General features: G+C 43.3%; 2 protein-coding genes and 1 pseudogene across 2 annotated transcripts; all 3 read left to right on the plus strand.

Moving 5' to 3' along the window:
* Nucleotides 1–2,729: 2,729 nt before the first annotated feature.
* Nucleotides 2,730–19,929, plus strand: LOC149301654 (uncharacterized). Its single transcript, XM_089484343.1, has 5 exons — nt 2,730–2,790; nt 4,094–4,265; nt 5,106–5,226; nt 8,566–9,129; nt 19,838–19,929. The coding sequence occupies exons 2-5, from the start codon at nt 4,191–4,193 to the stop codon at nt 19,927–19,929; spliced, it is 852 nt and encodes a 283-aa protein (XP_089340469.1). The 5' UTR covers nt 2,730–2,790; nt 4,094–4,190.
* Nucleotides 19,930–33,599: 13,670 nt separating this feature from the next.
* Nucleotides 33,600–35,025, plus strand: LOC149301655 (uncharacterized; annotated as a pseudogene).
* A 15,913-nt stretch (nt 35,026–50,938) lies between these two features.
* LOC149301656 (uncharacterized) lies at nt 50,939–57,333 on the plus strand. The gene is made up of 3 exons (XM_089484145.1): nt 50,939–51,076; nt 51,753–51,873; nt 56,301–57,333. Exons 1-3 carry the CDS (start codon nt 51,002–51,004, stop codon nt 56,864–56,866), a joined length of 762 nt encoding a protein of 253 aa, XP_089340271.1. The 5' UTR covers nt 50,939–51,001; the 3' UTR covers nt 56,867–57,333.
* The last annotated feature ends 14,756 nt before the right edge of the window (nt 57,334–72,089 follow it).

The raw sequence follows: 72,089 nt of genomic DNA on the forward strand, positions 1-72,089 counted from the left end.
GTGATTCCAGAGTTGGTTGGTTTGCTCTTTGCTCCGTTCTGAACTTCTGGCTCTCAAAGGGAGTCGTTGGAGAGAGAGAGAGAGAGAGTGTGTTTTTTCTTCAGCCCTCTTTCTGATTGGCTGAAACTGTTACAATCCAAAGGGTTGGTTGCATGCTGCAGGCAGCTTTCAGGCTGGAGCTGAAAGTCGCCGAAAATGCACTGAAATAGAGGAGGGCACGGAAATCACACGAAAAGCTCTGAAAAGTCACCGTTTTCGTGTGAAAGTCGCGAAATTGGCAACACTGCTCCCTTGATCCCATCCATTAAGCCCAGAAGCTGATGGGAAGGTTAGGATTCATTTCTTCCCTGGAGAAGTCACACTCTCTCAGCCTCAGAGGAGGGCAGGGACAGACCTCCTCCCTGGCCTAAATTTAGGAATCAGTCCAAGGACAAGATGGTCAGGTGACATCTGCCCCTTTTCTGGAGGGACTATTTCAGATCTAGGATCCATTTTAAGGCCACCAGGCTCAAACATAAACACTGATCTCAGTCAGAGTCCTTGGTGAGGAGATAGGTTTGATCCTGCTATACATCTGTGGATATAAGGATCCAATAGTACCAGCGGATCCTCATATGCACACATTCAGAACAAGGCTGCACCTGTCTATTCACAAGAAAGTCTCACTGAGGTCAGGACAAGCATGTTGTTGCTGTTGTTGCTGTTGTTGCAGTGTGCCTTGGCAAGATTTCTTCAGAGTGGTTTTTCCATCATATCCATCCACTGACGGCTGAGAGAGTGTGGCTTATTGCCCCAGTTCATCCACTGGGTTTATACAGCCAAGCCTGTACTCCAACCCTGGGCTACAGAGTCACCCAGGACATGATTTGGTTTCCTGGAAATACAGTGCTCGGAGGAAGCCTTTTGGTGCTGGACTAGGACTCTGGAGACCAGAGTTCGGATCTCGTTTGCTCAGCTTCAGAGGGTGGCAAAGGCAAAAAAACAAGGAGTCTTTAACAATGTGATTTCCAGAACTATATCTCCCAATCTTCCCTCCTTCTAAGGATCTCTTTTCACTGCCCTCCCTGCCAGGATCTCCCCCCAACTCTAGGAGTCTGTGTATTCCTGCATGGCAGAAGGAGGCTGGACTGGATGGCCCTTGGGGGTCTAGGAGTCTGTGTATTCCTGCATGGCAGAAGGAGGCTGGACTGGATGGCCCTTGGGGGTCTGGGGTTTTGTGTATTCCTGCATGGCAGAAGGAGGCTGGACTGGATGGCCCTTGGGGGCTAGGATTTTGGGTATTCCTGCATAGCACAAGGGGGCTGGACTGGATGGCCATTGGGGGTCTAGGAGTCTGTGTATTCCTGCATGGCAGAAGGAGGCTGGACTGGATGGCCCTTTGTGGTCTAGGATTTTGGGTATTCCTGCATGGAAGAAGGAGGCTGGACTGGATGGCCCTTGGGGGATCATTTCCAATTCTAGGGCTCTCAGATTTTCTTCTCTTCCCATTTTATGGAGGGCAAATGACTTTGCTTCAAACTCAGTTGCCACTAATTAAAGCAGTGTGTCCTAACCCCATTTGGGACTTTCAGCCCTTGCCTTCCCCATTTTAGCCTCTCTAGGCCAAAAGAATTCTGCAGAACTTAAAAGCCTCCATCTTATTCTAGTCTCAGAAGTGGTTAATAAGGGAGATCCTTTGCAGTCCATGCCTCTGGCCACCCTCTTTGGGGTCCCTTCTGACTTTGAGGCCCTTTGATCTTGCATTAGGGATTCCCTAAAGGCCTCCACCTGCCAAGTGCCAAGTGCTGAGACAGAAGCAGCCATTTTGTGTTACGGCGGCCATTTTGTGCTGCTTGTGACTGTCGGCAATAATGTTCCAGAACCTTCTGTAAGGCCTCCTCAGTTCAACTGAGAGGCTCCTCTTTCTCTCCCTAAGGCTCCAGAGTGAGAAGGAGGCCAGGCTCCTTGGGCCAAAAGGGAGTCAGTGTGTTTCTTGGTGTGTCTTTTGTGTCGCTTTTCTGAGAGGGTTTTCTTATACAGAAATGGGGAGGATAGTTTTCATACAAGCTTTATTCTTCTTCTTCACAAACATTGGGCTTTGGCTTCTGAGAGGAGGCTTGACCCCCAAAAAGGCCAAAAGTAGCTCCTTTGGGAGGTTTTAAAAGTCTTCTCACTTTTCTTATTAAGAGATTTTCAGGAAGCTGGCAGACCAGACAATCTCATATTACCAACAAACAAACAAACATACAAACAAACAAGAAGAACAAAAATAAGGATTAGACAGAAAAACAAACTGCTTATCTTTTAAAAAGTAAAACCATTTTTAAGGGTAAAAACCAGCCTTTGGTGCTTCTACACTTTTACAACTGACTCAGGCTGTATCTGTACTGAAGAAATAATTCAGATCGAAACCGCTTTAACTTTCCTGGCTCCATCCAGTGGAATCCTGGGCTTTGTAGTTTGTTGCAGCACTAGAGCTCTCTGGCAGAGAAGGCTAAGTGTCACAAACGAAAAAAACCCGGATTCCATAGCAATGAGAGATTAAAGCAGTATCAAAGTGCCTTATTTCTGCAGGACCTCCATTCCATTCTTCCCCTCAGTCTCTCTCTCTTCCCTGAAGGCCTCAAACTGCCAACTGCCAAGCGCTGAGGAAGAGGCAACCATTTTGTGTTCTGGAGGCCATTTAGTGCTTCTTGTGACTGTGGGGAACAATGTTCCAGAACCTTCTCTGAGTTGGACAGAGGCTTCTCTTTCTCGCCTGAGGCTCCAGAGTCAGAAGGAGGCCAGGCTCCTTGGGCCAAAAGGAAGGAAGTGTGTTTCTTTTTGTGTGTTTTGTGTGTCTTTTCAGATATGGTTTTCTTACAAAGCACTGCTCCTTCTGGGGAACATGGGTTTTAACAGGGATCAGAAATGGGGAGGATAGTTTTAATACAAGCCTTATTCTTATTCTTCACAAACATCAGGCTTTGGCTACTATCCCTGTTTTTAATAACTGTTTTAATAACTGTCCAGTAATTTAATGGTATTTTATTTCGGATGGGAGTGTTAGGGTTAGAGTTTGGGATATCATGAAACATGTTTTTATTGTATTGTATGGATCTTTTTATTGTAAGCTGCTAAAAGGTGGCCATTCTTGTGTAGTAATTGTCTTGTGATTAACTCCCACAACAGCCTTGTAAGGTAGGCTTCATAAACTCTTAGGGCTGGAAGGGAGCTCCAAGGGCCAAACAGTCAGCCCCATTCTGCCCTCCAAGTCCTCCGAACAGATGGCCATCCAGCCAAAGACTCCTCCCATGTGCTTTGAGGCAGCGTCTCCCATAGATTTGCTAAGAGGTCCCATTTTATTTTGGGTGATGATGCGCTCATTTCACATCTAGCTACAGGGACATAGCCAGGGTCCTCTCCAATTCCCCATCCCCTGACCCCCCTCCACTCTCACAAGGCATGGAGTGTCAGGACCATGGTGAACTGGTCTCAGGAAATGACATGCATGTGGCCAGTAGGTGGAGCTGTTGTGGGAGTCATTTACAGCTCTAGTGGCAGTTAGATGTGTCAGCATTTAAACAGTGCATCATTGGAATGTTGATGCAACTGTCAACTGTCATTCTCAACTGTCACTGAGGAAGAGTCAGACAGTGTGTGCCTCAGAGTGGGTTGTTACTGGTGTGGATGGTGGAGGGTGTCAATGTATATAGTGTTGTACACAGTGGAACTTCTTATATGAATAAAAGCCTCATCTGAGAGAAGATTACAGTGTCTCTTTGCTCATTGAGAAAGTGACAGGTGCTTGTTCAGCTCACAAGCTACTGACTACAGTCAAGGTGGAGAATCTGGCGCCATACGTTAACATGTTGCCTCACGTGCTGCGCAACATAGCAACATCAAAAGCATTTTAACATGGAGTATCTGTTGTGTAAGGGAGTTGCAGTGAATCTATGCTAGCTCCATGGGGCTTTGTTTGGTGAAGAGGGAGGAAGGGGATGTCCATCTCCGCATTGGCCCAAAGGAGGCATATGGCACCTGCGTATCTCACCAGCAGCATGCTGTTCTTTGTGTCTTCGAGTGGTGCAGGATTTCTTGACAAACCAAGCCTAACCCTAGTCTCTTTTCTCAGGAACTTCATCTCGGCCTCCTTGTACACAGCTTTGGGGCATATTTTACTTGAAGAGAACCAAGTGCAGGGCCACCAGGACCCCCTCCCTTCCCACCTGATGGCCAACACAGAGGCCAAGCAGAGAAAGTTGGGCTCCAAGAGAAAGAGGCTGGCGAAGTACAAGAACTCTTTGGTGAGTCTCCATCCTGACTATTAGCTTCATTTGTGTCACTGCTGGGGCAGCTCATGAAAGCAAGTGGAGAAGATATTGTCCCAGTTTGGCAGAGAAAGTCCTGGTTAATCCTCTGTCACCCCACGTTTTCAGGGGCTTTCAAAAGTGTAGGTTTCTCTCTCCTTCCACTTTCCCACTTCTCCTCAGCTCTCTTGGGTTGCTGAAAAATGACTTTCAAGGAGTTTGCACCCCATCAACTCAAAAGGTGGGAGAGGAGAGGAGATACATTGCCAGTGTCTTCACTTGCCAGAAGGCTGAGGCAAAAGCAAACTACTGTGCCCTTCCCCGCTTGTGTGATCTTCCTCATAAACAAATTTGGCCACCCTCTCCACCTTCTGGTGTTGCTTGTCCACATGTGCCATGCTTTTCCTGACTTTGAAATGATGGGAATATGGGAGACCATCTCTGGCTCTAAATTGATGGTAGGCCTATTGGTCCTCAGGTCCAGAGTGCTCCCCAGAACTGTTTTTTAAAAATGACATTTGCCTCTGAAATTTGGCAAGAAATGGCTGAATGCACCATAATTCTTTTGTGGCTAAATGTACTATATGTTTTGGGATAGTCAGTACCCTAATCCATCCTCAATGTCCCAGCCATGGCCTCAATTATATTGCTTACTATATTGAAAGGATTCGATACAAAATGGATCTGAAAGGCAGTAGCTTTTTCCTTGCTGACAGAATTTAAAGTTTATTTCCTGGACTGAATTCTGAATTGATGAAATAATATTTGGGATGCACCATGTGCTTTCCTCCCCTTTTCCTTAGTCACTCTCTGGATGAGGGCTATTTTCTATTTCAGGTGACCTTTGCAGATGTGGCGATATATTTCACCGAGGATGAATGGAAATTGTTGACAAAGAAACAGAAACTTTTGTACAATTATGTAATGATGGACAATTATGACAATGTGGCTTCTGTAGGTAAGGAACCTGAAACCATTGCTCTTTCTATAAAGACTGAGGACCCTTTCATACTATATTACCATGTCGCTATGATTCCACTAGAATTATAGAGTCATAGAGTTGGAATAGACCACAAGGACCATCCAGTTCAACCCCCTTCTGCCATGCAGGAATACACATTCAAATCACCCCCAAGAGATGGCCATCCAGCCTCTCTTTAAAGACCTCCAAAGAAAAGGACTGCACCAAACTCTAAGGGAGTATATTCCACTGTCAAAGAGCTCTTACTGTCACAAAGTTCCTCCTAATGTTTAGGTGGAACCTCTTTCCCTGTGGCTTGCATCCATTGTGGTTTCTCCTTTTCTCTGTAGCAGCAAAAGGCAAGCCTGCCCCTTGCGCAACATGACACCCTTTCAAATATTTAAACATGGATATCATATCCAATCTTTATCTTCTTTTCTCCAGGCTAAACATAACCAGCTCTTTAAGCTGCTCCTCATAGCGCTTGATTTTTTCCAGACCCTTCACCACTTTGGTTGCCCTCCTTTGGACATGCTCCAATTTGTCAACACCCTTTTTGAATTGTGGGGCCCAGAACTAGACACAGGATTATTCCAAGGGAGGCCTGACCAAAGCAGAATAGAGTGGCACTATTACTTCCCTTGATCTAGAAACTATTCTTGTATTGATGCAGCCTAGAATCACATTGGCCTTTTTAGCTGCCGCATCACACTGTTGGCCCATGTTCAACTTGCGGTCTACTAGGAGTCCTAGATCCCGTTCAAGCCTAGTTTAATTGTGATAGCAACATCCTGTAGAATATTTGAATCTGTAGTTTAGTGAGGCAATACTGCTCTCCAGTTTCTAAGGATTCCAAATACTCCATCCTAAACTGCCAATTTTAGGATTTTGTGGAAAGGAGCCATTGAGATTAATGCTTTTCACACCCAAATGGTACTCAGCACATCCCTGACCAAGTTTCCTACCTTTTTTGGCTCCTCTTCTATCCTTTTAAGGCTCGGGAGAGCCTTCTTGTGGGAAATACCTCCCTTGGGCCTGCAATGGCTCAGAGAGGGTCCAACAGTGGCCAAATGGCCTCCACTTCCCCAAAGGGATGCTATAGGATGTTGAGGGTCAAAATATTATTTCATCCCTTCCCCCCCCCCCCCTGGCAATACAATCTGGGGTTGCCCCTGAGATCTCCTACAAACCCCATAGTAGTCCATGCCTGTCTTATAGATGTTTTAAGGCTGCTCCCTCGTGCTTGACACTCACCAAAATTGGAGTCCAGGTCCCAGCCCCCATGCTCTGCCTTTGCCAATGAATTATTTGTAGATTGATTATCCTGCCTTTCTCAACAAATGGGCCTCAAAGTATCCCTTTTATGCATCACACTCTGTGGGTATGTGTCTGTGATGGAGAGACGGAGGGAAAGTTAAAAAATATAACGACAGGGAAAAGATGCTGAAAATGAGATGCTGAAGCGGTGCAGATGGGCAAGAGGGAAGGTTGGAGAGCGGAGGGAGAAAGGGAAGGGGATCTGGCAGATGGGAGCCAGGAGGGGAAGGCAGGAGCAAAGCCAGGATTGCCTAGCTCTGTCCGGAGAGGAAGGGACCTCTGGGAAGGGGCAGGAGAGGGGCCTTGGGGATTGGGAGGCAGCCACGAACATGACAGATTTTAAGAACTGAACTGATGAGAACCAGCGCAGGCTCTTGTTTTCAAACATATTAAGGGGTTCCATTTTGAAATTATGAGCAATGTCTATGAAGAAAGGAAAGGGCAACAGAAAAATTCCCTTTTCTCTAATGTTTCTTTTCCAACCTGAACTTCCTTAGCTCCATGGTTGATTTCAGAGGCTCTTTGTTACCCGAAATGATGGAGTCTGGGGAGGACACTGCCAAGTGCTATGCTTTTAAGGGAATACTTAGCTCAAAGGAGAGACTGGGGCAACAGTGACATCGGGAGTCATCCCGTTCTGTTAGGGGGATTCCATGCATTCTCAAGCCCTATATAAATGAACAGGGCTCCGCGCAGTTGAGCGGCTGCACCCGCCACCGCCACAGGCGTGATTAACCCTTATGGGGCAAACTGCCCCTTTTCCCAGTGTGCCTTTTTGTGTATCCTGAAATCTGTGTAAGGCATGCCCACCTATGACACAGGTGCACTGTACATACATACACACACATATAGGTGTTCACGCACACACACAAAAACTAGCTAACAAAGGTGGGAGTGGTGAATAGATGTTAGGCTTTCCTAATGATAATAAATAACCTAGATGGACCTTGATTCCAATTGCTGAGGGCCCAGAATGGGTAAAGAAACCAGTAACTCCCATGACAAGTGGAGCTGGCGAGAGTAGTGAGGTGTTTAGCAGTGTAAACCCAGAAAGTGTCTGTCTGCAACTGGACTGACGCTGAAGAACAGCCAGTTGGGCCTGATCTTTATACTGAAATTGTTGCTAGTGGGCAGAACCCAAGTTTTCTATAACGTTTAAATAGTTTTAGAATGTTTTCTGGGTGGAGAAAATATGGAACAAAATCAAATTGAATGCAATAGGTGCTTGGTGCAAATACCTCAGACATAAGGGATTAGCACACCGGTCCTCAGGTCCTTGTTGGCTCTGAATTCCAGTCCCATTCCCAAGCCATTGTACAGCGCAATTTGAGCATGATGCTCCCAGATGCAGCTCAACAATAACATAGCACAGTATGGAAACAACTTTCCAGATACAGGTTTTGGCAATGCACTAACTTCTCTTCACACTTAAAAATAAGTCACAGACACAGTTGATTTCATCCAAATCTTTGGAGGTTCTCTATCTTGAGATGCAAAATAATAAAAATATTTGCAAGCTCTCCTCTCTGACTTCCATCATGTTCACCAACTCCAATCCAATCCTATCCACAACAATCCAGATGTGTCCTGTATTCTGTATTGGTTGTGATTCATCTCATGGTGCCACACAACATGAAGTGTCCTCTGCAGTTAGCTTGCATCATGCCATGTGCTCTGACTCAGCACTCTCTGGCCGTCTCACAGGATATGATGCCACTTTTCAATAAAAATATTTTAACACATGTTTAAAAGAATCTTTTTTCAACAGTCTGTAGGACTATCTGCTTCTACTGATTACCTCAAGGTAGGTTCCCCACAATCTCTTCTTTGCCAGATCCTGTGAGTAAGGATATAATCGTTGCATGGATTTGGGGCATCTGCAACAGGGTCTTGCTCAAGTCACCCACCCCAACTTTATTAATTTAATCTCAAATAGGGAGGAGTGAATATAGGGCTAAATTTTGGGCTAACACTTTCCTCTCTTAACTCAGTATCATCTGTCATTATCCTTCTTTACAGAAGAACTTGTCAGTCATGAGAGAGTCCACACACCAGAAAAGCCATACAACTGCCAGAACTGTGGGAAACATTTTGCATACAAGTCGAACCTTGTCAAGCATCGGAGAGTCCACACCGGAGAGAAGCCGTACAAATGCCAGCATTGTGGGAAATGCTTTTCTCAGCCCTCAAACCTACTGACACACCAGAGAATCCACACAGGAGAGAAGCCATGCAAATGCCAGCATTGTGGGAACTGTTTTTCTCAGCAGTCAACCCTACTGACACACCAGAGAATCCACACAGGAGAGAAGCCATACAAATGCCAGCATTGTGTGAAATGTTTTTCTTTGAAGTCAACCCTACTGAAACACCAGAGAATCCACTCAGGAGAGAAGCCATACAAATGCCAGCATTGTGGGAAATGCTTTTCTCAGCCCTCAAACCTACTGACACACCAGAGAATCCACACAGGAGAGAAGTCATACAAATGCCAGCATTGTGGGAACTGTTTTTCTCACCAGTCAACCCTACTGACACACCAGAGAATCCACTCAGGAGAGAAGCCATACAAATGCCAGCATTGTGGGAACTGTTTTTCTCGGCAGTCAACCCTACTGACACACCAGAGAATCCACTCAGGAGAGAAGCCATGCAAATGCCAGCATTGTGGGAACTGTTTTTCTCAGCAGTCAACCCTACTGACACACCAGAGAATCCACTCAGGAGAGAAGCCATGCAAATGCCAGCATTGTGGGAACTGTTTTTCTCAGCAGTCAACCCTACTGAAACACCAGAGAATCCACTCAGGAGAGAAGCCATACAAATGCCAGCATTGTGGGAAATGTTTTTCTTTGAAGTTAAACCTACTGACACACCAGAGAGTCCACTCAGGAGAGAAGCCATACAAATGCCAGCAGTGTGGCAAATGCTTTTCTTGGAGGTCAGGCCTATTCCGTCACCAGAGAGGCAACACAGGAGAGAAGCCACACAAACCCAAGCAGTGAACGAACATTATTTTTGTAAAGAAGGAATACAAAATATTTCTTCAATCCAGCGGTGCTAAAAGGCCCTTATGATTTTATATGTACGATTTTTCTGTCCATATGTCTGTGTATGTTTTAAAGTTATGTTTTGTTAAGTTTAGTTTTTAATTGCTACTAGTAAAGATAATTGCTTTGGGTTATAAATTTGGCTGGGGATTGTGGGTCGTGGTTTAGGTTAGTTAGATGAGGGGCTGGGATTTGTTGCAGCTAGCTAGAATACAATGATAGCATTCAGAATTTGTGGGATGTTGGCCGAAGAAAGTTGGGGACCGGTAGTAACACAAAGGGAGCAAGCTTCTTCGAATGTCTGGGGCAGGGAGAGATTGTGTGTGTGAGAAGGATGGCAAAGTGGGTCTGGTTAATAGTAGGGATAGATGGTGGGAATTGTCGGTGGGGGCTAGGTTTTGTAGAAGGTTGAGTTTTAGGTTTAGAGTTTCAATATATTCTTTGGCTTGGGGAGGGCAGTTCTGGCTTAAAAACTGAATTTCTGACTATGTTTTCAATAAAGTTCTTTGCTATTTCAACACACTGGACTTGTGAATTTGCACAAAACTGACCCTTTCTCCTGTCCTCAGTAGTCAGCTCCATTCCCAACCATAAGAACAGCAGAGGCAAACACACATATATCTATATATATCTATATACCTACAGTATACACAGAGAGGCTATTTCCAAAGCAGAACCTTTCTTTCCTGCCTCTCCTGGGCTCCATTGCGGCCTCTTCAAAATCTCTTCGAAGGAAAGAAGGAAGGAAGTAAGGAAGGGGGGGGGGGCTGCTGAACCCCTGGCGAACTCCTTCTCTTCCCTCTAAAGCCGACAGTGGAATAAACAGCAGCAGCAGGAATGATTTGATAAATAAGCAAGGCAACATGATTAAATTAAAAAGTTAGAAGAAATAAGAGAAGAAGGTAAACAACGTAACTGGCTTATTTTCCGGCAAATAAAAGAGAGATTTTTGTTGGATATGAAAACATATGGAATAGAAATAATTAGTACAGAAATACAAGGAAATGTGCTTGCTATAAAGAATGGTCCACTTGTGAAATTGTATAAAATCCTGTTAAAACATGAGATGGAATCTGAGGTGGTTAAAGAAAACATGGTTCAATGGCCAAGAAATCTAGGACCCAATATTGAGATGGAAGAATGGGAGTTATCCTGGAAAAGGAAGATAAAATACACAGCTTCCCAAGCCCTACTACAAAGTATTTTTATATCTAAGACTTGTTCTGATGGGTGCTGGATGTGCGGAAATGAAAAGGGCACATATTTCCATCTCTGCTGCTCCTGTGTCAAAGTGAAAGAATACTGGAATACATTCTATAACAAGACTGGTAGAAGAATGGGACAAAGTGATGGACTATATCAAAATGATAGAAGATTTAAGGGGATTCATAGAATCATAGAGTTGGAAGAGACCCCAAGGGCCACCCAGTCCAACCCCATTCTGCCATGCAGGAACTCTCAATCAAAGCATGCCTGACAGATCGCCATCCAGCCTCTGTTTGAACACTTCCAAGGAAGGAGACTCCACTATACTCCAAGGAAGGAGTGTGTTCCACTATCGGACAGACTTACTGTCAGGAAGTTCTTCCTAATGGTGAGGTGGAATCTCTTTTGCCGTAGCTTGCATCCATTGCTCTGGGTCCTAGTCTCTGGAGCAGCAGAAAACAAGCTTGCTCCCCTCTCAATATGACATCCCTTCAAATATTTAAAAAGGGCTATCATATCACCTCTTAACCTTTTCTTCTCCAGGCTAAACATCCCCAGCTCTCTTAGTCGTTCCTCATATGACATAGTTTCCAGACCCTTCACCATTTCAGTTGCCCTCCTATGGGCATTTTCCAACTTAACATCTTTGTTAATTGTGGCCAGAACTGGACACAATATTCCAAGTGGGGCCTGACCAAAGCAGAACAGAGAGGCGCTATTTCTTCATTTGATCTAGACACTATACTTCTATTGATGCATCTAAAATTGCATTGGCCTTTTTAGCTGCCGTGTCGCACTGTTGACACATGTTCAACTTGTGGTCTACTTGGACTCCTAGATCCCTTTCATATGTAGTTTCATTAAGCCAGGTGTCCCCCATCCTATATCTGTGCATTTTATTTTTCCGCCCTGAGTGCAGTACCTTACATTTTGCCATGTTGAATTTCATTTTGTTAGCTTTGGCCCAGCTTTCTAGTCTGTTCAGGCCCTTTTGAATTTTGACCCTGTTCTCTGGAGTATTAGCTAGTCCTCCTAGTTTGATGTCATCTGCAAATTTGAAAGATATGCCCCAAATTGTGTCATCTAAGTCCTTAATAAGGATGTTGAATAGCACTAGGCCCAGGACAGAGCCCCACTGGACACCCCACTGGTCACTTCTCTCCAGGATGAAAAGAAGCCCTTGTTGAATACCCTTTGGGGTCAGCCGGTCAACCAATTACAAATACATGCAACAGTTTCCTTGTCCAGCTTGTTTCATGTTTTTGTTTTATATACTGTTTAATTTGGTTAACTGTTATTGAGGAACATAGCTACGAGATTCTATGATATGTGGGTGCCCTATAAACCTTTTAATAAATGAACAGGTATTGCAATCCACTCTGAAGAAACCTACCAAGAAAACCCCTTCATAAACTCCCATAAGGTCACCATAAGACCTGGAAACAACAGGAAGGCAGACCCCAAGAACAACATTGGGAAATAGGTGCAAGCCTTGCCTTGGGAAAGTGGAATGACTGGGCTCCAGTCAATGGAGGTCTTCTTCAGGCAGTAAAGGGAGGTTTATGCAAATGCAGAGTGACATCACTGCTATGAAAGGCTCTCTTGACCAATCAGAGAGCAAGATGAAGGTTCTTCTGGAAGCTTCCGTGAGAAGTAGATATAAGGCCTGAGAGACCAAGAGACAGTTGGGGGAATTGTGTCGGTTGGAGACCGAGAGAGAGAGAGTTAAAGAGCGGATCTTGGAAGTTAGTCTCAGAATTGAACGTTTGGGTTTATTTCTTTAATAGCTTGTGTGAATTGAACATTATATACTTACAAATATTGTACCTTCAAGATCCTTAATATCTTGTATGACTTATATTTCATATCTATTTTCATATCTATCTCTTTTCCCCCCATTTCTAACCAATCCAAATCTGGGACATCAGAGAGTCCACAAAGGGGAGAAGACGCACAAATCCCAGTAATGAACTAATAATCTTTTTGTCAATTAGTAATACAAAAATTATATTTTCAATTCAGTGGTGCTAAGAAAAGGCTCTTGTGATTTTCCTGGTAAGGTTTGTCTGTCCATATGTATGTTTATGTTTTAAGGTTGTATTTCTTAAGTTTAGGTTTTCATTGCTAATTGTATATATAATTACTTTGTGTTGTAAATTTGGCTGGGGATTGTGGGTCGTGGTATAGGTTATGTAGATGGGGGGCTGGGATTTGTTGCAGCTGGCTAGAATAGTTTTGGGAATGATAGCTTTTGCAAAGTGTGGGATGTTGGCTTAAGAAAGTTGGGGGCAGGTATTAACAGAAAGGGCTAGTTTCTGGGAATGGCAAAGGGGGGCTTGTTACTTGTGGGGCATAGACTCTGGGAATTGGAGGTGGGGGCTAGGTTTAGAAAAGTGTGGAGTTTTAGGTTTGGGGGTTTTAATGTATTGCTTTTATTGGAATGGGCAGTTCTGTTTTAAACACTGAATTCCTAAGTGTTCTCAATAAAGTTGTTTGCTGTTTCAACACACTGGACTCTTTGATGCACAGAAGTTCTGAATTTGCTCAAACTGACCCTTTCTTCTCTCCTCAGTCCTCACCTCCATTCCCAGCCATAACAACAGCAAAGGAAAACACACACACACAAACATACAAGATACACAGAGCGAGCTATATTTCCAAACTAGAGTCTTCCTTTCCTGCCTTTCCTTCCTGAGTCCAGCTCTGCACCTTGGGCTCCATTGTGGTCTCCTCAAAGGAAGAAAGGAGGGAAGGAAGGGGAGGCCCCTGAACTCCCGGTGCATACCTTCCTTTCCCACAAAGTCCGCCAGCAGAATAAGAAGCAGCAGCAGCAGCCTGGCCCTAGCAATCCTTGTGCATAAATTCACAAATAAAGGGATTCATGACATATTGTGACCCATTGTGACCTGAGTCTGCTCCTCCTTACCTGAAGGATTGAGACAGGACTGTTGTGATCTCGCCCTGAGGTTCCTTGCCTGAAAGACTGAGATGGGACTATTATGGCTTCAGGCTCATGCTCTTTACCTGAAGGATTGAGATTGGCCCACTGTAACTTCAGTCTGATGCTGCTTGCCTGAAAGATTGAGACGGGACTATTGTGACCTAAGGCTGGTGCTTCTTACCTGGAGGTTTGATACTGGTCCATTACAACATCATACTGATGCTCATTGCCTGAGAAATTGAGACTGGCATAGTGTGATTTAAGGCTGATGCTCCTTGCCTGCACGATAGGGACTATTGTGACCTCAGGCTGATGCCCCTTTCCTGGTGGATTGAGGCTAGACTATTGTGAGTTCAGGAAGATGCTTCTTTCCTGAAGGATTGAGACTGTCCCATTGTGACCTCAGTCTGATGCTCCTTGCCTGAACCTTTGAGACTGTCTTATTGTGACTTCAGTCTGATGCTCCTTGCCTGAAGCATTGAAACTGCCCCATTGTGACTTCAGTCTGATGCTCCTTACTATTAAAACTCCCAACCCTCCTCCCAATGATAAAAACATTAATCAATCCCTAAAAAGCTATTAAACAGCAAGAAAATTTAAAACATCCAAAACACAATATAATAAAAAAGTTTTTTCAGTCAAGAATTGAATCGTTTTCTGAAGCGGAGGGCAGAAATGATACATCAATAACAATTTCCATAACAGTAACGATGGCAAGGGTAAGGGTCAGGGTGAGGGAGAGGCAAGGGACTACATCTAATCTAGTCTGAAAAGGCCTGCTGGAAGAGATCCGTCTTAATAGCCTTCCTAAAGGCTTCCAAGGTGGAAATATGATGGATCTCATCCGGAGGTCATTCCAGAGCCTGGGAGCGGCTGATGAGAAGGACCTCTGGGTCATCGCTGAAAGTCTGGTCTTCTTAAGTTGTAGCAGGTTCTTCCCAGAGGAAATGAGTCTGCGGTGGATTGTATGGGAGGAGGTTCTCCCACAAGTAGTCAGGACCCATGTCATGTAGGGCTTTGAAGGTTAAAACCAACACCTTGCATCTTGCCTGGAAACTAATGGACAGCCAGTGGAGGGGTTTAAGAACCGGTGTCAAATACAAAGCATCACACAGGATAGGGTTCAATAACATTGGAAACAACATTTTGGGGGTGGGGGGGAGATTTTATCTGGAGTCCTGAGGGAGGGGGCTCTGGGAGGGAGAGAAGAGCCAAAATCTAGGCCAAAGTCAAGAGAGGGAGACGGAGGGATCTCAAAACTCTGGCAATCCCTTGGAAACCTGGGAACTAGGTTTAAGGTCCTCCCTTCATTCCAAATGCCACTGCCCTGGTCTTGAAGGGAGATAAGAACCAGCAGTACCTGCTTGACTTGATCCCCTTCCCCTCTGCCATTCCCTTCTCTTTTGTATCGTGTCTTTTTAGATTGTGAGCCTGAGGAGCAGGGAATTGTCTAATTAACTATCTGTAAGCTGCACTGGGATCCTTTGTGGCCGAAGAGAAAAGAATAAATACTCTAAATACATAAGTATAGAAGCAACAATTCCCAAATTATTGTGTTATAGCATTAGCAATACAGCATGTACATTTCTGTACTGCTTATCAGTGCACTCAGCACTCCCTAAATGGTTTACAACCTGTAAGCCAATTGCCCCCAACAAGCTGGCTACTCATTTGACTGACCTATGAAAGGATGGAAGGATGAGTGGACCTTGGAGCCTGGCCTGGGATTGAACTCACTACCCTGGCTGCAACACTGACATTTACTGAAGAAGTAAAGCCCTCCCTTCAGCCACCATCTTGGGGGGAGAGAGGCAGGCTAGCTCCAACTGCCTGCCTGAAAGAAGAAAAAGCCCTCCTTCCGACCAACATCTTGAGGGGGAGAGAGGCCTGGCCTGAAAGACTAAGAGCCCTCCTTCTGACCACCATCTTGAGGGGGAGAGAGGCCTGTTATGTTTTATTTTGACTATGTATTGTACTTGCTGTTGTACACCGCTTTGATCTAATTACGAAAAGCGGTATATAAATAAACATTATTATTATTATTATTATTATTATTATTTAACCACTGTGCCACCACTGCCCCAGGTTCTCCACCATCTTCTAGTCTAGACAATTCAACATCCCCCTTACTTTCTTCTCTGTGTGGCTAATGTAATATTTCATTGTTCTATGACCTTTAAGCCAAATAACCAGAGTACAATATTGCTGCAAACTTCATTTAATTCCAAAATATAGCACACTTGGAATATTCTGAAGAAGCTGAATAAGGAAATCAGATTACATCGTACTGTTTACAGACTCGAGTCTGTCTTTTTCACATCATATACAAGTTGTTAACTGCCCTTGAACGGGTCCCAAGGCCCCCTACTCATGCTGACCCTGTGGATGAGACATCTCCAAGACCCCTGTCCTCCATTGCTCTGCTTAGGTCCTGCAGATTCAGGTCCGATTATTGACTCTACCCATTGGGCATGCGGTTATCTCTACCTTCTATTTTTCCTAGCATTTTTGTCCTTCCTAATGAGTCATGCCTTCTTGTGATGTGTCCAAATACGACAGGCTCAATTTAGTCATCTTGGCTTCCAGAGAGAGTTCTGTCTTGATCTGCTTTAGAACCCATTTGTTTGGCTTTTTGGCTGTCCATGGGATCCTTAGCACTTTTCCCCACCATCGCATCTCGAATGAGTTGATTTTCTCCCTCTTGGCTTTAACTGTCCAGTTCTCACATGTGTATAAAATGATGAGGAATCCCATGACTTAGACAATTCTAGTTTTAGTTCTCACTTGTTTATCTTCAGGATCTCGTCTAGTTCTTTCATCGCTGCCTTCCCCATTCCTAGTCTTCCTCTGATTTCTTGACTGCAGTCTCCATTCTGATCAATGCTTGATCCAAGGTACAAGAACTCTTTAATTGTTGCGATTTACTCACAGTCTAAGTTGAATTTATGCAGCTTCTCCATGGTTGTTATTTTTCTTTTCTTTATGTTCAGCAGTAATCCTGCCTTTACACTTTCACATCAGCCCTTTTCACATCATATACAAACAGTTACTTAAACATCTAAACAAAGGCCTGACTTTCAGTGTCACACCACTGATCACAACACACATAGTGGTTTTATGGGCACATACCTGTCATCACACACCTCATCCCTTTGCTGTTTTGCTTCTTTGTGTGTGAGGATCTGTTTCTCTCACAATTTTTCTTCCTTACTGATTTTTCTCTTTCTATTCTCATGGCTTTTCTCTCTATTAATCTCCCACTTCACTTTCTCTCTCTCTCTCCTCTCCCTCCATATTTTCCTTCTGTATGAGAAAAAAAGAAACTACGTTTCTGACTCTCTAAGACTTATCCCTCCCTCACAGACACACAAGGCATTAAGTGCATGTCTGCATCCATTGGAAAGATGGTCAATATGCCCACTGCCACCTCCCAAAAAGTGGGAGATTTCAAGTGTATGTAATGAGAAGTAACATCCTCGATAAGGACATCACACATTATGACTTTTGTAGATCAGAGAGTGAGCTGGTTTACACAGAATTCAACCCCATTACATGATGAGCCACATTTTCTTTCTTTAATGTGTTTATTGCACTTACATTCCTGCTTTTCTCCCAAAATGGGATACAAGGTGGCTTACAATAATCTTTAAAACATTCAACTAATACATTAATTTACAAAAGCTATAAAGAAATTAAGCGTCAGCATTGAAAACACGACTAAAACACTAAAAACAAAAACGTATTTAAAACAGTTTATATATATACAATATATGTCTAGAGAGAGAGAGCATACCATGTCACATGCTGCAACTCCATAGTTAAAATCCCAAAGCTTGCCCAAATAGAAATGCCTCCATCTACCAGAAGAAAGACAGGAGGGAAGGAGCCAACCGGACTTTCTGTGGACCCAAGTCCTACCTATTGGGATCAGCCACGGATAAGGCTCTCTGCCGAAACCTTACTAACCCTGTCTGTGAGGATGGTGGGACTGTGAGGACGCCCTCCCTTTAGATGTCAATGCACACCTTGGTTTATATCAAGAGATAGGACTTTTCCAATATTAAAAACAAAAGCTGTATGCTCACACACGCAGTTTCCCATCTCCACTCCTGCTTTTTCATACATTGGAAGAAGAGATGGGTCATTCCTTCTATGGACTTAAACAGACCTCTGTGACATCCAAACATGAACAATGTGATTTCCCTAAACGCAACTTGACAAAAACCAAGCAAATAGGAACAAAGGTATCAGATCTTGGTTTGTTTTAACCAGAGCTTACCCATAAAAAACAACACTGTGGCTTCTCCAAAGGATTCTTTAAACTTGAGTAGCTGGAGCTAATTAGTTTGCGTCTTCATACTATCGTGAGGAGGAGGGAAGCCTCAGATCTGACCTAAATGCATTGCTGATCACTTCTATCCTGACCGTCTTCAATAAAGTTATTTTGTTTATTCAATTAAAAAAGAATTGGAAGCAAATGCTTTCAAGCCCCTTCTCCAGCGAGCAAAAAGAGGAGGGCAGAGTATGAGAGCTCAAGGCTCATATGCTATTCACATCACAAGAAACCATGGTTTCCCATTACAATAATATCAGGGCAGCATGTACATTAGATAGGGCTTTAAGTACCAAATGCTGAAAAACACACTCAGTAGCACACAGAAGATATAAGGGAAACTGTCGCATGGAGCAGGTCAGTGTCACCAAGTGTGGAAGAAGAAGAAGAAATGTTTTATATACTGCCTCATATGGAGATCTCTGGTCAGCTCTATCAGTAACAGACTTCCCTCGGGTGATATTCTCCTGGCATTTTTGGACTACAAATCCCTATCAGTTCCTAAAGTGGAATGATATACACAAGTTACTCTTCAAAATATCTAGAAGATTGGGGAAAGCTCTGAGTGACTTTTCAGGGACAGGGATAGATCTTTCTTAGCTTCCTTTCTACATAAGATCCTACACAAAAACTGAACACAGAACCTCCTACATGCAAAGCATGAATGCTGTCAGTGCATTAGAGCACCTTTCTTGCAATGTGGTAAAAATACATACCAGGACCTATAACCTGTAGAACAGGAGAGACATGATTTGGAGGTGAAGAAGGGACACTCCTTTTTCAGCATGAGATTAGCCCACATGGACAGTAAGTAAGAAAAAGATTAAACAAAGAGGTTACAGGTTTATTTAGATAGGGTACTTAAGATGTCACAAGCTTTAGAGGGAAATCATTGGTGATCACTGATGACATGACAATGTCCAGCAGATGACTGACACAGGAACAGCCACATCCCACCAAATACTTTAAAAGGAAGCACCAGAGGATGGGGGTGGAAAATCACTCTCCGTCTACCATTTATTACTATTCTGAGAACACAGTCATTCATTCTCTGTCACCCACTGACCACAATTCTCTGCATGGAATAGAATTTGCTGGAAATACAAAACACAGTACAACAGTGATTCAACAAAACAGTGATGAAAAACAGCAAAGAGAACACCAGAAGCAGGGAATAAACCTATGGCCAACTTCTGACAGAGTTGTGCCAGAGATTCCTAGAGAGAACATATCAATCGAAACCTCAAATAATCAAATCTGCAAAAGTCAAAAGAAGGACAAAAGTCAAAGTTGCAAACGTGGAGGGACAACTCCACTCCATAAAGCTAAAAAGCAGCTTCATATCTTTTTGTGCTAGAAAAGGGAAAAGTTTAGAAGGACTATGTATTTTGCAGGTATTATATTGGCATAGAATTTGGGGGAGAAGGCAACTTTCACTGAATTACGTACAAATAGGTGTGTCTGTGAGCGTGTGTGTGCACCGTCTTCAAGTCGCCTGTCAATGTATGCTGACCCCATGAATTTCATGTGTCTTCTAAGGCAAGGAAAGACTCAGCCATGGTTTTGCTAATCCCTTCCTCTGAAATATAGCCTGCAGCACCTGACCTTTGTTGGCAGTCTCCCATCCATTACTATCCAGGGCTGACTCTGCTTAGCTCCTAAGATCAAATGGGCATTGGTGCCTTCAAAGTTTTTAGGCCAAATACACCTCCACTACAAGCGAATTCCCACAACTCTTGTGCAGCTGCTGGGTCTTCCCAGATACAGACACATCTTGGAAATCCTTGAGAGAAAGGGCAATGGATGGCATGAAGGAGAGCATCACTTTCATCAGACCCAACATGGACCCCTAAGCCTCTTCCTCATGTACTGAAGGTAGACAAAATAGAATGGAAAATGGCCATAGTATAGCCATAGTTCAGCCTGTTTCCATTTCATTCACTTCAAAAGGAATAATTAATGATGCATTTGGGGCCTATAATTCTATGTGTACTAATCTTGGAGAAGGAAAATAAACCATAGGATTGGACCACAGATGTGTGCCAAAGGAATCAATAGGATCCTTAACTGGATCATACAAAATAAATTTCTCTTACAATGTCACCATTTTCATTTCCTAGCAGCCACTCAGACATCTTACAAATTCAACATGTTTAATTTAAAAATAGCATCAGAGAAGAAGAGAGGGGGCAAACCTGACTTCGATAGACCCATTTAGGATTAGGACAATTAAGGGAGCTCTTATATATCACCTATAATAGTATTATAATAGCTATTGCCTCCACCTTTTTTCCATTCTGATCTCAATCCACAATCATTTAATTGTGTGTGCGTTTGTATGTATATGTCTATACGCATGTGTGTGTGTATGTGCATATGATCTTACAATACTGTACTCCAAGCATCTGAGAAAGGCTGTATCTGCACTGCAGAAATAATCCAGTTTGGCACCACTTCGACTACCATGGCTCAATGCTATGGAATCCTGGGAACTGTAGTTTGTTGTGGCACCAGGGCTCTCTGACAGAGAAGGCTAACACAAAACTCACAAAACTATAATTCCCAGAATCCCATAGCATTGAGCCAGGGCAGTTAAAGTGGTGTCAGATGAGATGATTTCTGTAGTGCAGATGCAGCCGAAATGAATCACAACCCACAGAAGTTGATGCTGAAATAAAACCCTTAAGTCTTTACTTGCTTTGTTGTTATTAGCTGCCTTCAACTCACAGCAACGCTGTGGATGAGACACCTCCAAACCCCTCTATCCTCCATTGCTCTGCTCTGGTTCTCTTTATTCAGCCCCATAACCTCCCGAATTATGTCTAGCCATTTGGCATGCGGCCTTCCTCTCTTTCTACTCCCTTCTACCTTTCCTAGCATTATTCTCCTTTTTAATGATTCATGCCTCCTCATGATGTGGCCAAAATACAACAGACTCAGTTTAGTCATTTTGGCTTCCGGGGAGATTTCAGGCTTGGTCTGTTCTCGGACCCATTTGTTGGTCTTTTTGACTGTCTGCGGTATCCTCAGCCTCTTCTCCAGCACCAGATCTCAAATGAATTTATGTTCTTCTCATCCACTTCCATTACTGCCCAGCTCTCACAGCTGTACATGGCAACAGGGGATACAATGGACTGGACATTAGTGCTCAGTTGTATATTTTAGACTTTAGGACCTTCATGGCTACTCTTCCCATTCATAGTCTTGTTTCGATTTCTTGACTGCAGTTTCCCATTCTGATCAATGTTTGCTCCAAGATACAAGAAACCTTTTAACTTCCTCATTATTTAGGTTGGATTTATGTAGATCTTCCCTAGACATTATTTTTGTTTTCTTTATGTTCCGTAACAAAGCTGCCTTTGCCATTTCTTCCTTGACCTTCCTTAGTCATTGTTCCAAGTCTGTGGTGTTTTCCGATAGTAGTATAGTATGGTCCATGTATCTTAAGATTGCTGATGTTCCTTCCTCTTATCTTCCCTCCTCCTTTTCAAACCAGCTCTTCATTTATTTTCTGCATGTAAATTGAACAGTTGGGGTGATAAGATGCAGCCTTTTTCCAATTGAGAACTATTCTGTTTCTCCATGTTCTGTTCTGACAGTAGCCTCTTGTCCTGAGTACAGATTCCTCATCAGGACTATCAGAGGCATTGGCACTCCCATGGCTTTAAGGGTTTTCCATAGCCTTTCATGATCTATGCAGTCAAAGGCTTTGCTATAGTGACCAGTGTTTCACAAACTCTGGTCTTCCAAGTGGTTTGGACTTTACAGGTCAGTAAACAGGAAAGCTGTAATCCTGGTAACAAGTTTAGGAAACACTGCTATAGTCTATTAAGCACACAGTGATTTCCCCCCTGGAATGCCTCTGTACAGTCACACAACTACAAATCCCAGAATTCCATATCACTGAGAGCCATGGCAGTTAAAGGTGGACTATTTCTGCATTGTAGATGCAACCAAAATGAATTACAATTCATAGAGTTGGAAGATACCCCAAGGGCCATCCAGTCCAACACCATTCTGCCATGCAGGAACTCTCAATCAAAGCATCCCTGACAGATGGCCATTCAGCTTCTGTTTGAAGACGTCTAAGGAGGGAGACTCCACCAAAATCTCCTAGGGAGTTTGTTCCACTGTCAAACAGCCCTGACAGTAAGGAAGTCCCTCCTAATGTTGAGGTGAAATCTCTTTTCCTGTACCTTGCATCCATTGCTCCGGGTCCTAGTCTCTGGAGCAGCAGAAAACAAGCTTTCTCCCTTCTCAATATGACATTCTTTCAAATATTTAAACAGGGCTGTCATATCACCTCTTAATCTTCTCTTCTCCAGGCTAAACATCCCTAGTTCCCTAAGTCCTTCCTCATAGGGCATGGTTTCCGAATCCTATATAAACATTTCTGCTTCAGACGCAAGAATGGCCTTTTCTCTTCTGTGAAGAAGACTGCGGCATCTCAGAAGGTGATCTGCAATAGAAAATAGCCCTCATCCAGAGAGTGATTCAGGAGGGAAGCGCAGGGTGAATCCCAAATATGATTTGATCACTTCAGGATATCAATACAGTGGGACATATTGGAATATCCTCCCTTCTCTTATCCTTAGCTCCCTGGATCTTCAAGAAAAGGATAAGAGGGAAAAGACAAGGACACAATCTGTGTTCCTGTCATCTAGATTTCTCTTGTAATGGAGACTTTTTTTAAGCACATGAAAGGTTTTCCATGTAGGTCCTGACAATCTGCTTTTATAAACTGATATAAGTCATCCTCTCCCAATCATAAATTTTCATTGTTTATGTACTTGGTTTCCAGTCTGTTTGGTCAAGTTCTTTTACCACAAAAGGCAGAGAACACTCCAGGGCCCTCTTCCCTTCCTTGGCAATAGAAATAGGAAGTCATTAGGAATGGCTTCCTTTCATGATGGCTCCAAAACCAACTGCCTGCACCAGGAGCCTCACTGCATCAAAATGGAGCACCAACCCTGCCTCAAAGCCATGGGTTCAATGCTCTTTTGGGAACAGAAGAAGTCCTCCTGATGACACTCTGAGGGCTGCCATTGGCTGGAATCTCAGTCCCTCCCACCATCCCTAGCCCTGATTGGCTGGAAGCTCAGTCCCTCCCACATCCCACACAGAATGACATCACTGCTATGGATGGCTTTCTTGACCAATCAGAGAACAAGATGAAGGTTCTTCTGGAAGCTTCTGTGAGAAGGAGATATAAGGCCTGAGAGACCAAGAGACAGTTGGGGGAATTGTGTCGGTTGGAGATCGAGAGAGAGAGAGTTAAAGAGCGGATCTTGGAAGTTAGTCTCAGAATTGGACACTTAGGTTTATTTATTATTTTAATAGCTTATATGAACTGAATATTATATTCTTACAAATATTGTACCTGCAAAAGTCTTAATATCTTGTATGACTTATATTTCAGTCATATTTTGTTATTAATAATAGATATCTGCTTGGAGTATCTACTACTCAACGCTCCTTTTACACGTGTCTTGGATCGGTTGATGCTTGGGAAGATCAGTAAAGAAGTAGAAATAAGGTTCCTTAACTGGTCCCAGTGTAGGTTAAGGGAAGTCCTTTTATAATTCACTGGATGATGGCAGCGAGATTTAAGGAACTTAAGGGTCTCCTGGGCTAACAGCCATAATGTCTAAATGTCTAATTAACAATTTGATAGCCTTTTGGCTAAAGAGACGGGTATAAACTATTATTATTATTATTATTATTATTATTATTATTATTATTATTATTACAGGGCCGCAGTTTGGCTGCTTGGACCACCGGAGATCATCACAGTGAGTCATTTGAAAAGCCCATCTCACTCCAGAAAATAAAGGTACTTGAGGAGTTTGCACTCTGCGTCTTTCTGTAATAATAGCTACAAAACTGATAATAGCATTTGGGACATTTAGTCTTTTAAAAACAAATATGGCAGATTTAAATGCTGCTTTAAAACCTCTTTCCATCTGCCAGCTTTGTGCTGGTTTTGGGGGGAAATGCGAAAGTGTTGGGAGGGAGGGACTGCCAACAGAATTAGGAGATGCATTGCAGGCTATGGACAGTTTGCGGCCAAGTAAGGTCCAAAACACACGGCAGCAATAGTCCAGTTTGAGATTGCTTTAACTGCCCTGGCCCAGTGCTAGGGAATCCTGGGAAATGGAGTTTGTTGTGGCACCAGAGTCCTCTGACAGAGAAGGCTCAATGTCTCACAAAACTACATTTCCCATAATTCCTTAGCACTGAGCCAGGGCAGTTAAAGCAATCTCAGATTGGATTATTGCTGCAGTGTGTTTTGGACTTAGGTGACCCATTGCAAGTCACACTCTCTCAGCCTCAGAGGATGGCAATGGCAACCCCTCTCTGAAGAAACCTGCTGAGGAAACCCAATGACAAGGTTGCCTTAGGGTTGCCATAAATTGGAAATGAAGAACAGAACATGAAGAACAGAAAAAAGTCTGCAATTATTTCCCAGGTTGTACATGGGAATGGAAGGCAGTGTGGTGCAGTGGTTTGAGTGTTGGGTTACAACTCTGGAGGCCAGGGTCCAGTGCCCCATTCCTCCATGAAACCAGCTGGGTCCCTTGGACAAGAATTCACACTCTCTCAGCCTCAGGGAAGGCAATGGCAAACCTCCTCTGAACAACTCTTGCCAAGAAAGACTCAGGAGAGGCTCCCCAGAAGTCGGCAATGACTTAGAGCCACTCCACAAAAAACTACAAAGCCTCAAGAAAGAGACAGTGTGGTTCAGTGGCTGGAGCATTGGACTATGACCCTGGAGCTCAGGGTTCAAATGCCCTCTTGGCCATGGAAACCCACTGAGTGACTTTAGGCAAATCACACTCTCTCAGCCTCAGAGGGAGGCACTTGCAAAACCACTTCTGGACAAATGTTGCCAAGAAAAGCCTGCAATCGGCTTCCCTTACGGTCACCATAAGTCAGAAATAACAGGCACACAGCGACAACAAGAGGAGTAACACGACTAACACAAGGCAGCTAGGGAGAAAGAAAGAAAGAAAGAAAGAAAGAAAGAAAGAAAGAAAGAGGATGTGGGAGTTGTACACCTCATTTCAGAGGGATTGGAGGGGCCTTACTGCATGGCAGGACCCCTTCACTTTCTGGCCCTGTGGATGCTGGGAGATCCAGTCCAGGAAATACACTTTAAATCCCATTGGCAAGAGAAAAGGCTACTACTGCCTTTCAGATCCAGTTTGCCCCAAATCCTTTATGAGGCCAGAACCGCTTTGTTAGGAATTGAACACCAAATATCTCAGGAAGGCTCTCTATCTCCCAAGGCCCCTTCCCTCCAGGACCTCCTTCCACTCTTCCCCTCAGAACCTGTCTCTCCCCTGAAGGCCTCAAATGTCAACTGCCAAGCGCTCAGGCAGAGGCAGCCATTTTGTGTTCTGGCAGCCATTTTGGGTTCCAGCGGCCATTTTGTGCTGCTTGTGACTGTGTGGAATAATGGTCCAGAACCTTCTCTGAGGCCTCAGTTGAACAGAGGCCTCTCTTTCTCTCCTGAGGCTCCAGAGTCAGAAGGAGGCCAGGCTCCTTGGGCCAAAAGGAAGGAAGTGTGTCTCTGTGTGTCTTTTGTGTCTCTTTTCTGAGAGGGTTTTCTTATTACACAGCTCTGCTCTTTCTGGGGAACATGGGTTTCAAAAGGGATCAGAAATGGGGAGGAGAGTTTTAATACAAGCCTTATTCTTCTTCCTCACAAACATTGGGCTTTGGCTACTATCCCTGTTTTTAATAATTATTTTAATAACTGTCCAATAATTTAATGGCATTTTATTTTGGATGGGAGTGTTAGGAAGGGTTTGGGATATAATGAAAGATGTTGTTATTGTATTGTATGGATATATTTATTGTAAGCTGCTAAAAGGTGGCCATTCTTGTATAGTAATTGTTTTGTGATTAACTCCCACAACAACCTTGTAAGGTAGGTTTCATAGGCTTATGGAGCTTTAAGGGAGCCCCAAGGGCTAACCAGTCAGCGCCATTCTGCCCTCCAAGTCCTCCGAAGAGATGGCCATCCAGCCAGAGACTCCTCCAATGCTCTTGGAGGCCGCGTATCCCATAGATTTGCTCAGGGGACTTGGGGGCCCACAGTCCCATGAGAACCGGTCCTTACCCCCCAGTTTGGGAAAGGAGACCCCCTCAGTCCCTGGACTATTTACTACCAGGAGTTACAGCGCGCCTGCACCATACGCGAGCGTGCCATACGCGGCCTTGAGCATATGCGCTCAAGCCGCGGGGTGGAAGGGGTGGCCTGTCCCATTCAATTGAATGATCGCGCGAGCCCATTGCGCCCCGCGTGCTCCCGTGCCGCTGCGCCGCCGCGCACGAGCCCCATTGTTTCCAATGGGGCTCGAGCATAGGCGTAATTTGCTTTACGCGGCGGGATCTGGAACGGATCCCCCGCGTAAGGCAAGACGGACTGTACTATGGCCTATATTCAGACCCAAATTCAGTCTCTGGCATCATTGTCTTCCCAGAGGGTGGAAGTGAGATTTCCTGGCCCCATACACACAGTGCGCCTGTGAGTCTTTTGTGTGGGGACTGTATGTGTACGTATTGTTTATTAGAGCTTGGTAAGATATATGTCTCACTGAGTTTATATAATGATTTTACACACGTCTTCACTTCCCAAAAATGAGCATAATCGATGGTCCAGTCTTCACTCATAAAGCTATACATTTATAGACTTTTGTTGTATCAGGTGCAACACATTCAGCAGTGTGCATCTTTTTCAAAAAATATACAAGGAAATGTGAAGAAATTGTAATTTTGACATTAGATCCATTTAGATACAATGCATATAAATGTACATGCATCAATTTGTGTGTGGTTTCAGGAAACAAAGAGGAGATGCACAACTCATGCTCCTTCTATGACTGACACATAAACGTAGCAGTTACACTCAGATAAATGGTCTCATTGCAAAAATGAAATAATGATTTTCACCATGATTTTCACTACATCCGGAGAGGGGAAGTATGAGGGGAGGCAGTGGATGAGATCCATAAAGTAATGAAGGTCTTATCCAGTCTGGTAACTTGAACATCTCTACATGGGACATAAAACAGGTCCTTCTCCTCCTCCTCTGCATGAAAGGGAAATCTAATTCTCATCTGTGATGCTGACACAGCATGGAAGAATTAGCATACCAGCATTTAAAAGTTTGAGGACGCCTGAATCCTCTGGGTTAACTGAAGAGAGTAGATCCACTGAACCCATAAGTGACTGGTGAGTCAACCTATAGGTAAATCCAACTGATCCAGTGATTCTCCTCTGATTAGGACTAAGCATAGGATAGGATACAGACTAGGATTTAGTCCTGCATGTGGCTAGAACAAGAAATTCCCAAGCCAAGATGGACAGGCAACAGTGTGGAAAATGGGCACTCTCCACATGGGCAGAGACACTCTCAGAATTGTGACTTCTCTGCATGCAGAAGGCTGCCATGGGAATTGGGTGTTCCCTTCCCATCAGCTCAGTCCTCTGGTGCCCCCTCCCCCCAATCCTGGGAGGAGGGCTAGATCCCCTGGAAGGGGAGCAACCTGAGAAGAGAGAGTTCTGGGAAAATGAAGGGCCACCAGACCAGAGAGGCTAACCCAGCAGAACCCTCTAAGCTCCAGCTCCGGGTGGAATGAGGCTACAACTGACCATTCACTGACCTAGGTAGAACTATAGAGTTGTCAAAGCCATCCTGCATATTCCATGCCTGGTGAGAGTCTTGGGTGCGAGGTACTGGAGAAGCATCCAGCTGTGTTTATGTAGCTGGGAGCAAAATGAAGACATCTTCCTCTGCGGGCCACTGTGGTGGTCAGGAGGTTTCAGCTGATGATGGACTCATTTCACATCTCACTACGGGGACATAACCAGGGCCCTCTCCAATTCCCCATTTGCTAATCCCCCACCACTCTAAGAAGGCATGGAGTATCTGTTGTGTAGTGGAGCTGCATTGAATCTATGCTAGGTCAAGGGTGCTTTGTTTGGTGCAGAGGGAGGAAGGGGATGCCCACCTCTGCATTGGCCCAAAGAAGGCATATGTCACCTGCGTATATCACTGGCAGGTTGATGTTCTCTGTGTCTTTGAGTGCTGCAGGGTTTCTTGCCAAGCCAATCCTAACCCCGGTCCCTTTTCTCAGGAACTTCCTCTCGGCATCATTGGACACGGCTTTGGGCCTCTCTTGCTGGAAGTGACCTAAGTGCAGGGCAACCAGGACCCCCTGCCCACCTGATGGCCGACACAGGGGCCAAGCGGAGGGAGCTGGGCTCCAAGAGAAAGAGGATGCAGAGCTACAAGAACTTTTTGGTGAGTCACTATTCTATTAGCTTCATCTGTGCCACAGCTGGGCCAATTTATGAAAAGAAGCAAATAAATTACTGTCGGAGTTTGGCAGAGATAGTCCTGGTTAATCCTCTGTCACCCTATTATTTCTGGGGCTTTTAAAATGTCCTGATTTCTATCTCCTCCTCCCACTTTCCTCCTTCTTCAGCTCACTTCAATTTCTGCATAATGAGTGCCAAGTATTTTGAACCCCATCAACTCAAAAGTGGGGAGAGGAGAAGAAAAAAGGGGTCAGGGACTTGCCGTGGCTAGGAGTCTGAGGCAAAACCAAACTGCTGTCTTCTTCTCCACTTGTGTGATCTTCCCCATAAACAACTTTGACCATCTTCACTACTTTCTGGTGTTGCTTGACCAAGTGTGTCTTGTTTTTTCCATCTGTGAAATGTTAGTGGATATGGGAGAATGTATCTGGATTTAAATTGGAGGTGTCCCAGTGGCCCTCAAACCCACAGTGCTCCCCAGAACTGCTTTTTAAAAATGACATTTGCCTCTGAAATTTGGCAACAAATGGCTAAATGTACTATATGTGTCGGGATAGTCAGTATACTAATCCATCATCAATATCCCAGCCATGGCCTAAATTATATTGTTTATTACATTGTGTATTATATTGAAAGAATTTGAGACAAACTGGATCTCAAAGGCATTAGCTTTTTTCCTGGACTAAATTCTGAGGTGAGCAAATAATTTTGGGATGCATCATGTGCTCCCACCCCCCCCCCACCCCCTTTTATTAGTCATTCTCTGGAAGAGGGCTATTTTCTATTGCAGGTGACCTTTGCGGATGTGGCGGTATATTTCACCGAGGATGAATGGAAACTGTTGACAAAGAAGCAGAAACATATGTACAATTATGTGATGATCGAGAATTATGAGAATGTCGCCTCTGTGGGTAAGGAAGCTGAATCCATTGCCCTTACTATGAACACTGAAGGCCTTTTCATACTACATGTTCATGGCACTATGATTCCACTTTAGAATCATAGAATCATAAAGCTGGAATGGACCACAAGAACCATCTGGTTCCACCCCTTGCCATGCAGGAATACACATTTAAACCATCCCCAGCAGATGGCCACCAAGCATTTGTTTAAAGACCTTCAAAGATCTTTAACAACCTTCAAAGAAGTAGCGCTTTATAAACTAATATTAATAATAATAATAACAATAATAAGACACCACCATGTTCAGAGGGAGTATATTCCACTGTTGAATAGCTCTTATTGTCAGGACGTTTAGGTGGAACCTCTTTTCCTGTGGCTTGTGTCCATTGTTCCATGTCCTTCACTCTAGAGCAGCAGAAGGCAAGCTTGCTCCATCTTCAGTATCTCTTCAAATATTTGAACAGGGCTATCATATCCACTCTTAACCTTCTCTTCTCCAGGCTAAACATTCCCAGCTCCCTGAACCTCTCTTCATAGGGCTTGATGGTTTTCAGACCCTTTACCATTTTAATTGCTCTCCTTTTGATACACTCCAGCTTCTCAACATCCCCTTTGAATTGTGGTGACCAGAAGTGGACATAGTATTCCAAGTGAGGGCCTGACCAAAATAGAATAGAGTTGTACTATTACTTCCCTTAATCTATACCATAGAATCATAGAGTTGAAAGAAACTAGAAGAGCCATCCAGTTAAAACCCCTGCCATAACACTATACTTGCATTGATGTAGCCTAGGATTACATTGGCCTTTTTAGCTGCTGCATCTCACTTTTGACCTATGTTCACGTTGTGGTCTACCAGGACTCCTAGATCCCTTTGACATGTTGTTTAATTGTCATAGCAACTTTATGTGAAATCTTAGAATTTGTAGTTTAGTGAGGGACTATTGCTCTCCACTTTCTGAGGATCTTAAAATGTCAATTCTAGGATTTTGTGAGTAGGAACCATGGAGATAAATGCTTTTTGGCTCCAAATGCTCCTCAGCCAATCCCTGACCAAGTTTCCTGGATTTTTGGCCCCTCTTCCAGCCTTTTGAGACTCTGGAGAGGCTTATTGGGTAAAATGCCTCCCTTAGCCCTGCAATGGGTCAGAGAACAGTGGCAAAATGGACGCCACTTCCCCAAATGGATGTCTTCGGATATTGAGGGGCAAAATATTATTTATACCCCCAAAGGGAATACAATGTGGGGTGGCCCTGAGATCCCCTGAGGGGCAATGTGATTCCCCCCCAATCCCCAACAGTGGTCCATCCCTGTCCTAGAGATGTCTTAAGGCTGTTTTAAGGCTGCTCTCTGGCACTTGACCTTCACCAAAATGGGAGTTCAGGTCCCAGCCCCCTTGCATTGCCTTTCCCAATGAGTTATTTGTATATTGATTATCCTGCCTTTCTCAAAAATGGGCCTCAAAGTGTATCTTTTATGCATCACACACACTCTGTGGGTGTGTTTCTGTCTGTGATAGAGAGATGGGGGGAATGTGAAAAACAGAAAGGCAGGGAACAGATGCTGAAGGTGAAACGCTGAAGCAGTGCAGATGGCAAGAGGGAAGGTTGGGCAGTGGAGGGAGAAAGGGAAGGGGATCAGGCCTCAGGGAGCCGGGGGGGGAGGCAGGAGCAAAGGCAGGATCGCCTAGCTCTGTGCAGAGAGGAAGGGACCTCTGGGAAGGGCCAGGAGAGGGGCCTTGGGGATTGGGAGGCAGCCACCACCCTGACAGATTTTAAGAACTGGATTGAGTGAACGTCTGAGAACCAGCTGAAATCCTTGTTTTCAGACATATTTAGGGGTTCCATTTAGCAATTATGAGTAATATCTATGAAGGTAGGAAAGGGAGACACAAAACCTGCTTGTTCTCTAATGTTTCTTTTCCTACCTGAGCTTGCTTAGTTTCATGATTGATTCCAGAGGCCCTTTGTTACCCAAAATACTGGTGTCTGGGGAGGACACCCGCAAGTGCTATGCTTTAGAGTAATTTAGTACTTTGCTGAAAAGAGAGAGATAGTTTGGTTGGGGCAAGAGTAGGATTGCCACAAGTGAGGACCTCCAAACCGGGACAAATGTAGGGCAAATGTAGGGCAACATTTTCAAATGTAGGAAACATTTTTATAAAAATGGAGGACGTGCAAAAAATTGAGGTTTTTTAAAAAAATGTTAATATAAATGCATGTTTTTTGGCATGATCAAAATGGAGGACATTTAGGCATTATTCCTAGACAGATGGCAGAAATGTACTTGCCCTCTGGTTCAGCTTTACTTCTCAGAAGTGTGTACTTGGGCAAGGGACTGTGGTTTTTCTTCACTGCGCATGAGTTTGTAAAAATCACAGCAAGTTACATTGGCCATGCCTCAGAGGCTTGTTGATATCAATATCACCATCATCATCATCATCATCATCACCACTATAATTGGCCAAGAAAGGCAGACTTGTTAGCATTCAAAGCACCATAAATACACAAAAAATGCACTTGCATATATTTAATAATAAAAAATAATGAAAAAATAAATAAAAAACAAGGCAGGGGTGTATATATTTGATAATAAAAATTAATGTAATAAAACAAAAACAAGCAATAATAAAAATTAATGAAATAAAACAAAAACAAGCAATAATAAAAATTACTGAAATAAAACAAAAAAGCAATAATAAAAATTAATAAAATAAAACAAAAACAAGGAATAATAAAAATTAATAAAATAAAACAAAAACAAGCAATAATAAAATATAATAAAACAAAAACAAGCAATAATAAAATTACTGAAATAAAACAAAAACAAGCAATAATAAAAATTAATGAAATAAAACAAAAACAAGCAATCATAAAAATTAATAAAATAAAACAAAAACAAGCAATAATAAAAATTAATAAAATAAAACAAAAACAAGCAATCATAAAAATTAATAAAATAAAACAAAAACAAGCAATAATAAAAATTAATAAAATAAAACAAAAACAAGCAATAATAAAAATTAATAAAAAATAAAATAAAAAGCAATAATAAAAATAAAATAAAATAAAAAATAAAAAGCAATAATAAAAATAAAATAAAATAAAAAATAAAAAGCAATAATAAAAATAAAATAAAATAACATAAAATAAGTATTTTATATTTTAAAAAATAATTTAAAAACCCCAAAATACCAAGGCAGACCTAATGGCCACTGATTCAGCTTTCCTCCTCCTCCTCCTCTGGCCCAATTCTGCCCTGGCCTTCAGGCACCCTTCCTCTGGCTCCTTCTTCCTCCTCCTTTCCCCCCTCCTCCTCCTTGAAGTGGGTCAGGCGCGTGTGCGAGCAGAGGGAAGTGGGGCAGGCAAGCGCGCATGCGCACGGAGGGAAGCGGGGTGGGCAGGCGCGCACGTGGAGGGAAGTGGGGCAGGCAGGCGCGCGTGCACGGAGGGAAGTGGGGCAGGCAGGTGCACACGCGCCGAGGGAAGCGGGGCAGGCGCTCGCGCTGCCACTGGCCCCTGCTGAGGCCTGGGCAGCGCGCAAGCCCTCCCAGTGGGGGCGCGGTGGCGGCGGCGCTTCTGCTGCCGAGGAAGAGGAGGAAGGTGGAGCCGGAGGAGGAGGTGGGTTGGCGCCACAGCAGCTGCGTTAGCGGCAGCGGCAATGGCCGGAGCGGGCCCCCAAACCGGGAACAAGGCACGGGTGGGGGCCCCCCGAAACCATGATTGGCACAGGGGCCACCGGGTTATGGCAACCCTAGGCAAGAGTGACCTCGGGATTCAGCCCAACTGTGCCAGGCCAGGAAGCACACTGAACTCCAAATGCATTTGAAATAGGTTTTATCTTTTATTTAGGGGGAAAGCAAAATACACACACACATAAGGGTTCACACATGGACAACAACTAGATATCAGGTGGGAGTGGTCAAGAGATGTAAGACTTTCATAATGGTAATACTTTAGCTTGGCGGATCTTGATTCCAATTGCTGAGGGTTCGAAATGGGAAGAGAAGTCAGGAGTTCCTGCGACAAGTGGGGCTGGTGAGTGCATTGAGGTGCTTAGCCATGTAAAGCCACAGACTGTCTGTCTGTAATTGGACTGAAGTCAAAGAACAGCCAGGGCAAAAATTTATACTGTAATTGTTGCTTCGGAGCAGAAACTGGTTGGTTTAAATGGCTTTTAAACTCTCTCTTGAGTTGCAAAATAATACAAGTATTTGCAAGCTCTCTTCTCCAACTTGAATCAACTTCACCATACCTTGTACACACAACTCCAATGCAATCCACACCAATCTACATGTGAGCTGCATACTGTATTGGTTGTGAATCATCTCCTGGTGCTAAACAGCATGAAGTGACCTCTGCAGTTAGCTTCCATCATGCCTTGGGCTCTGACTCAGGACTCTATGGACATCTCACAGGATATGATTCTATCTGTCAATCAAAGTATTTTTGCACATGGTTAATGAAATATTTTTCTTCAACAGTCCTTTGACTATCTGCTTACACTGATTCCCTCAAGGCAGTCCCCATTCTTTGCTAGCTCCTATGAGTAAGGATACCACCATTCCATGTATTTAGGGGCATAAACAGCAGGGTCATGCTTGGGTAACTCATAGCAACTTTATTAATTTTATCTCAAATAAGGAGGGTTTAATGAGGGCTAAATCATGGGGTAACACTCTCCTCTCTTAACTCTGATTTTCAGTTTTATCTGTCACTGGCCTTCTTTACAGAAGAACATTTTAATCATGAGAGAATCCACGCAGGAAAGAAGTCACATAAATGCCAGCATTGTGGGAAACGTTTTGCTTACAAGTCAATCCTTGTCATGCATTGGAGGGTCCATACAGGAGAGAAGCCATATAACTGCCAGCATTGTGGGAAATGTTTTTCTTTGAAGGGAGACTTAGTGAGACATCAGAGAGTCCACACAGGAGAGAAGCCTTTCAAATGCCAGCATTGTGGGAAATGTTTTTCTCAGCAAGCACACCTAGTGACACATCAGAGAGTCCACACAGGAGAGAAGCCATACAAATGCCAGCAATGTGGGAAAGGTTTTTCTACAAAGTCAAACCTAGTGACACATCCAAGAGTTCACACAGGAGCAAAGCCATACAAATGCCAGCATTGTGGGAAACGTTTTGCTTACAATTCAAGCCTTGTTATTCATCAGAGAATCCACACAGGAGAGAAGCCATTCAAATGCCAGCATTGTGGGAAATGTTTTTATTCGAAGTCATACCTAGTGTTACATCAGAGAGTCCACACAGGAGAGAAGCCATTCAAATGCCAGCATTGTGGGAATTTTTTTTCTGACAAGTCAGCCCAAGTGACACATCAGAGAGTCCACACAGGAGAGAAGCCATTCAAATGCCAGCATTGTGGGAAATGTTTTCTGACAAGTCAGCCCAAGTGAAACATCAGAGAGGCCACACAGGAGAGAAGCCATACAAATGCCAGCATTGTGAGAAATGTTTTTCTGACAAGTCAGCCCAAGTGAAACATCAGAGAGGCCACACAGGAGAGAAGCCATACAAATGCCAGCATTGTGGGAAATGTTTTTCTTTGAAGTCAAATCTAGTGAGACATCAGAGAGTCCACACAGGAGAGAAGCCATAGAAATGCCAGCATTGTGGGAAATATTTTTCTCAGATGTCAGACCTTGTGAGACATCAGAGAGGCCACACAGGAGAGAAGCCACACAAATCCCAGAAGTAAATTAATATTATTTTTGTCAAGAAAGACTACAAAGAATTTATTTTTAAGCCAGAGGTGATAAGAGAAGGCCGTTGTGATTTTATGTGTTCATATGTCTGCTTATATTTTAAAGTTATATTTTAAGTTTAGGGTATAATTGCTATTAGTATAGATCATAGCTTTATTATTTAAATTTGCCAGGGGCTTATGGGTTGTGGACTAGGTTAGCTAGATAGATGGGTGGGATTTCTTGCAGCTGGCTAGAATAGTTGTGGGAATGATGGCTTTTGGAATTTGTGGGATGTTTGCTGAAGAAAGATGGGAGCGGTATTAACAGAAAGGACTGCTTTCTGGGAATGGCAAAGGGGGGCTTGTTACCTGTGGCGCATAGACTGTGGGAATTGGAGGTGGGGGTTAGGTTTGGAAGAGGGTGGAGTTTTAGATTTGGGTGTTTTAATTTATTCTTTGCCTTGGAGTGGGCAGTTCTGGCTTAAACACAGAATTTCTGACCATGGCCCTGACCATGGTCCATGATGTGCTAGGGTTGCCTCAGGCATCGCGTGCAGACATCCCGCAACACTAGCACGTCATGTAGGCGCTGCAGTTGTGCAGCGCCATACATATGGCGCACACAACTATTACGTCGCAGCTGCGCCACCTCCAAGACGTAACCGTGCTGCAAAAAGCCACTTTTTGGAACTCCTTCTTTGCTGTGCAGCAGCACCACACAATTTATATGCTGCTGTGTTCCTGTGCAGCAGAGAGAGGCGCCAAAGAGGTGTCTCTTTTTGGAGGTCTGTACCCCACCTGAGTGTTCTTAATAAAGTTCTTTGTTGTTTCAACACACTGGACTCTTTTATGCACAGAAGTTCTGAATTTGCACAAAATTGACCCTTTCTTCTCTCTTCAGTCCTCAGCTCCATAATAACAGAGGCAAATACACACACACACACACACTCGGAGAGACACAGCTATATGTACAAAGCAGAGTCTTCCCAGCCTTTCCCTCCTGAGTACATCTCTGCAGCTTGGGCTCCATTAAGGAAGGAAGGAAGGGTGTTCTCCTTCCCTTCTTCCAAAGGCCACAAGTGGAATAAGCAGCACCAGCAGCAAGGGCCTTGTTATGCCTGCGTATGCTGAGGAGGGACCTTTCGGGTATATGTGCATGTGCAGTCTCAGCCCCTGAAGCCATTGTTGCCCTCTCAGTCTGTTCTGAGGGAGGGGGGAAGTGGGGAGAGCCCTTGTTCATTCGAAGGAATGGCTGGAGGTTCTTCTGGTGGGCTCTTGAGGGGTTATAAGAAGGAAGGAAACCCCGATCTCCTCCCCGCAAAGAAAGTCAGGGGGCCTACCAGTCCTCCTCTCCCCCTTTCCTTCCCTGCCCCCTCCTCGGTGGATTCCTTGGGGCCCAAGTACTTGGGGAGTTATTATGAGAAGAGAGGGCAGGGGGACCCTTGGAGAGAGGCATGGCCATGGAGGGGAGAGGAATCCAAAGGTAAAAAGGGCTTTTAAGAGCTCCCTCCCTCCTGGACGGAGGTACTTGTTGTTGGGGGTCCTAATCTGGGTATGAAGGTTTGTCAACTAGTCCTGGATGGGGGTCACACTTCCCCTAAAGGACTCTGTTTGCAGTTTGGGGGTGCTGTTGGATCCGTTGATCCAGATAGATGCAATGGCCAGGAGTGCCAGTTATTAGCTTCAGCTGATACTGCAACTGCGTCCCTTCCTGGAACCTGAAGGCCTAAAAAACTATGGTGTAGATGCTGGCAACCACACGACTTGACTTCTGCAATGTGGCCTACAAAGGGCTAACCTTGCACCAGAACCAGAAACTTCATCTAATTCAAAATATGGCAGTCGCAGTTAATGGCTGCCTGTTAATATCCAGGAACAGTACAAGGTCTTCGTTGTAACCTTTAAAGCCCTTCATGGCTTGGGTCCAGCTTACTTATGGGATCTCCTTCTCCCATCAATCTGCCCCACACATTAAGGACCTCTGGTAAAAACTTACTATTAAAAAGTAGACTGGCTGCATTTACCCAGAGGACCTTCTCTTCTGTTGCTCCCAAGTTATGGAATAGCTTCCGGAAGAGATCCGATAAGTCTTTAAGGCTTTAAAAAGGCAACCGGATGTATTTCTTCCGGCAATCTCTTATTAATTTAAATAATTGTTGAACAACTGTTCTAACTGCCTCTGCCCTTGTGATGATTTCCTGTGGTCCAAGCAGCCAAACCATGGCCCAATAATAATAATAATAATAATAATAATAATAATAATAATAATAATGTTTTTATACCCTTCAGCCAAGATCAGAGTGGCTTACAAATTGTTAATTAGACATTGAGGCGCTGTACAGACCAGCACTTTGCTCTGGCCTACACGTGTACTAGGGTTGCATTTCCAGATGCCTGCAACCCTAGTATGTTGTTATAGTGGCGCCCTTTCTACATGGGCGCCACCATTACAACGTCATGGCCACGCCACCTTCACATGGGGTGGTGCGGACATGACATCTGTGGCGCCCTGTCTGCGGCACGGGAAAGAGCTCTGAACTGAGCTCCTTCCTTGGTTTGTGCCGCTGGCGCAGCCTTTACACAGCTGTGCCAGCGACACGAAGAAGAAAGGGGACAAGTGGCCTCTTTCTCCGATGCTGTTGGGGTGTCCTTTGGGTTTGAAGCCTCAAGGAAACCCATTCCCAGGCTGCGGGGAAGCGGCATTTTGCCACTTCCACTCTACCTGGAAAAGTGGTTGATTGGGGCCTCAGGAGTGCCGCTGTGACTGCTGAGGCCCTGATCGTCGGGAAAAAGGACGGGTGAAGGCCGCCCCAAAAGGGCAGTCTGTAAACCGCCTCAGACATTATGGCTCTTAGCCCAGCAGACCCTTAACTTCATTAAATCTCGCTGCCACCACCCAGTGAATTATAAAAGAATTTCCCTTTAACTATACTGGGACCGGTTAAGGAACCTTATTTCTACTTCTTTACTGATCTTCCCAAGCATCAACTGAGCCAAGACACGTGTAAAAGGAGCCTCGAGTAGTAGATACTCCAAGGAGGTATGTATTATAGATAACAAAATAGAAGTAAAATATCAGTTATACAAGATATTATGAAACTTGCAGGTACAATATTAGTAAGTATATATATTCCAATTCATACAAGTTATTAAAGAAATAAATAAACCTAAGAGTCCAATTCTGAGACTAACTTCCAAGATCCGCTCTTTAACTCTATATCTCGATCTCCAACCGACACAATTCCCCCAACTGTCTCTTGGTCTCTCAGGCCTTATATCTCCTTCTCATGGAAGCTTCCAGAAGAACCTTCATCTTGCTCTCTGATTGGTCAAGAGAGCCTTCCGTAGCAGTGATGTCATTCTGCATTTGCATAAACCTCCCTTTTCTGCCTGAAGAAGACCTCCATTGACTGGAGCCCAGTCATTACACTTTCCCAAGGCAAGGCTTGCCCCTATTTCCCAATGTTGTTCTTGGTGTCTGCCTCCCAGGTGTTTCCAGGTCTTATGGTGACCTGATGGGAGTCTGTGAAAGGGTTTTCTTGGCTGTTTCTTCAGAGTGGGTTTCCCATGGCCATCCTCTGAGGCTGAGAGAGTGTGACTTGCCCAAGGTTTCAGTTCTTTTGGAAGCCTTTTTGCTTTATCTTCTAGAAGGCAGCTGAAGTGTTGCTTCTTGCTCTGAAGAAAGAGAGGGACCTTCAGGCATCCAAAAGGCTAACATTCTCTGGAGTTATGTCTGATAATATGAATATATAGGATTGAAATATCTGTTCATTTATTAAAAGGTTTATAGTGCACCTCATATCATAGAATCACATAGATATGTATAGCAGTTAACCAAATTAAATAGTATATAAAACAAAAACATGAAACAAGCTGGACAAGGAAACTTACATGGATTTGTAATTGGTTGACTGGCCGAACCCAAAGGATATTCAACAGTGGCTCCTTTTCATCCTGGAGAGAAGTGACCAGTGGGGTGTCCAGTGGGGCTCTGTCCAGGGCCCAGTGCTATTCAACATCTTTATCAATGACTTGGATGACAGGATTGAGGGCATACTTATCAAAATTGCAGATGAAAGCAACTTAGGAGGAGTAGCTAATACGCCAGAGGACAGGATCAAAATTCAAAATGATCTGAATAGACTAGAAAGCTGGGCCAAAGCTAACAAAATGAAATTCAACACGGAGAAATGTAACGTACTACATTAAGGGTGGAAAAATGAAATGCACAGATATAGGATGGGGGACACCTGGCTGAATGAAACTATGATGTTTATCACACTATGCTCTTAAAGAGGTACTATTCCAGTGTGAGTCCTCTAGCTGCCTCCTGTTGCATGCTGGGATTGGCAATTTTAAGGAGGGGTATTTAGAATTCTCAGGCAGAGAAGTTCACCTCCTTAAAACTGCCAATCCCAGCATGCAACAGGAGGCTGCTAGAGGAGTCACACTGGAATAGTAGCTCTTTAAGATCATAGTGTGATAAACATCATTGTGTGAATGGAATCTAGGAATCCAAGTAGACCACAAGTTAAACATGCTATGCGGCAGCTAACAAAGCCAATGTGATTTTAGGCTGCATAAATACAAGTATAGCGTCTAGATGAAGGGAAGTAATAGTCCCACTCTATTCTGCTCTAGTCATGCCCCACTTGGAATATTGTGTCCAGTTCTGGGATCCACAATTCAAAAAGGATGTTGAGAAACTGGAGCATGTCCAAAGGAATGACACTCAAATGGTGAAGGGTCTGGAAACCATATCCTATGAGGAACGACTTTGGGAACTGTGGATGTTTAGCCTGGAGAAGTGAAGGTTAAGAGGTGATATGACAGCCCTGTTTAAATATTTGAAGGGATGCCATATTGTGCAGGGACCAGACTTGTTTTCTGCTGAATGGATGCAAGCTCCAGGAAAAGAGATCCCACCTCAACTTTAGGAGGGACATTGGAACACACTCCTTCCTCAGAGTGTATTGGAGTCTCCTTCCTTGGAGGTTTTTAAATAGGGGCTGGATGGCCATCTCTCACTATGCTTTGATTGAGAGTTCCTGCATGGCAGGGGGGACTGGATGGCCCCAGTGGTCTCTTCCAACTCTATGATTCTCTAATTCTCCGATTCTGAGATTACAATGGGACAGTCTCAATGCTTAAGGTAAGGAGCAGCAACCTGAAGTCACAATAGCGCCATCTGAATACTTCAGGCAAGGTGCATCAGCCTGAAATCAAAATGGGCAGACTCAATGCATGAGGGTAGGAGCATCAGCCTTAGGTCACAACGGGCCATTCTCAATCCTTCAGAGAAGGTGCTTCAGGCTGAAGTCACAATGGGCCAGTCTCAATCCTTCAGAGAAGGTGCTTCAGGCTGAAGTCACAATGGGCCAGTCTCAATCCTTCAGGTAAAGAGCACCAGCCTCAACTCATAATAGTCCTATCTAAATCTTTAAGGCAAGGAGCTTGAGTCTGAGATCACAATTGGCCAGTCTCAATCTTCAGGAAAGGAGCATCATCCTGACATCACAATAGTCCCATCATAATCCTTCAGGTTTGGAGCATCAGACTGAAGTCACCATGGGCCAATCTCAATTTTTCAGGCAACGAGCATCAGCCTGAGGTAATGGGCCGGTTTCATTCCTTCAGATATGGAGCACCAGTCTGAAGTGACAATAGTCCCATCTAAATCCTCCAGGAAAGGAGGATCAGCCTGAGATCACAATGAGCCAGTCTCAGTTATTTAGGTAAGATGCATGAGCCTGAAGTCACAATGGGCCAGTCTCAGTCCTTCAGGAAAGGAGCAACAGCCTAAGATCACAATGGGACACTATCAATGCTTCTGGCAAGGAGCCTGAAACTGACATCACAATGGGACACTATCAATGCTTCAGGTAAGGAGCATCAGCCTGAGAATGTTAGCCTTTGGGATGCCAGAAGGTTCCTCTCATTCTTCAGAGCAAGAAGCAACACTTCAGCTGCCTTCTAGAAGATAAAGCAAAAAGGCTCCCAAAACAACTGAAGCCTTGGGCAAGTCTCACTCTCTCAGCCTCAGAGGATGGCCATGGGACTCCCACTCTGAAGAAACCTGCCAAGAAAACCCCTTCAGAGACTCCCATAAGGTCACCATAAGACCTGGAAACAACCGGAAAGCAGACCCCAAGAACAACATTGGGAAATAGGTGCAAGCCTTGCCTTGGGAAAGTGTAATGACTGGGCTCCATTCAATGGAGGTCTTCTTCAGGCAGAAAAGGGAGGTATATGCAAATGCAGAGTGACATCACTGCTACGGAAGGCTCTCTTGACCAATCAGAGAGCAAGATGAAGGTTCTTCTGGAAGCTTCCGTGAGAAGGAGATATAAGGCCTGAGAGACCAAGAGACAGTTGGGGGAATTGTGTCGGTTGGAGATCGAGAGAGAGAGTGTTAAAGAGCGGATCTTGGAAGTTAGTCTCAGAATTGGACGCTTAGGTCTATTTATTATTTTAATAGCTTGTATGAATTGAATATTATATACTTACAAATATTGTTCCTGCAAGATTCTTAATATCTTGTAGGACTTATAATTTAGTTATATTTATTATTTATAATACATATCTCCTTGGAGTATCTACTACTCGACGCTCCTTTTACATGTGTTTTGGCTCAGTTGATGCTTGGGAAGATCAGTAAAGAAGGAGAAATAAGGTTCCTTAACTGGTCCCAGTGTAGGTTAAGGGAAGTCCTTTTATAATTCACTGGGAGGTGGAGAGAGAGAGAGAGAGTTTTGGAAAGGATTAAAGTAGAGAGATAAAGGTTAGAGTAAGAGCTGAGGCAAGAAAAAAGTGACCCGTCTTTAGAATATTTTTGTTAGCATATATTAATAAAGGATGAAAGATGAATATGTAAGATAGAAATGCATAAGTAGGTGTGTGTGTGTGTGTGTGTCTATATGTTTGTATGTGAAGATTGATATATGTTTATTTGTATATATGTTTTAATAATAAAATGTTTTTAAAAATTAAAAGAAGTCACTTGGAGGTGGCAGCGTGATTTAAGGAATTTAACAAAAAGTAAGACACTTTGATAGCCTTTTGGCTGAAGAGAGAGCGGTATAAAAAACTTCATATTTATTTTAATTTATATTAATTTATTTATATGCCGCCCCTTTGAGGTCCATCGGGGCGGCTAACAATAATAAAATACAATACAATATATATCAAAATCTACTTCCCTCCCCCCTTAAAAAGTTATTAAATCAATTATAATTAAAACCAACAAATTAAAACAACATCAACACATACACACCATTACAAAACAAACAAAAACAAAACAGCAAACTGGCAGCGTTCTACTCAAATTTCTAGGGAGGACCTTAGGGACTCTCATGAGAAGAGGGTTCCTGAGGCCGGAAGAGATCCATCTTGACAGCCTTTTTAAAGCTGTCTAAAGATGTCAATTGACGGATCTCATCCGGCAGGTCATTCCATAGTCTGGGGGCGCTTTAACTGTTTGAGAGCGCTTTAACTGCATTGGTCCAGTGCTAGGGAATCCTGGGAATTGGTTTCTTGTGGCCTCAGAGCTCGCTGACAGAGAAGGCTCAATGTCTCACAAAACTACATTTCCCAGAATTCCTTAGCACTGAACCAGGGCAGTTAAAGCGGTCTCAGATTGGAATATTGCTGCAATGTGTTTTGGACTTAGGTAACGCTTCGCAAGTCACACTGTCTCAGCCGCAGAGGGAGGCACTTGCAAAACCACAACTTGGAGGCACACAACAACAAAAAGAGGGTTAACACCGCTAACAGGGCTTAATCACACCTCACAAGACAGACAGACAGACAGACAGATATTGCCTATGTGTCTGGTCAAGAAGACTTGGGAGTTGTAGTCCTCGGTTCAGAGGGATTGGAGGGGCCTTAACTGCAGGGCAGGACCCTCTTCTTTCTGGCCATGTGGATGTTGGGAAATCAAGTCTAGGAAATACACTTTAAATCCCATTTGGAAAAGTCTACTAGTGCCTTTCAGGTCCAGTTTGCCCCAAATCTTTTATGAGGCCAGAAACCTCTTTGTTAGGATGTGCACCCCAAATATCTCAGGAAGGCTCTCTATCTCCCAAGACCCCCTCCCTCCAGGACCTCCTTCCACTCTTCCCCTCAGTCTCTCTCTCTCCCCTGAAGGCCTCAAACTGACAACTGCCAAGTGCTGAGGAAGAGGCGGCTATTTTGTGTTCTGGCAGCCATTTTGTTTTCCAGTGGCCATTTTGTGTTTTTGTGGCCATTTTGTGTTCTGGTGGCCATTTTGTGCTGCTTGTGACTGTGGGGAATATTGTTCCGGAACCTTCTCTGAGGCCTCAGTTGAACAGAGGCATCTCTTTCTCTCCTGAGGCTTCAGAGTCAGAAGGAGGCCAGGCTCCTTGGGCCAAAAGGAAGGAAGTGTGTCTCTTTGTGTGTCTTTTGTGTCTCTCAGTCCGGCCAGAGAGAGGAGAAGGAGAGGAGCTGCTTGGCAGCCATTTTGAGACCGTGTGCTTGAGACCGTGTGCTCGTTGCTGAAGGGGAGGAGCTTCTGTGAGTCACATCTGTGAGTCACAAGGGGGCGGAGCTAGCAGACTAGCTTTATATACCAACTTCCAGAGCCTTCCAGAACAGTCCGGCCAGAGAGAGGAGAAGGAGAGGAGCTGCTTGGCAGCCATTTTGAGACCGTGTGCTTGAGACCGTGTGCTCGTTGCTGAAGGGGAGGAGCTTCTGTGAGTCACATCTGTGAGTCACAAGGGGGCGGAGCTAGCAGACTAGCTTTATATACCAACTTCCAGAGCCTTCCAGAACAGTCCGGCCAGAGAGAGGAGAAGGAGAGGAGCTGCTTGGCATTTTAGTTTTCTTTAACTGAACAACTCTGCTCAAGTGGCATCAGGTTAGAATCGGATATTGAAACAGAACCTTCCCTTTAAGTGTAAGATAGCAGCCAGTACATTCCTTTAAAGAAGTATTCCCAGTAGATTGACTGTTATACTCATTACTAAAGACTTTGCAGTATGGACAACGAGGGATCTGCTGCAGTCACCTGCAACTCTTGTGGGATGTTTCTCTTCTTGCCTACAGAAGTGGAGAACTTCACATGCACCAAATGCAAGTTGGTAGCACTCTTGGAGGAGAAAGTGCAGCAGCTGGAGTCCAGAGTAGCTACACTTCAGCAGATTAGGGAACAAGAGGATTTCCTGGACACAATAGAACTAACCATCTTGGATGAGTACCACGCAGAGGAAGATGCTAGGGTGGAAGAGGTCACTTGCCAAACAGAGGAGGCAGACAGCTGGAGGAATGTCACAAAGAGAAGTAAGCCAAGAAGGAATTGTTCGGGGAGCTTGCAGCTAGAGAATCGATTCGAAGCTCTTTCCCTTATCAAGGAGGATGAAGAAGAGCAGCATGGACAGACTTCAGGGACGGAGCAGGGGAGCCTGAGAGTCCCACCCGAGGGAACAGTCGCTGCTAAGCCTCGGAGGAGGCGTGTGGTCGTAGTGGGGGACTCCTTGCTGAGGGGTACAGAAGCAGTGATTTGTAGGCCTGACAAGATGTCTCGAGAGGTGTGTTGTCTTCCAGGTGCAAAGATCCGTGATGTGACAGAGAGGCTGACAAGACTGGTCAAGCCTACTGACCAATACCCCTTCCTTTTGGTCCACGTGGGAACTAATGATACTGCAAGACACAGCATTCAGAACATCAAAAGGGATTACGAGGCGCTTGGTAGGAAGCTGAAAGGAATGGATGTACAGGTTGTCATCTCGTCTCTTCTGCCAGTTGAAGGGCATGGTCCAGGAAGGGAGAGGAAAATAGCAGATGTGAACAACTGGCTTCGCAGATGGTGCCGCCGAGAAGGATTTGGATTCTTCGATCATGGGCTGCGGTTCCATGAGGAGGGACTTCTTGCAACAGACGGGTTGCATCTCACGCCAGTTGGAAGAAATGTTTTTGCCAACAGTTGGAAGAAATGTTTTTGCCAACAGTCTCAAGAACTTGATCAGGAGAGCTTTAAACTGAGTTCCGAGGGGAAGGGAGACAATATTAAGGAAGGCGAAAGGGATGGCGAAAATAGTCAAACTGACATAGAGGAAACAAGGCAAACAGTGCAAGGACCCAGCAGTGGGAGGCAAAAAAACTTGCACAGGCAGCAAGTAAAAGGGAACCATGGTCTGCGATGTCTCTACACTAATGCACAGAGCATGGGAAATAAGCAAGATGAACTCGAACTCCTAGTACAACAAAGCAAATATGATATAATAGGCATCACTGAAACCTGGTGGGATGAGTCTCATGATTGGAATGTGGAAATAGAGGGGTATAACCTTTTTAAGAGAAATAGGCCAAACAAGAAAGGAGGAGGAATAGCACTATATGTCAGAGATATTTACACCAGTGAAGAGATCCTGGACATCAATCATGGAAGCCAGGTGGAGAGCATCTGGATAAGAATCAAAGGGGAGGGAAACAACAAGGATGTTACAGTGGGAGTCTACTACAGACCCCCAAGTCAGACTGAGGAATTGGATGATGCCTTTCTAGAACAGATGACCACACACTCAGAAAGGAGAGATGTAGTAGTGATGGGCGACTTCAACTACCCTGATATTTGCTGGAAGTCAAACTCAGCAAAATCCTCAAGGTCTAGCAAATTCCTCACTTGCCTGGAAGATAATTTCATGGTCCAAAAGGTGGAAGAGGCAACAAGGGGGTCAGCTATTTTAGATCTGATCCTAACCAACAAGGATGACTTGGTTAATGGGGTGCAAGTGGTGGGATCATTAGGTGGAAGTGACCATGTTCTCCTGGAGTTTGTAATACAGTGGAAAGGAGAAGCCAGGCAGAGTCAGACACGCATCCTAGACTTTAGGAGTGCGGATTTCAGTAAACTTAGAGAAGTATTGAGGGTGATTCCATGGTCAGAAATACTAAAAGATAAAGGAGTTCAGGATGGATGGGAGTTTCTCAAAAGAGAGATATTGAAGGCACAATTTCAAACAGTTCCAGTGAGAAAGAAAAACGGGAGGTGTCTCAAGAAACCAGGATGGATGACTAAGGAACTTTCAACTGAGCTAAGTTTGAAACGGAACATGTATAAGAAATGGAAAAAGGGGGAAATCACAAAAAAGGAATTCAAAGAAATAGCAGGCATGTGTAGGGGTAAAGTCAGAAAAGCTAAAGCGCAGAATGAACTCAGGCTTGCTAGAGAGGTTAAGAACAATAAAAAGGGCTTTTTTGGATATGTCCGCAGCAAAAGGAAGAAGAAGGAAACAGTAGGGTCACTGCGTGGAGAAGATGGCAAAATGCTAACAGAAGACAGAGAAAAGGCAGAATTACTCAACACCTTCTTTGCCTCAGTCTTCTCAGAAAAGGCAAAGGGTGCTCAACCTGAGGATAATGGAGCAGAGGACAGAATAGGGGAATTTCAGCACAGAATAAATAAAGAGATAGTAGAGGAACACCTTATTAATCTAAATGAATTTAAGTCTCCGGGACCAGATGAACTCCATCCAAGGGTATTAAAAGAACTGGCAAATGTAATATCGGAGCCATTGGCAATAATCTTTGAAAACTCCTGGAGAACAGGAGAGATCCCAGCTGACTGGAGGAGGGCAAACGTTGTCCCCATCTTCAAAAAGGGGAAAAAAGAGGATCCCAACAATTATCGTCCAGTTAGTCTGACATCAATACCAGGAAAGATTCTGGAGCAGATCATTAAACAGAGAGTCTGTGAACATCTAGAAGGCAATGCCATAATCACAAAAAGTCAACATGGGTTTCAGAGAAACAAGTCATGCCAGACAAACCTGATCTCTTTCTTTGATAAAATTACCAGCTTGGTAGATGAAGGGAATGCTGTGGATATAGTATATCTTGATTTCAGTAAGGCCTTTGACAAGGTTTCCCATGACATTCTTGCAAACAAGCTTGTAAAATGTGGGCTAGACAAAGGAACTGTTAAATGGATCTGTAATTGGTTGACCGGCCGAACCCAAAGGGTGCTCAACAATGGCTCCTTTTCATCCTGGAGAGAAGTGACCAGTGGGGTCCCACAGGGCTCTGTCCTGGGCCCAGTGCTATTCAACATCTTTATCAATGACCTGGATGACAGAATTGGGAGCATACTTATCAAATTTGCAGATGACACCAAATTAGGAGGAATAGCTAATACCCCAGAGGACAGGATCAAGATTCAAAACGACCTGAATAGACTAGAAAGCTGGGCCAAAGCTAACAAAATGAAATTCAACACAGAGAAATGTAAGGTATTGCACTTAGGGCGGAAAAATAAAATGCACAGATATAGGATGGGTGACACCTGGCTGAATGAAACTACGTGTGAAAGGGATCTAGGAGTCCAAGTAGACCACAAGTTGAACATGAGTGAACAGTGTGATGCGGCAGCTAAAAAGGCCAATGCTATTTTAGGCTGCATCAATAGAAGTATAGTGTCTAGATCAAGAGAAGTAATAGTGCCACTGTATTCTGCTCTGGTCAGGCCCCACCTAGAATATTGTGTCCAGTTCTGGGCACCACAATTCAGAAAGGACATTGAGAAACTGGAGCGTGTCCAAAGGAGGGCGACAAAAATGGTGAAGGGTCTGGAAACCATGCCCTATGAGGAACGACTTAGGGAGCTGGGGATGTTTAGCCTGGAGAAAAGAAGGTTACGAGGTGATATGATAGCCCTGTTTAAATATTTGAAAGGATGTCATATTGAAGAGGGAACAAGCTTGTTTTCTGATGCTCCAGAGAACAGGACCCGGAACAATGGATGCAAGCTACAGGAAAAGAGATTCCACCTGAACATTAGGAGGAACTTCCTGACAGTAAGGGCTGTTCGACAGTGGAATGCACTCCCTCGGAGGGTGATAGAGTCTCCTTCCTTGGAGGTCTTTAAACAGAGGCTGGATGGCCATCTGTCAGGGATGCTTTGAATTGGATTTCCTGCATGGCAGAATGGGGTTGGACTGGATGGCCCTAGTGGTCTCTTCCAACTCTACGATTCTATGATTCTATGATTCTTTTCAGAGAGGGTTTTCCTATTACACAGCTCTGCTCCTTCTGGGGAAAATGGGTTTTTAAAGGGGTCAGAAATGGGGGGGATAGTTTTAATACAAGCCTTATTCTTCTTCTTCACAGACATTGGGCTTTCGCTTCTAAGAGGAGGATTGTCCCCCCAAAAAGTCCAAAAGTAGCTCGTTTGGGAGGTTTGAAATGTCTCCCCAGTTTTCTTATTAATAGATTTTTAGGCAAACATGGGGCTTTGGCTACTATCCCTGTTTTTATTAACTGTTTCAATAACTGTCCAGTAATTTAATGGTATTTTATTTAGGATGGGAGTGTTAGGAAGGGTTTGGGATATAATAAAAGATGTTGTTGTTGTATTGTATGGATATTTTTATTGTAAGCTGCTAAACGGTGGTCATTCTTTTGTAGTAATTGTCTTGTGATTAATTCCCACAACAGCCTTGTAAGGAAGGCGTCATAGGCTCCTAGGGCTGGAAGGGAGCCCCAAGGGCCAAACAGTCAGCCCCATTCTGCCCTCCAAGTCCTCCGAAGAGATGGCCATCCAGACAGAGACTCCTCCAATGCTCTTTGAGGCATCGTCTCCCATAGATTTGCTCAGAGGCCATGGGGTCCACAGTCCCATGGGAACCGGTCCTTACCCCCCACTTTGGGAAAGGAAACCCCCCCTCAGCCCCCTGGACTATTTACTACCAGGAGTTACTATGGCTGGGACTCAGCGGAGTTTCCTAGGCATTGTCACCTTCTGCCCTCCATGACCATTGTCCCTGACCTTTTCCCATTGCCTTCCCTCCCTCAGCCCTTGGACCTCCTCCTCCTTCGCACTCAGAGCAACCCTTCTCTACGGCTGAGGAGACAGCCTCTGACCCAGGGAAGCTCCGGCCATAAAGGACTGTGGAAGAAGCCTTTCTGGGGATGCAGGAATCAGTGTCTTTGTACTGAAGGTAGGTCTTTATTCCTGGAGCTGAAATCAGCCCAGGATTGTATGGAAAGGTTGCAGCAGAGAGACTGAGACCATGCTTTTCAGGCATAAAGCCCCAAATTGAGTCTCTGGCAGCATTGTCTTCCCAGAAGGTGGAAGTGAGATTTCCAGACCCAGACACACAGTGCGCCAGTGAGTCCTTTGTGTAGGGACTGTGTGTGTACGTGTTGTTTTCTAGAATTTTGTGAGATTTTTGTTTCATTGGGTTTATATAATGAATTTACATAGGTCTTCATTTCCCCGAAATGAGCATAATCCAAGATGCAATCTTCCTATGCATTTATAGATTTTTGTTGTATAAGTGCAACATATTCAGCAGTGTCCTTCTTTTTAAAAAAATATACAAGGAAAAGTGAAGAAATTGTGATATTGACAATAGATCCATTCAGAAACAATGCCCACAAATGTACATGCCTCAATTTCTGTGTGGCTTTAGCAAGCAGAGGAAGGAGGTACATACTTCATGCTCCTGCTATGAGTGACACACACAAACACACAAATTTTGTAATTGTCAATTTGTAAACTGCTTTGATCTTTTTGGAAATGTGGTATATACATAAATTTATTATTATTATTCTATTATTATATTACAAACACAGCAGTTAAGCTCAGAGATTTGTCTCATTTTGAAAAATGAAATGATTATTTTCACCAGTGTCTAAATGGGGAAGGGGGCATAATGAGAGGAGGCCATAAATCAGATCCATAAAGTAATACAGGTTTTATCCAGCCCAGGGGCAGGAGTTTCTCCATCTGGGATATAAATCATAGAATCATAGAATCATAGAGTTGAAGGAGACCTCAAGGGCCATCCAGTCCAACCCCATTCTGCCATGCAGGCACTCTCAATCAAAGCATCCCTGACAAATGGCCATCCAGCCTCTGCTTAAAGACCTCAAAGGAAGGAGACTCGACTGCACTCCAAGGAGGGAGTTTGTTCCACTGTCTAAGAACCCTTACTGTCAGTTAGTTCCTCCTAATGTTGAGGTGGAATCTCGTTTCCTGTAGTTTCCATCCATTGTTCTGGGTCCTAGTCTCTGGAGCAACAGAAAACAAGCTTGCTCCCTCCTCAATATGACATCCCTCAAAAATTTAAACAGAGCTATCATATCATGTCTTAACCTTCTCTTCTCCAGGCTAAACATCCCTAGCTTCCTAAGTCATTCCTCATAAGGCATGGTTTCCAAATTCTTGACCACTTTAGTTGCTCTCCTTTGGACAAGCTCCAGTTTCTCAAAGTCCTTTTTGAACTGTGCCCAGAACTGGACAAAATATTCCAGGTGGGGCCTGAGAGAGCAGAATAGAGTGGCACTATTACTTTCCTTGATTTAATATTTATTTAGGTATTTATACCCCGCCCTTCAGCCCTAATGGCTCTCAGAGCGACTTACAATTATTATTTTTAATCAGACAGTTCCCTGCCCTCAAGCTTACAATCTAAAAGACACGAAACAAAAGGAGAAGGGAATGGTGGAGGGAAAGCGGATGAGGTCCAGTGGTTCTTCTCTCCCTCTGAGGCCTGGACCAAGGCAGATGGATTAGAGGGGGACTCTTCCTTCTTCCAGGCTAGCCCTGATGGAGCTGGACCTGCCTGGTGAATTCCCTCTCAGGCCGGCAGATGGCAGATTTAGAACCTATACTTCTATTGATGCAGCTCAAAATCGCTTGTTTGCAAGAATGACAAGGGGATACTTGTCAAAGGCCTTACTGAAATCAAGATATACTATATCCACAGCATTCCCTTCATCTACCAGGATCATCTATGGAGATTAGATTTGTCTGGCATGATACCCACCTCTGCATCGGCCCAAAGGAGGCATATGTCACTTGCGTATGTCACCAGCAGGATGCTGTTCTCTGTGTCTGAGTGCTGCAGGGTTTCTTGCTAAACCAAGCTAACCTTGGTACCTTTTCTCAGGACCTTCATCTCGGCCTCCTTGTACACGGCTTTGGGCCCTCTCTTTCTGGAAGTGACCCAAATACAGGACCACAGACCTGATGGCCGACACAGAGGCCAACCGGAGGGAGTTGGTCTCCAAGAGAAGGAGGCTGCCGAGGTACAACAGCTCTTTGGTGAGTCACTATCCTATTAGCTTCATCTGGATCACTGCTGGGCCAATTTATGAAAGGAATGAAATACAATACTATCTGAGTTTGGCAGACACAGTCCTGGTTAATCCTATATCACCCCATTATTCGGGAGGCAAAAGCGAAGTCCTGTGCCCTTTCCCACTTGTGTGATCTTCCTCATAAACAACTTTGACCATCTTCACCACTTTCTGGTGTTGCTTGTCCACATGTGTCTTGTTTTTCCATCTGTGAAATGTTGGGGGATGTGGGAGAATGTCTCTGGATCTAAATTGGGGGTGGCCCCATGGCTCTCAAGCCCACAGTACTCCCCAGAACTGCTTTTTAGAAATGACATTTGCCTCTGAAATTTGGCAACAAATGGCTAAATGCACTATAATGTTTGGAGGCTAAATGTACTATATATGTTGGGATAGACAGTATCCTAATCCATCATCAATATCCCAGCCATGGTCAAAATTATATTGTTGATTATATTGTATATTACATTGAAAGAATTCGAGATAAACTGGGTCTAAAAGGCAGTAGCTTTTCTCTTGCTAACAGAATTTAAAGTTTATTTCCTGGACAAAATTCTGAGATGATCAAACAATTTTTGGGATTTGCTCCTCCCTCCCCTTTTATTAGTCGTTCTCTGGATGATGGCTATTTTTTATTGCAGGTGACCTTTGCGGATGTGGGGGTATATTTCACTGAGGAGGAATGGAAACTGTTGACAAAGAAGCAAAGACTTATGTACAATGATGTGATGATGGAGAATTACGATAATGTGGCCTCTGTGGGTAAGGAAGCTGAATTCATTGCCCTTACTATGAAGACTGAGGGCCCTTTCATTCTACATTATCATGGGACTATGATTCCACTTTAGAATCATAGAATCATAGAGCTGGAATAGACCACAAGGACCATCTGGTTCAACCCCTTGCCATGCAGGAAACACATTGAAAGCATCCCCGACAGATGGCCACCCATCCTTTGTTTAAAGGCCTTTACATACCTTCAAAGAAGAACTTTAACAATTAATAATAATAATGATGATGATGATGATGAGATGCCACCATGCTCTGAGGGGGTATATTTCACTGTGGCATAGCTCTTACTTTCAGGAAGTTCCTTCTAAAGTTTAGGTAGAACCTCTTTTCCTGTGGCTTCTGACCATTGTTCTATGTCCTTTGTTCTAGAGTAGGGTTGCCATATTCTTCTTGGGCTAAACCGGGGTGGGGTGGACGCCCCCCTTCCCAGCCTCGCAACCAATCAGAGAAGCTTCTGGGGGGTGGAACTTCCGATCGCAATGATCGCTGGTGCTTGTAATCACAGTGGGTTCCTATTGGAGACTACAAGCTTCAAGGGCCGGGAAGAAGGCCAAAATGGAGGAGGTTAGTGGGCTGGAGGACAAGGGCGGCAGGCTGGAGGACAGGAGGCCAAAACCCGGGATTGTCCCGCCTAAATTCGTGACATAGCAACCCTACTCTAGAGCAGCAGAAAGCAAGCTTGCTCCATCCTCAGTAACTCTTCAAATAGTTGAACAGGGCTATCATATCCACTCTTAACCTTCTCTTCTCCAGGCTAAACATTCCCAGCTCCCTAAACCACTCCTCATAGGGCTTAATGCTTTCCAGACCCTTCACCATTTTCATTGCTCTCCTTTGGATAGACACCAGCATCTCAACATCCTTTTTGAATTATGGTGACCAGAAGTGGACACAGTATTCCAAGTGAAGGGCCTGACCAAAGCAGAATAGAGTTGCACTATTACTTCCCTGAATCTATAACATAGAATCATAGAGTTGAAAGAAATTGTCTTAGCTGAAAGGAGATATATAGTTTGGTTGAGGCAAGAGCGACCTCGGGATTCAGCTCAACTAGACCAGGACTGGAAGCCCACAGAACTCCAAAGGCATTTGAAATCGGTTTTTATGTTTTATTTAGGTGAAAAGCAAAATACACACAGACACATAAGCATTCACACACACGCACAAGGACTAGATAACAGGTGGAATTGGTGAAGAGATATAAGACTTTCATAATGGTAATACTTTACCTAGTTGGATCTTGATTCCAATTGCTGAGGGTTTGAAATGGGAAGAGAAGTCAGGAGCTCCTGCGACAAATGGGTTTGGCGAGTGCATTGAGGTGCTTAGCCATGTAAACCGACTGTCTGTCTGTCTGTCTGTCATTGGACTGATGTCAAAGAACAGCCAGTCAGGGCAGATACACACACACACACACACACACACTGGAATTGTTGCTTGAGGGCAACAAGGTTTAAATTGCTTTAGAATGTTTCCTGGGGGAAGAATGGTCTAAAACCAAATTGAATGCAATGGGAGCTTGGTGCAAATATCTCAGACCAAAAAGATTACCACAATGGCTCTCAGGTCCTTCTTGGCTGTGAATTCTGATCGTGTTCATGAGCCAATATACAGTACAATCTGAGGGTGACGCTCTCAGATGCAGCTCAACAATAACATAGCAGAGTACGGAAGCAAATATCCAGATATAGATATTGGCAATGCACTGACCACTTTTCACACTTAAAAGTAAGTCACAAACACAGTTGATTTCATTGAAATCCTTGGAGGTTCTCTATCTTAAGTTACAAATTAATACAAATATTTGCAAGCTCTCCTCTCCGACTTCCATGAACTTCATCATCTCTTGTACACACAACTACAATCCAATCCACATCAGTCCGCATGTGAGCTATATACTGTATTGGCTGTGAGTCATATCCTGGTGCCAAACAGCATGAAGTGACCTTTGCAGTTAGGTTGCATCAAGCCATGTGCTCTGACTCTGCACTCTATGGCAGTCTCACAGGATATGATGCCACCTAGCAAAGTATTTTTGCACATGTTTCATGGAATATTGTTTCAACAGTCCTTTGACTATCTACTTCCATGGATTCTCTCAAGGCAGTCACCATGCAGTCTCTTCTTTACTAGCTCTTATGAGTAAGGATACAATCATTCCACGGATTTAGGAGCATAAGCAGCAGGGTCATGCTTGGGTTACTCACAGAAACTTTATTAATTTTTTAATTTAAATTTTAAAGTTTATTAAATTTAAAAACATATATAACAAACATATACACTCACATCTATCACTCAAACATTGCTGTACAGTATGAAATAAGACAATATGATGACAATATTTATTTATTTAAGTATTTATATCCGGCCCTTGAGCCCTAATGGCTCTCAGGGCGGCTTACAATTAATATTTTTAATCAGACAGTTCCCTGCCCTTAGGCTTACAATCTAAAAGACATGAAACAAAGGGAGAAGGGAATAGTGGAGGGAAAAGTGATGAGGTCCAGTGGTTCTTCTCTCCCTCTGAGGCCTGGATCAAGGCAGATGGATTGGAGGAAGGGCTCTTCCTTCTTCCAGGCTGGCCCTGATGGAGCTGGACCTGCCTGATGAACTCCCTCTCAGCCTGTTCTCTCCCTCACCGGCTGAAAGATGACAGTTATGGAGGGAGGAGCCTCTATCTTCAGGCTAGCCCCTGACGACGCTGGGCCAGCCTATTCTCTCCCTCACCGGCCGAAAGATGACAGTTATTGAGTTATTAATACTACATCTAGATTCTGTAACCAACCTTCAACATCTTCCCGCCTTTAACCCTCTTCATTAACCTTATCCCATCATAATCCTTCTTATCCTACTTCCTTAACTACTCATACTTTCATTTCCATCCCAGTTCATATCCCTCTGTCTCTACTTCTACCTACTCTAACCATCTTCACTTACTTAATCCCTACTCACCTTCACTTTTCTTCAACTCATCCCTTCAGAATCTTCAAAGATCTCTCTTTCTTTCACACCTATTTAATCTATTGTTCTCTCATAAGTTCTCATTCATCTCCCACACTAAGACAACACTACTTCCACCACCATTGATTAATAACGTCAATTGCTCTCTTACCATATAGTTATCTCCCATCCATCAAACTGATTTATAAACTATTAATTCTGGAGGATAACCTCCCCCCCCCCCAAATCAAAGTACATCTCAAAGGGAAAGGAAAAAAACAAAAAGAAAAAGTAAGTCAGTGAATACTTTCCAGTCTAATTCAGGATCCAGAGCATATAGCTTATCTTCCTGCTCTTAGTCAAAGCTTAATTCTTATGATATTCTTATGATTGAAATCAATTTCTTAAATATACTACCATTAAACTCCAACTGATAATAACATAAAATTATAAAATTATATCACCCCATTGCTTCCTAATATAAGTTAGGACTTTACACCAGTCTTTCGAGCTTCCCAAGAGTCTTCTTTTATCTCACAAGAGAGTTTGTCCATTTGCATCATATCATACAGATACATAGACCAGTCTTCTAACTTGGGTAGTTCTTTCAACCTCCAGTTCTTTGCAAATAAAATCCTGGCGACAGAAACCATATACATTAGGATTTTCCCATATTTTTTATCCAATTCATCTTCAAACATACCTAGTAATATAGCTTCAGGGGTAATTTTTAACTCAATTTCTAGAATCTCATTTATTTCACTAACTATGGTTTTCCAGAATTTTTTTGCTTTCGGACAGGTCCACCAGCAGTGGAAATAGGAGCCAATAGCCTTATCGCACTTCCAGCATTTATTATTTATATTTTTGTAAATTTTTGCTAGCTTTCCTGGCGTTAGGTGCCACCTAAAATACATCTTATACCAATTTTCCCTTAAATTTTGGGCTGCAGTAAATTTAATATTATATTTCCAATTTTTCCCCATTGAGTTAAGTTAATAGGGTGCCCGCAATCTATTGCCCATTTTACCATTGACTCTTTAATTGTTTCCTCGTCTGAATCCCACCCTATTAACACTTTGTATAACTTACCCATAGTACCTTTTGTATTTTCTTTAAGTGATAAAAGCTTCTCCATTTCAGAGCTGCTACCTATCCTATCCCATCTTTTTAAATCCTTTTGTGTTTTGGAAAAGATTTGTCGGTATTCAAACCAGTTTAAATTAAAACCCTGTGTGGACAATTCTTCTAGTGTCATGATTTCTAATTTCTTTCCTTTGGGTTTCAGGATATCAGCAGGATATCATCATAAGTAATCCAATTCCCATCTCTCCATTTTTCAACTTTATTAATTTAAACTCAAATAAGGATGGGTTAATGAAGGCTAAATCATGGGGTAACACCCTCCTCTCTTAACTCTGATTTTCAGTCTCATCTGTCATTGTCCTTCTTTACAGAAGAACATTTGAGTCATGAGAGAGTCCACACAGCAAAGAAGTCACATAAATGCCATCATTGTGGGAAACGTTTTGCTTACAAGTCAATTCTTGTCATGCATCGGAGGGTCCACACCAGAGAGAAGCCATACAAATGCCAGCATTGTGGGAAATGTTTTTCTTCAAAGTCCGTCCAAGTGAGGCATCAGAGAGTCCACACAGGAGAGAAGCCATACAAATGCCAGCACTGTGGCAACTGTTTTTCTCAGCAGTCAAACCTACTGACACACCAGAGAATCCGCACAGGAGAGAAGCCATACAAATGCCAGCATTGTGGGAAATGTTTTTCTTGGAAGTCAATCCTAGTGAAACATCAGAGAGTCCACACAGGAGAGAAGCCATACAAATGCCAGCACTGTGGCAACTGTTTTTCTCGGCAGTCAAACCTACTGACACACCAGAGAATCCACACAGGAGAGAAGCCATATAAATGCCAGCATTGTGGGAAATGTTTTTCTCAGAAGTCTCACCTAGTGACACATCAAAGAGTCCACACAGGAGAGAAGCCAGACAAATCTCACGAGTAAACTAACATTATTTTTGTCAATAAGGAATATAAAATACTTTAATTTAGTGTTGCTAAGAAAAGCCCTTGTAATTTTGTTTGTAAGGCTTGTCTGTCCTTATGTCTGTTTGTGTTTTAAAGTTGTATTTTGTTAAGTTTAAATTTTAATTGCTAATAGTATAGATAGTTGCTTTGGGTTGTAAATTTGGCTGGGGATTATGGGTCATGGTATAGGTTAGCTAGATGGGGGGATGGGATTTGTTGCAGCTGTCTAGAATAGTTATGGCAATAATAGCTTTTGCAATGTTTGGGATGTTGGCTGAAGAAAGTTGGAGGCCGGTATTAACAGAAAGGGGTCTAGTTTCTAGGAAAGGCAAAGGGGGCCTTGTTTCCTGTGGAGCAGAGACTGTGGGAATTGGAGTTGGGGGCTAGGATTGAAAGAGGGTGGAGTTTTAGGTTTGGAGGTTTGAATGTATTGCTTGGCTTGGAGTGGGCAGTTCTGGCTTAAAGACTGAATTTCTGACTATGTGTTCTCAATAAAGTTCTTTGCTATTTCAACACACTGGACTCTTTGATGCACAAAACCAACCCTTTATTCTCTCCTCAGTCCTCAGCTCCATTCCCATCCGTAAAAACAGTAGAGGCAAACACACACACACACACAGAGACACACACACACACAAATATACAGGATACACAGAGACAGCTTTATTTCCAAAGCACAGCCTCCCTTTCCTGCCTTTCCCTCCTGAGTCCAGCTCTGCACCTTGGGCTCCATTGCAGCCTTCTCAAAGGAAGAATAGAGGGAAGGAAGGGAAGGCTGCTGAATCCCCGATGCATACCTTCCTTTCCTGCAAAGGCTGCCAGCGGAATAAGCAGCAGCAGCAGTACCTAGGCTATAGCAATCCCTGCGCATGCTGAGGAGGGGCCTCGAGGGGGATGTTGCAGTCGGCCAGGACCAAAAGCCTAGACGACTGACTCCAGCAGCAACTCAGAGACCAGTTGTGTCAGCATGGCTACGGAGTCTGTTAAGGAATGGGTGGACCTTAAACCAACAGAATCCCCAGATTTTCCCTAGTCTTTAAGCTTAGGTAAATACATTTGATGTGGTCGATCATACGGATAGGTATCTTGCTCAAGGAAAGATTGTCTTCATGGACCAAAGGCATTCCCCTTACCTTCTCATTGATGGAGAACCCGGCTGGTAAGGCCTGAGCCCAGGTGGCTGAGCTATCTTCACCCAGCCAGGTCTCCATGAAACAAGCCAGGTCAACCTCTTGGTCCAGTAGGAGACCATGGACTATGTGTGTTTTATTTTTGACTGACCGGGCATTACACAAGAGCAGGGAAAGGTTCTGCGGTTGGTTTGGTCTGCTCTCCAGCCCTTTTGGAATAGCAGGGTGAATAGAAGGGGAGAGAGATATCTGTCAGGGTCCTAACTGCAGCCCATCTTCCAACACAAAAGGCAGTACTTTGGAAAAGGAATAGCTTTTATTGAAGAAGAAAATACATGTAATAGACATGACTTTTTTGTCAGGAATGAATGAAAATATAAACATATCCCTTTTCTGACCATATGAATCCACCCCACTCCATTTACCTATAAAGCTAATTAATTGGATAGCCCTTTCCCACACAGCGTTCTCCCGCCCTTTTCTGCGCAGTGTCCTCTCATCCGGGATTCTGGCAGCTTTTCTTAAAGCAATTATGCTCTCATGTCCCTTTTCTCAACCACTGAACCTGTGGCCTTGGACCACAGAACTCAGACACACAACAGTTTTAATTAACATTAGGGCTTAACAATATATATAGCTATCTATAATATAAAACCCTATCAATCTCCACATAATACAATAGATACCATATGAAAATATAATAAGCACAAACCCATAGCAACATAATATAATATAAAATTATCCATAACTCTCTATGTTTCCTCTCCTTTTACAGAGACCAGTCTTTTAAACTCAAGACTCTGTTAGAAGGTTGATTCAGACACATTTCAATCCTAGCAAAGAAGCACATTCTTTAGCCATGATCTCTCTACCTCTTTCTAGTATCTTCTATTAAAGCACATATTAAAACATATTATTTTAACCCAACATAAATCCCATCTATCTTAATTTTACTCTAAACCTAAACCTATAACCCTTATGGCATGAATTCCTAAATGAGTAAATGCATGAATAAAGGGATTCATGACATATTGCGACCTCAGGCTGATGCTCCTTGCCTGCAGCAATGAGATGGGATCATTGTGAATTTAGGCTAATACTGCTTACCTGAAGGTTTGAGACGTGACCATTGCAACCTGAGGCTGATGCTGCTTGCCTGAAACATTGAGACTGGCCCATTGTGATCTCAGGCCTATGCTCCTTCCCTGAAGGATTGAGACGGTCCTATTGTGACTTCAGGGTGGTGCTCATTACCTGCATGATTAAGACTGGCCCATTACAACCTCAGGCTGATGTTACTTGCCTGAACGATTGAGACGGGAGAATTGTCACTTCAGACTGGTGCTGTGTACCTGAAGGATTGAGACTGGTCCATTGCGTGTCAGAACTAGTGTATAAGAGTTCTGCCATAAAGGGTAAAAATATTAGGGTTTGGTTATTAAAGTAGGAATTATAGTTGTAGTTCATAGTAGGTAGTGTAGAGTGAGGGGTTATAGAAAGCATGTCATGGAAAATGATAGAAGGGCAGATGGAGTGGCTTTTAGATGAAGGAGGGCATTTGGAGAGGGGCTAGGGTTGCAGCTGTAGACTGGTTCTCAAGGAGGAGTGAAGCTGGCTTGGGAACACCGCTCTTCAAGGTGAGGCTGTCTGGGAGAAGGGAAGGGAAGTATAGACAACCTTGGTATCTATGCAACCTCCGCTTGTGTTGCTTTAGCTTGGGAATTGAGGGCTGGTTTAGGGAGGGGTTGAGTGGGTTAAGAGAGGAGCAAGTTTGGACTTCAGACTTTGCAAAAAGGTGTTAATGGATGTTTCTGCCTGGATTCCTCAATAAAGCTTCTTTTATTTAAAATGAGTTTTATTTTTTGAGCACAGGACTGACTCCAGATCTCACAGTTTGCAAAGTCTCATAGATTTAAGTCAAATGGAGACGCAGGAACAAGAAGGGTCCTTGGAGAACCCGGTGGTTCTGGAGATCCCAGTGGTGGAGGAGCAGGTGCCTTCTTCAGAGGAACCAGGGGCCAAGCCCAAGACTGGGAAACCTCGTGAAGCTCACACCTCCCAGGCCTCCACTGGAGGATTTAGGTTTCTGGCCCCAGAATGGGGAAAGGAAGGCCGTTGGAGGGCAGAGAGACAACCTGGGACCTGGCAGTGGGGGAGTCGCTTGATAGCCGCCCCAGGACAGAAGAACCCCAGGTAGACGTTTATCAAATGGAGGAAGACATAAAGGAATTAAAGGACCTTATGAAGTGGATGGTGCCCAAGTTAAAGATGCGGAGGAGGAAGATGTCAGAGGCAAACCGAGGGCAGCTGATGCTCCTTACCTGAAGCATTGAGACTGTCCCATTGTGATCTTTGGTTTCCAAACTCTTCACCATTTTAGTCACCCTCCTTTGGACATGCTCCAGTTTCTCACCATCCTTTTTGAATTGTGGTGCCCACAATATTCCAGGTGACCAAAGCAGAATAGAGTGGCACTATTACTTCCCTTGATCTAGACACCATACTTCTATTGATGCAGCCTAAAATCGCATTGGCCTTATTAGCTGCCGCATCGCATGGTTGACTCATGTTCAACTTGTGGTCTACCTAGGACTTCCAGATCCCTTTCACACGTAGTTTCGTTCATCCAGGTGTCCCCATCCTATATCTGTGCATTTCATTTTTCTGCCCTTAATGCAGTACCTTACATTTCTCCATACTGAATTTCATTTTGTTAGCTTTGGCCCAGCTTTCTAGTCTATTCAGGTCATTTTGAATTTTGATCCTGTCCTCTGGGGTATTAGCTGCTACTCCTAGTTTGGTCTCATCTGCACATTTGATAATTATGCCTCCAATTCTGTCATCCAAGTCAGTGATAAGGATGTTGAACAGAACCCCACTGGACACCCCATTGGTCACTTCTCTCCAGGATGTTAAGGTGTCATTGTTGAGCACCCTTTCGGTTCGGCCAGTCAACCAATTACAAATCCATGTAACAGTTTCCTTGTCTAGCTTGTTTCATGTTTTTGGTTTATATACTGTTTAATTTGGTTAACTGCTATTAGTGAATTACCAAGAGTGACCACCAGATGGCGCTCCAGGCTAGATGTTGGTGAGAAGCCAAAGAGGCTGCAGTGCCCTGAGTATCCATAAGAGGGCGCCGTTGTATTAGGAATGTTCTTTATTGATAAAACCAAAGTCTATGGGGATTTTCCCATTGGCTCCCCATTCCTGAGGGGGCGTGGCCTCCTTCCCTTTACCTGGACCATCCTCCACTCCCATTGGCTGCCTATCCCCCACCTTGGTTGCCCTGAAAGCGAAAGGCCCACTGGAAGGAAATGGGGGGAAATGCACTGCTGCATCATGGGAAATTTGCAACCGGGGGGCTTGTGGTGGTGAAACAGAGCAGAAGCAAAGCTGCATTCCACACCAGACCAATTCGGAGTGGAATCGGAGTGAGCTTGGAAGCCATTTCTGTGCATTCACTTGTTAGCGATTTCGCCAAAATGAGGGGTCACTTTGGAATCACTGCGGAAGCCCCACGGAAGGAGCCCCCAATTAGACTGTTTTTATCATGCCAAGAAAGTAGGGAGATGGTTAGCCCTTAAATTAAAAGAGAAGAGAAATAGAAACCAAATTTTAAACATCAAGAAAGACGGGAAAATATTATCAAGACAAGAGGATATTAAACAGACCTTCTTTGAATACTTCAAAAACTTTTACGGAAGTGAAAATCTCAAGGTGGAAAACTTACTCGATTGGCGTAACATAGAAGAAAGAGTGAAACTAGACGAAGGACAGAGAAATTTCTTAGAGCCAGATATAACTATGGATGAAATGTTAGAAGCAATAGAGGAAGGGAAAGCCCATAAAACCCCAGATGGCTTTCCCTTATATTTGTATAAAGCATTCAAAGAAGAGTTATGCCAAGTTTCGAAAGAAGCTCTTACTGGTAAAAGACCAGATACATGGAAAGAAGCGAATGTTACCTTAATTGTGAAAGAAAGCAAAGCAGACGATGACCCCGCTAATTATAGGCCTCTCTCGTTATTAAACTCTGACTACAAAATATACACAGCAGTTTTGGCTAAAAGATTTAAAAAGATCTTAAGTGAAATTATTGATGTGGATCAGAAAGGTTTTCTCCCTGGAAGACAACTAAAAGAGGACACACAGCATGCCTTGAATATTTCGGAGGACTATCATAGACATAATGGCAAGCAGCCAGGTTTATTTCTTTTAGACCTACAAAAAGCATCCAATTCTGTAAATTGGAACACAATCTTTAAAATCTTAGAGGCGATGAATATAGGAGAAAATTTTCGTAGACGGATAGAGAGATTGTGTTTTGGATCAAAAGGCTAATATTTTAAGAAAGGGAGAGAAAAACCCCTCCTTTCCAATTAAAAAGGGAACGCGTCAAGGATGCCCCTTGTCTCCCCTTCTCTTCTTAGTTGTGATTGAGATTTTAATTAGGAAGGTAATATTGGATATTGATTTGAAGGGAGTAACAATTAACAAACATACATATGAAATAAAAGCCTATGCAGATGATTTGTTTATAGATCTAGAGCAGCCCTTAGATAATGCAGATAAGCTTAAGAAGGCTATAAAAACATTGGAGACTTTAGTGGTTTCCAAGTGAATTTACAAAAATCCACGATTTTAATGAAAAATATGAATAAAGAACAAATGTCCAAAGTAACCGGATTCAATGGAATTGAAGTTAAAGGGGAAATTAGATATTTAGGATTAATTATTTCAAATAAAACAAATGAACTCTTCGGGAATAACTATGGCTCTCTGTGGAAAAACAATTACAATGAAATTAATAATTGGAATAAACTGCACTTATCCTTCTTAGGTAAGATAGCTGCCATTAAAATGAAGATATTACCTTAAATCCTCTTTTTATTTCAAACTCTCCCTATTATAATCCCAGGGAAAATGCTTAAGGATTGGGAAAGGGATTTAACAGACTTCATTTGGGAGGGAAAACCCTAGAGCAAAACTAAAGGTCTTACAAGACGCAAAGGAAAGAGGAGGGTTAATGGTTCCAAATATTAAATTATATCATGAGGCTAATTAAAAACTGGATTAATTTGCAGGATAAAGAATCATGAGAATTGGAAGGCGAAGGCCTTAAATTTGGAAGGCATGCTTTTCTCTTATATGACAAAGAAAAAGCAGATCCCTCGATTAACAATCCTTGTATTAGACATGCGTTGTTTAGGATTTGGAACAAGTATAAAGGTCGGATAGTTATAGGATTCCCAAAATGGGCCTCGCCTTAGAAGCCATTTACAGAACGAAAATGGAGAGAGAAAGGAATTGGATTATTTATGATGATCTCTTAAAGTTTAAGGGTGAAGAAATAGAAATTAAAACACAAAAAGATTTAAACTTACAAGGTTTTAATCTGAATTGGTTTGAATATCAACAAATATACTCCAAAACGCAGCAAGACCTAAAATCATGGGAGAAAAAAGATGATAGTTCAGAGCTAGAAAAGCTTTTATTGATCAAAGGATATCAAAAAGGTCTGATGGTAAAATATAAAAGGTGTTACTAAGCTGGGACTCAGAGCAAGAAATAATCAAGGAATCAAGGATAAAATGGGGCAAAGACTGTGGTCACACTATCAATTTAAATCAATGGGGAAAAGCATGGAATCGAAGCATTGAATTGACAGCGGTCCAAAACCTTAGGGAACATTGGTACAAGATGCATTTCAGATTGGCATCTAGCACCAGCAAAACTGGCTAAGACATATAAAAATACAAATAATATATGCTGGAAATGTAACAAAGCTATAGGTTCCTACTTCCATTAACCCTGAAGCTGTTATTAGGGATGTTTGAAGGTAATCTGGATAAGAAACATGAGAAAACCTTAATGTATATGGTTTCTATCGCCAGGATCCTGTATGCAAAGAAATGGAGATCGAAAGAGCGGCCCAGTCTTGAAGAATAGCTATTTTCACCAAATTCAGAATTATAGTAAAGGGTAAACCGTTCCAACTACAAAGTAAACCAATAGATTTCTTCCAGCATGTTTTCAGAGAGAGAAAAGTAATCATCTCTTTAACCTCTAAGATAGTATCTCAAGATCTAGATGATAATAGCATATAATTATATCACCCCATTTCTTCTTAATGTGGTCTAAGGCTTTGCTCCAGTCCTTAGGAACAGTCTCCCAGGAGTCTTCTTTAATCCTAAAGGAGAGTTTATCCCTTTGTATCATTTCATATAAGTAAACAGACCATCTTCTAGAACTTATACTTCAAATGGACAACTGAACCGACAGAAGAGAAGTGGATTGCAAGAGAGGACTAAGCTTTATAAATCAATGGTGGCAGAAGTCTTTTAGTGTGGAAGATGAGAATGTTAGAAGTAGTTGATAGATTAGCAAGGTGTGTAGAAGACGTAGATTCAGAGGCAGATTCGTAAAGAGACGAGAGAAGAGTAAGTAAGTGAAGAAGGTTAGAGTATGTATGAACGAGGAGGAAGAGACACGGGAAAGTGTGATTAGTTGGATGAATGAGGTAAGAAAGATAAAAGGAGCAGGGAGCTGATCTGGAGAAGGTATGAGATGGGAGAAGCCAAAGAACTGACTGTTCAACCTCTGAGGATAAAAGGCTTCATACAAATATTGGTACATCATAGGCCTTGTCAATGTAGCTGTAGGTTGTTTTTTAGAAAGATGTATGTATGTATGTTTTATTTTAAACTCAATAAACTTTATTTAAAAAGAAGAAGAAAGGAATCGCGTGTGATAACACAAAACGTTGTCGCCTGAATTCGCATCGTTGGATCCGCAGTGGCTTCGGATCTGAGCTGCAAAGAGCTGCAAAAACCTCCGTGTGATAAACACAGTCTTTGAGATTTCACAAGACTCTGTGGTTTTGGGAACAAGACACTAATTATCATAATTGTTGATGATGATAATAATAATAATAATAATAATAATAATATTCCATTCTCCCTCATAAAGGGACACGACGAAATTACAAGTTTAAGACAATAAACTCTCTTTCCCTGGTGTTTGCACCCATTGCTCCGTCTCCCGGTCTCCTCTGCTGGGAGGAGGGAGAGCGTGGAATTCTGGGAAACGCTGGCGGTTGGCTTGGAGCCTGAATAGGGTTCTAGAAGGCTGGTGGCTTTGACCGTTGGCTGCTTAGGAAGAAGAAGGGCTCCTTCTGGGTTTCCTTCGCAGGAAAGGGAAGATGGGTGCCTCAAGATGGCGATGGGGGGCAAATTTGGTTCCTCTGAGAGAAGGATGGCTGAGGCGGAAAAGCCCCATTTTGGAGCCAAGGATGGGGGTCTGGAGGGTCTTCTGTAGGGAGGCAGCTTTGGGGGCTGGAAGCAAGGAAGCCCCCCCTCCCCTCTTCTCCGGCTGCCAGGCCTCCTCTCATCTCCTCTCTTGGGAGTCTCTGTGGGGCCCTGAGATTTTAGAGAGGGATCCAAGAGAATCAAAGGGAGGCTCTTAAATCCCTCCACTTGCAAGATACAAGGTGTTGGTTGTAACCTTTAAAGCCTTACATGGCTTGGGTCCAGACTACTTGCAGGAGTGCCTTCTTCCACACAATCCTCCCTGCACTGGAAAAAGTCTCCTAAAGCCTAAGAAGACTAGATTGGCTACAACAACCCAGAGGACCTTTTCTTCTGCCACTCCTAGGCTTTGGAATGACCTTCCGGAAGAGATCCATCACATCTCCACCTTAGAAGCCTTTAAAAAGGCTGTTAAGGCGGATCTCTTTCAGCAGGCCTTTCCAGATTAGACTTTTCACTGTCACTGACACTGTTATTGATACCGATACCCCGGCTACCCTGCATAGATAGAAGTTCTCCCCTCAGCCTCTCCACCCTAATGTTAGACCATTTTATCTTTCTCTTATCTGTATTGTAATTTATCTTACTTAGAGCCCATAGAGACAGGCCAAAACAAAGCTCCTTTGGATCACTTTGGAGGCATGCTATTTAAATGATGCATGTGTCTGAAGAGGCCAGAAGCCATGACAAAGCAATGCTACAGTCCTAAGGACTGGGGTACAGCTTTGGTGCAGCTTCTGGCCTCTTAAGATGCATGTGTCTCTGAACAGCATTCCTCCAAATTGACCCAAAGCAGCTTTATTTTGGCCTTTCTGTTCAGGCCCATAATTTACTTCTATAATTGGGATTGGGGTGCAGGAGGGAGGGTTAGGGTTTGGCTATTATTTGAAATGTATATTGTATTTTATTACTTTTTCTTGTAACCCACCTTCATTCCTTCGGGAAAAGGCGGGATCTAAATATATCATCATCATCATCATCATCATCATCATATTCACCCAGAGTTAGAGGGCATAGGAGTGGAGTGGAGTCATCACTGTTTTATATAATGATGCAGAAATGCATCAGTCAGCAGCCTTCAAAGGAGATAGAAGGAGATGACATTGTAGATTCTTTTCTGTGTATTAAGTGAACTTTGGATAGAGTAGAAGAATGTAAATTGAGTAACAAGATAGAAGTGTAGTAATAAAGTAAGTATGAAATAGAGAAAGGAAACTTATGATACATGGAAAGGTATAGAATAAATTAGAAGTGAGGAAGCTGAAATAAGATCTTTCCTATTCTAGAAGTGAGAAAGAAAGGGAGTAAGAAAATAGAGGTGGTAAAAAGAGAGGTATGTAGTTGAAAGCAGTTGTAAGTGTAGAAAGTAGAGGATACAGTTGGGTAGACTGTAATGATGAGAAAGAGTGGTACAGTTATGAAGGAGAGAGAGAGAAAGGAGGAGAGAGAGGGAAAGAATGAGAAAGAAGGTAGTAGGAAGGTAGGATGACATGCGGTTTAAAGAATGGAGGAGGTAGGAAGGAGAAAGATGTGGATGGAAGAAGTAGATGGTAATAATAAGAAAACAAGAACAAGTGTGATGTATGTTTGAATTGTAATTTTATTGATTGTATGGTTGTTTATTCTGAAAATAAAAAGAATTTGAACATTATTTACAGTTTGACCTCAGTATCTGCTGAGGTTTGGTTTCAGGACCCCACTTAGTAACCAAAATCCCTGGATGTTCAAGTCCTATTACAAACAATGGGGTTGTAGTATGATGCGCCTTACATAAAATGGCAAAATCAAGGTTGGCTTTTTGGGGATAGATTGAGATGCAGAATCTGTGGATCCTGAGAGCTGACTGTGAACTTTTAAAAAAGCAGTTGAAATCATCCTATTAAGAGAAATGTAACCCATGTAATTGGACTCATGGAGAAGTGGTCAGATGGAACCAAGGAGAATGTGTTTCTTTGGTTGGTTTCCCTGGAAGCAACTGAGAATCTTGGCCAAGGTGGGAGTTGAGTCAGTTGAGGCTGAGAGAAGGAGGAGAGACCTCAGGACAAGAGCATTTCTCTGGGTTAGTTTGCCTGTTTCCTATTTTATGTCAGTGTTTTGAGTGCTGTCTTTCTTACAGTGGAACCTACTCCTGCTTTGTGAAGGCATCACAAGCAGGACTGGTTGATCTCACCTGAAAGCATCCTTCTTATTCATTCCTTCCTATTGTACGTTCCTTGAACTGTATGGTTGTGTTATTTATTACATTTCATCCCACCTTTCTCCCTTGGGTGGGTCTCAAGGTGGCTTAGGATACAAAATAAAGAATGAACAAAAGCATTTTTTAAAAAGAACAGATGCTAGTAAAATAAGGATACTGCTATTCCTTCGGTTGGAAGTTCGTTCTCCAAGATCTGCAAGGGATAATGTTAACTGGGAGGGAAAGAGGACATTGGAGGACAATGGCTTGGAGTTATATCACATAGAGAGTAGTGAATGGAGACTTCCATGTTAGTGGGTTGGTGAATCTGCTCTGTCTTTCAGTCTGAGCTCTCTCTGCTGCTGACTCTATTTTGGAAATGGGCTCCAGCCCCATGGATGAAAACCTGGAGGAAATTCAATGCCCCAATAATATGGAAGTCACAGTCTGTCAAAGTTTATATGAACTGTGTGAAATGTGGTTTTTGTGTTGCTGTTGTGTGTCCTGAATTTCCCAGCTCTACTAAATGACCCCAAGATCAAGCAAGAAGAGAGAAGGAGAAAACTGTGTCTCCTTCCACTTTCTCAACCTCTTTTAGAAATGTATGAACCTCTTTCTTGGCCATGATTAGACACAGATTTGCTTCTTAACAAACACAAGGCTTGTAATCTTTCACAGAAGACATATTATTTGGGAGGCAGTTCAAGAAAAATCCTACCAGGAAGGTGTCCTCAATTTCTTTTCTAGGCATATAGGCTGGTGGGCTTTTTCATCCACAGTTAAACGGTGGAGGTGGCCTATGGGAAACCTCCTTTGAACACAGACCAACGAAGAACTGCCTTCAACTTGACCACTAGTGAACCTGTTAAAAGTTTACATGATGAAGAGAGTTCTGCCTGATAGATCCTATGATGCGTCTCCTGACTTTCACTTAATTTCTTCAGGTAAAATTGTATTTATTTGTTAGACTGTTCTTATCCTTTAAAAAAAATCTTCTCCAAACAAAGGACTTGGAAAGAAGAAAGGTCCCTCCACAAAATTGTCTGGCCTTAAGATGAATGAGAAAGGCATCATGCAAAATGAAGAAGAGACGGTGATCCTGAACCAGACAATTCTTTCTGACCCAGAGGAAGGGAGCCAAGTGAGTCTGGGACACTTTTATGCAAGAGGTTCTTGGCCTTAGGAGAAAAGACGCAATATGGAAAAGGGACACCAACTCATCTTTCTACTCTTTGTTCAAATGGACAGGTTTTCTCTGACCTACGGAGCCAAAGCAGCCCATTTGGATGTTGAATGCGGATTGGAGGATGACTCACATTTTCCTCTGGGATCTTACTGGCATGGCTACAGAAACATGGATCTCATAGAATCAGAGGACGACCTGGAACTAACTGACAAGGTACAGAAGAAGCCTCATGCACTTTCCATGTGTTTTAGAGTTGGGCAGTGTGTTCACATCTGGCTGTCTTGCTATGAGTGTTAGTTATTCCTCCCTACTGAGAATTTATCCTTAAAGTAACAGAGGTCAGGGCAGGGCAACATTAAATCCACCCCAAACTTTTTACTGAACTCTCTTCCCCCCAATTAATTCAGTGCCTTGGACAGTCAGAAAACCAACGTTTTCATGTTTAAAATACCATTCAAAAAAATATTTTGTAGTAGTTTTTCCTTAGGGCTTGGGAAGCTGTGTATTTTATCCTCCTTTTCCAGGTTAACTCCCATTCTTCCATCTCAATATTGTGTCCTGGTTTCTTGGCCATTGAACCATGTTTTCTTGAACCACTTCAGATTTCATATCATGTTTTAACAGGATTGTATACAATCTCCCCACAAGTGAACCTTTCCCGATAGAAAGCACATTTCCTAGTATTTCTGTATGTTTTCATATCCAACAAAAACCTCTCTCTTATTTGCCTGAAAATAAGCCAATTACATTGTTTACCTTCTTCCCTTATTTCCTCGAATGTTTTTAATTTAATCATATTGCCTTGGTTATTTATCAAATCATTGTATTATTATTATTATTATTATTATTATTATTATTGCGCTTCTCCAAACAGATCAAAGAGGCTAACAGTAAAAGCATAAGTAAAATACAATAGCAACTTATCATTGTTGCATCCAAAACTCTCCCAATTCCTCCCATCCACATTAAAATACAATTAAATTCTTAAACAATTATTAAAATAATTATTAAAAACAGAGCAGAGGCAGTTAGAGCAGTTGTTGAACAATTTATTAAATTAATTGGAGATTGCTGTAATGTTAATCTGAAAAGGCCTGCCGGAAGATATACGTCTTGATCGCATTTTTAAAGCCTTCAAGACGGGTGATATATCAGACCTCTTCCGGAGGCCATTCCATAAACTGGGAGCAGCAGAAGAGAGGGTCCTCTGGGTAAATGCAGAGAGCCTTGTTATGGTTGGCTGCAGTAACCTTTTACTAGAGGACCTCAATATGTGGGGCAGATTGTATGGGAAAAGAGGATTCTGTAAGTAAGCTGGACCCAAGCCATGAAGGGCTTTAAAGGTTATAACTATCACCTTGTACTGTCCCCGGAAATTAATGGGCAGCCAGTGAAGAGAGGTTAGTATAGGTGTGATATGGTCACCTCTAGATCTTCCAGTGACCACTCTGGCTGCCATATTTTGGATTAGTTGAAGTTTCCGGACTTGATATAAGGGTAGCGCTATGTAGAGCACATTACAGAAGTCAAGATGTGAGGTTACCAGCGCATGCACCATAGTTTTTAGGTCTTCAGGTTCCAGGAAGGGACGCAGTTGGTGTATCAGTCAAAGATGATAACAGACATTCTTGGCCATCGCATCTATCTGAGCTGACATCTGGAGCAATGGATTCAGGAGCACCCCCAAACTGCAAACACAGTCCTTTAGGGGAAGTGTGACTCCATCCAGGACCGGTTGACAAACCTCCATACCCAGATTAGGACCTCCAACAACACGCACCTCCGTTTTATCTCGATTCAGTTTCATTCTTTTCTTTCCTTATCCAGCCCATTGCTGCCTCAAGACATTCATTCAGAGGGAGATGCCTTCTTTAGTTGACACTGAGATATCTCTGGATGTCATGAGCATACTGATAGCACCCGCCCAATGCCTCTGGATGAACCCTCTTGGCGGTTTCATGTAGATGCTGAATAGCATTGGGGATAGGAAGGCGCCCTGGGGAATGCTGGATTTAAGCTCCTTTTTAGAGGAGCAACTGTCCCCAAGCATCTCCATCTGGAATCTGCTTGAGAAATAGGACCGGAACCATTGCAATGCTTTGGCCCCTATCCCCAATTCTCTCAGGAGTTCCAGAAGGATGCCATGTTCACTAGTATCAAAAGCCACTGAGAGGTCCAAAAGCATCAACAGGGTCACACTTCCACTGTCAATACTCAAGTGGAGATCATCTAAGGTGAGCATAGCAATCTTGACTCCGTATCCCATCCTGAAGCCAGTTTGAAAAGGGTCTAGATAATCTGATTCTTCCAAGACTACTTGGTGTTGAAGAGCAACTGCCTTCTCAATCACCTTGTTTAGAAATGGAAGATGGGAGACCGGTCTGTAATTCTTCATGTCCAAGGGATCTAGGGAGGGCTTTTTCAGAAGAGGCCATATCACCGCTTCTTTTAAGCAAGATGGAAAATAGCCTTAACTAAGAGATGCATCTATGATATATCTCAGGTGAGTCCTCAAAGCATCTCCTCCTTGGATGACCAGCCATGAAAGGCAAGGGTCGAGAGGGCAATTTGTCTTCTTCACACTTCCAAGGAGCTTGTCCACATACTTGGTACTCACAGATTCAAAATGATCCAGTATGATCTTATTCACAGTCACTGGACACCTCACCTATAGCCTCTAATCGAATGTTTTTACTGTTTTACACTATCATTGTTTAATCCAGTTTTAGTATTGGGATCGGGGTGGGCATAGGGATTGATTTCTTTTGGATGTTATTGTAATCTCAATGTATTTTATTGTTGTAACCTAGAAATAAATCTATTATTATTATTATTATTATTATTATTATTATTATTATCATCATCATCTTATGCTGGTATCGAAGTTGGTTCTTCTGTGAGAGATTTTATCTGCGAAATGATCATTTAAAGCATCACACTGATCTGTGGTAGGCTCTAACAATGGGTTCTGGGAGGTGGATTTCTGGATCAGGTCCCAGATGCTCCCCACTTCAGCAGTCCCTTTATGCTTCTCTGCCCTTGACACTTTCCCTCCCTCCCTCCTCCTTCCCATCCTTTAACCTACATCCCTTCAAGGGGGTCCAAGGCCCTTTCAGCATTTTCCCAGAACCGGGAGGGGGGTAATCTTTCAGGGGCTGAAGGTCTTTCTCCTTTTCCTCCTTTGCAGGGTTGTTGTGAAGGAAAATCCAAATCTTGTGGGCCTCTATGCCTAGTTCCGAGGTTACCATGGGGGTGTCCCTCTTCCAGAAGGGGCTTTGGGTCCCTCCATCTGCCTTCTCTTGTCTGTGTCCTAAATTTGGCCTCTTCTCTCCTGCCCAGATAGAGCCCCTTCCCCAAGACCCCAGGGAAAACTCCTCCCACCCAAAAAATGTTATTTC

Source organism: Sceloporus occidentalis, unplaced genomic scaffold, assembly GCF_023333645.1.
Source record: "Sceloporus occidentalis isolate IW3139 unplaced genomic scaffold, rSceOcc1.0.p SCAF_21, whole genome shotgun sequence".
Taxonomy (NCBI): Eukaryota; Metazoa; Chordata; class Lepidosauria; order Squamata; family Phrynosomatidae; genus Sceloporus; species Sceloporus occidentalis.

Bases quoted from the DNA above. Each gene is read 5' to 3' on its own strand.
- LOC149301654 (XM_089484343.1), top strand. From the start codon at position 4,191: ATGGCCAACACAGAGGCCAAGCAGAGAAAGTTGGGCTCCAAGAGAAAG. The intron at 4,266-5,105 runs GTGAGTCTCCAT...TTTCTATTTCAG, and splicing joins CGAAGTACAAGAACTCTTTG to GTGACCTTTGCAGATGTGGC. The intron at 5,227-8,565 runs GTAAGGAACCTG...CCTTCTTTACAG, and splicing joins TGACAATGTGGCTTCTGTAG to AAGAACTTGTCAGTCATGAG.
- LOC149301656 (XM_089484145.1), top strand. From the start codon at position 51,002: ATGGCCGACACAGAGGCCAACCGGAGGGAGTTGGTCTCCAAGAGAAGG. The intron at 51,077-51,752 runs GTGAGTCACTAT...TTTTTATTGCAG, and splicing joins CGAGGTACAACAGCTCTTTG to GTGACCTTTGCGGATGTGGG. The intron at 51,874-56,300 runs GTAAGGAAGCTG...CCTTCTTTACAG, and splicing joins CGATAATGTGGCCTCTGTGG to AAGAACATTTGAGTCATGAG.